Here is a 72,089-nt window from a genome sequence, read left to right as displayed (position 1 = left end):
GAAAAAATGAACAAGAAAAAGTTTTATGTTTACATAATAAAGCTAAACGTACAATTTTAGGTGAGCAAGAGTTACAATATTATTTATTTTAACAAAGAATCTGCAATTTATATTTATAGTTTTATTTTTGTTTTATATACAGTTAAAAACCTTTATTATCAATGTAATTGAATTACAGCTTTTGCCAAAGATATAGCTAAGCAAAGAGGTTGGATGGAACAAACTGATGAAAAAATCCGTCAAGCAATGAGCCAACGACTTGGGGAAATTAAAAGAGACAGAAAGAAAGAAAAGAATTAAAATAAGTTTAGTTTTGTTTCTTATCAAAGTTGTTTTTCTCACATAATTTTACATGTTTTAAAAAATATTTTTATAATTTTTATATATGCTACACTGGAAAAAAAGTTTTGTTGTTTTATGAGAAATTTTGGTTGATTCAACCTGTCCGTTTGTTCGAAAATGAACGATACAAATTTTGTAGTTGGAATTACCAGAGGATTCTGGTTAATTCCATTCTGTTTGAATCTACCAGAATTTCTTGTTAATCTTACTACATCGTTTTGTTAGGTTTACAAAACTCTACAAAAATTTCTTGTTAATCTTATTATATTGTTTTATTAGGTTAACACAATTTTTTGGTTAAAAAACGAGTTTGGATAGAGTTTTTAAAATAATAACAATATATCTTGGTTTAAAGTACACTGCATATATTTTACATATATTTTACTAACCTCTAAAAATCTCTATATAGCTGTCGAAATTCCATTCGCGCAGAAGAGAAGACATTTTTTCGTCCGCCATGCCGTTGAACAGAATAATGTAAATACACGATTGTAAGATACACGAAACAAATATAAAAGCTACCTTATGGGTACCGCGTGATATTAGTATCGCATCGATACCGCGTTGGTTTACGCGAGATTGGCATGCACCGACTTGCGCTGCGAGAACGAAGGCGCCAGCATTATCGCTATTTTTGTAAATATAACAAGAAGTTTTGTATTATTTTGTAGATTCAACAAGAAGTTTTGTAGATCCAACAAGAAAAACTTAATCAAATCCTTATAGTACAGTTAACCAAACGGTGTAGTTATAAGCTGTAAAATCTTGTTATGATAACCAGAAATTCTGTTTCGTTTAATAAGAATACGCTCAACCAGAACCGTTTTATTATTATAATAAAACCATTTTTCTCAGTGTACAATTTAAGTATGTTATGTTCAGTCTTCGGCACACGATAGGATTTTTCATGCTAGATCGCATAATAAAATGAAAAATCCTATCGTGTGCTGAAGGCTTCACTCAATTATATTTTTTTATAACTATATAAGTAACTATATATTATTTAAGAAAATTTTTTTCTTTAAGCCAAAGAAATTATAAAAGTTTCTTTCATAAATTTAAACACTAATTTTTAGTTTGAAACATAAATTAAAGATTATATTAGTATATATACTGCACACATGCATATATTATGCTATGCACATGTCCACTGAAGAAAAGAAGTATGACTAAAATATTGTATACTTTTGTAAAACGTATATTAATATAAAAAAATAAAGATAATTACAAAAATCAATTACTTGTTATATATTATTATATATAATTCCATATATTATTATATATTATATATAATCACGTATAGAAAAAAAAAAGTTATGGTGTCGGTGAGAACGGGTGTGAATTTGGAAGCTCCGAAGTAAGGAGTAGTGAAGTGATAATGGAGGTGAGAGGGAGAGTAGGAAAGTGAAAATTCGGGTAGAAGAGGACGAGTGGTGGTCGGGTGATTGGAGGGAAGCAGGAGGGCGACGGAAAAGGAAAGATATGAAAAGATATCGTGATGGAGTTTTGGAGATGAGAAGAACGAATGTGGAGTGAAGTAGCCGTGGAGAAGAAGAGGACAGTGAGAGGACGCTGAGAAGAAAGGAAAAGTCGGTTGGCAGGAGATGAAGACGGGAACGAGGAAGATGACGAGGAGAGGAGAGATGGCGCGGATGGAGAGGATGGTGGAAAACGGGTTGGCAGGAGTGAGGCGGCAGACGGTAGCAAGCTTTGGGAACGCAGATTCTCACAGCACGTGGTCCGTCGAAAGGAGAAGATAGCCGACGCAGAAACAGTAATAGCAGAGTGAGAGAAAGCAGATGAGGTGAAAATAGAGACAGAGATGAAATTTAATAATGAGGAGAAGAGAATGGAATAATGAAGGAGACGGAAAAGGACAGAGTGAGGGAAGAAAGTGCGGTTGAGAGGAGGATAGAAGAGACTGAAAGAGAATTAAGAAAACAGAGTGAAAATGCCAAAAGGGCTGAAAGAGGTTAGGAAAAGATTTAGAAGTGTGGAGGCGAGACTGGGGAGGTGGCAGACGGGAGAAGAGGACTTGGATCCAGACGAGGAAGAAAAGAGGGAAAGAAAGGTATGGAGAAGCGGCCAGGGAGAAAGAAGAGGAAGCAGAGGGGAAGAAAAAGACGGTCGGATGGAGACAAGCGGAGAAGAGGCTGAAAGGGAACAAGGAGCAAAGAAAGTCGGGGTAGAGAGGGAGCGGAGTGGAGGGACGATGGAGACTGGTGGGGGGGAGGAAGCAGAGACAAGGAGGAGAAGAAAAGGATGGAAGAGAGAGCGGAGAGGGTAGAAGAGGTAGAAGAAGTTATGGGGCAGGTGGACTTCCGCTTCGTTTACAATTGTGATTGTCTTGTTATTGTATATTTCGTTCCTGTTTTGTATTATATATTTTATATATGTTATATCTTTATATGTATGGCTGATATGTAGAGGAGTATGAATGTACAGATAAACGGCTTGCTAGTGAAAGAGAAGAACGGTCAAGCAGATGGAAGAGAGAAGAGCCGAGGAGATCAGAGAAGGAGAAAGAGAGACAAGGAGAGGAGTTTAAGAAGAGCAGGAGAGTGAAAAGAGCAGAGAAGAGCGTAAAGAGTCGGGGGGCTCAACAGCACGAAAAGTGGAGAGATGACGGAAAGACGGCAAGTTGGGAAGAATGAGAGGTGGAAGGAGAATAATGATTTAATTGATTGTCTTAGGAGGAAAAGCAGGAAAGAAGGAGAGACGGAGAAAAAGCATGAGGGGAAAGAGACGAAGAGGCGGAGAGAGCAGAGGAAGACAGGAGAAAGAGGAGAGGAGGAGAGGCCCCTTGATGAAAAACGGAAAGAGGAAATCAAGGAGGAGAGTGGAAGGAGGAGAGCAGAGATGAAGAGAGAGGAATGGAAGAAGGACAATGAAGAAGGGCCAAGAGAGGAGAGAGTGGGATTAGGGGGTGGGGAAAAGGAAATAAGGGCGTGCGAGGGGGGTGGGGGTGTTAGAATGTAAGGGTCGCAAATGGCCAGGTCGGTTTGGGAGTAGAGAGGATACAACTGTGAACGGTTCGGGAACGCTCCGTGGAAAAAGCGCCTTGTAACCCCATATTGGGACACAATAAAGTCTATCTATATAATCACGTATAATTATATATAATTATATATAAATAGACATGATCAAATATAATGTAATCTGAAGCTACATATCATATATAGTTATATATGGTTATACAGGGTGTTTGGTAAAGATTTATGCAATTTTTATAAGCAGGTAGAGCGCATTAAGCTGAACATAAAATCCTCATCGTTTTTCCATTTTCACAATAGTTAACGAGTTATAGATTTGTAAAATTTTCTGTATTAGCCCGGCCTACCGGCAAATGCAAGCACGCCGAGCGCCCGACCGCGGCGGCCGCCCCTCCCTAGCGCTTGAACCTTGAGATTGCTAGGCGCGCGGAGGGAGTTGTTACAACAAGCGGCAATGGCTACGCACAATGTGTACCTGTACATACATGTGTACAAAAAATATCAGTTCTAATGCTTAAAGAAGCAATTACTAAATTTATTTTTTTTTAATAAATAATGATTATTTTTAATAAAAAATTTTTTGTGGTGATAGTCTTAAATGTCGTAAACTGTCATAAATTTTAAAAGAAGCTATTATCATGTGCTCAAAAACAAATTTATCCTTCTTTAAACAACATTAGAAAATTTTATTGATTAAAATGGAAATAACAACCAAATAAAATGTTTCAACTTTATATTCTTAATTTGTTTCAACTTTATATTCTTAATTAAAAATTAAATAACGAGGATATTTATATTTTTAATAAAATTAATCCTTGTGATAGACTTATAATACACGGAAAAAACTTTGTGGTAAAAATTACTATGGTAAGTAGTAAACGCGTGCTAAGGAGGAATTATGAAAATTTTTATTATGTTCTTCATCAAATTACGATAATATTTACACTACTTATATGATATAATTCTCTGAAATTTCTTCTTACAGTTCGTGGTTACTATCATAAATAATAAATCATACATAATTTTACTATAAAATTTTCTCCGTGTAGATTTACAAATGTATGAATTTATTAAATGTTTGAAAACTTATAAACAATATTTATTTAATTCAAGAAAATTTTAGTATGTAATGTGTGTGTATTTGGTGTGTGTGTGTGTGTGTGTGTGTGTGTGTGTGATACATACACGAAAATGTTAAACATTATTTGTTTTGTGTAAAGTGAGGTGTTTATTATCAATATAATATTCTTTTCAACCATTAAAAATAAGATAATTATTAAAAAAGAATAAAATTAAAAATGAATAATTGATTTTCTTAAAACTAGAATCATATTTTTCTACGTGTGCGTGTATTGTATAGTAATCAGCATGAATAATAATAGTGATATAAAATCGCGAACTAAGGAATGATTATTCATTTTCCTGTCACAAAGTGATTATTCTTTTCTCGCGTATGTACGTACATATACTACACACACACACACACACACACACACACACACACACACACACACACACACACACACACACACACACACACACACACACACACACACACACACACACACACACACACACACACACACACGCACACAAACACACGCACACGCACACGCACACCAAATACACACACATTACATACTAAATTTTCTTGAATTAAATAAATATTGTTTATAAGTTTTCAAACATTTAATAAATTCATATATTCGTAAATCTACACGGAGAAAATTTTATAGGGTGTTTACGATAATGGGTATCCGAGTAATTTTCTCTAGGACCGAAATATATGATAAGCACAACCATCTACTATCATCATGATTCGTGACAACTCAATGCTGTCCGGTATAGCCAAATCATCACAAGCAAGTTGCGAGTTCCGTGAGTTTGTAGCAGGTAACCTAAAAAGTACGACATAAATAATTTGATTATTACAATTAAAAATAATCTGTTTTTAATGTATGATAAGATTATTAACTTCATTAAAATAGTAATTATATAACACAATCATGTATTTTTAAAGTATTGTCTAAAGTAATATCAGAGATTATTTTATTTACAAATATTTATTTTGTCTATCAAGTTTCTATCATAACGGTATTATTTCAAAACCTAATATAATATTTTAATTAAACATTGATTCTCAATAAATGTTATTATTTATTATTAACTAACATATATATTAGAAAAGTCATCTTTTATTAAACGGATGGTGTTAACACTTTGAAACAAATGAGATAAATTATGTAAAATTACTAAATAAATCATTATTAATAATATTTTTTAGATTACAAGTAAAATAAAAATTTAAGTATAAATATTTTTCTTTCTTGTAACAATTGTTAATGATAAGTTGCATGGTGTTATCATTATTTTAAAAAATCATATATCTTTATGTATAAATATTATGCATGAATATTTCACTAATGTGAAACTAATAATAATGTTTACAATAAATTTTTTAAATTTGTAATATAAGTGCATAGTAAATTAAGATACTGTAAACAGATATACGTTAGATATGCGTTAGATATACGTTATAATAGAAACTTGATAGACAAATTAATAAATAAAATATTTGTAAATAAAATAATCTCTTTAATATTACTTTAGACAATACTTTAAAAATACATGATTGTGTTATATAATTACTATTTTAATGAAGTTAATAATCTTACCATACATTAAAAACAGATTATTTTTAATTGTAATAATCAAATTATTTATGTCGTACTTTTTAGGTTACCTGCTACAAACTCACGGAACTCGCAACTCGCAACTTGCTCGTGATGATTTGGCTATACCGGACAGCATTGAGTTGTCACGAATCATGATGATAGTAGATGGTTGTGCTTATCATATATTTCGGTCCTAGAGAAAATTACTCAGATAGCCATTATCGTAAACACCCATAGTAAAATTATGTATGATTTATTATTTATGATAGTAACCACGAACTGTAAGAAGAAATTTCAGAGAATTATATCATATAAGTAATGTAAATATTATCGTAATTTGATGAAAAACGTAATAAAAATTTTCATAATTTCTCCTTGTCATGCGTTTATTACTTACCAGAGTAATTTTTACCATAAAGTTTTTTCCGTGTATTATAAGTCTATCACAAGGATTAATTTTATTAAAAATATAAATATCCTCGTTATTTAATTTTTAATTAAGAATATAAAGTTGAAACAAATTAAGAATATAAAATTGAAACAAACATTTTATTTGGTTGTTATTTCCATTTTAATCGATAAAATTTTCTAATGTTGTTTAAAGAAGGATAAATTTGTTTTTGAGCACATGATAATAGCTTCTTTTAAAATTTATGACAGTTTACGACATTTAAGACTATCACCAAAAAAAATTTTTTATTAAAAATAATCATTATCTATTAAAAAAAATAAATTTAGTAATTGCTTCTTTAAGCATTAGAACTGATATTTTTTTGTACACATGTATGTACACGTACACATTGTGCGTAGCCATTGCCGCTTGTTGTAACAACTCCCTCCGCGCGCCTAGCAATCTCAAGGTTCAAGCGCTAGGGAGGGGCGGCCGCCGCGGTCGGGCGCTCGGCGTGCTTGCATTTGCCGGTAGGCCGGGCTAATACAGAAAATTTTACAAGTCTATAACTCGTTAACTATTGTGAAAATGGAAAAACGATGAGGATTTTATGTTCAGCTTAATACGCTCTACCTGCTTATAAAAATTGCATAAATCTTTACCAAACACCCTGTATAAAACTATATGTATATGTTTATGCAGAGACAAATTCAATGTATGATCATGTATGATAAATGTATATATAATTATATCTGATCATATCTAAAAAATTTTTTCCGGGTATATATGTATAAATACATTGTATTTTAAAATCTATAAAACTACAAAGTAGAATATTTAAAAATATAAAGATTTTTTTTTTTTCATCATATTATATTTCTATCCGATATTTCTCTCTAGGAAGCCTAATATTAGGCTTATTAGATTTATTGAAAACACTATTCAGTTAGCTAAAATTAATTCTTTTATTATAATGTGTGTATTTATTTCAATGTTATAAATTGATGTTACTTTATATAATGACATTTTATTGTCTCATACCTCACAAAGTGTGACATAATTATGTTTTTATACATATTTTTCAAAACATTTTTACCGCAAATGACGTCAAACAATTATTTTAACAATAAATATTAATATAAAGTTTAAATACAACAAAAAATAATCACTTATTTTTTCCGGACCGGAAGCCTAATATTAGCTACCGAAGTGATATCTTTTTCGTAGAACAACTCATTAACAAAGACAAAGATATTCTAATATTAAAACTAAATAAGTCGTCCAAAAAATGTCGGTCCTCTAAAAGTTAATAAAAGATATTAATATTTGAACATCTTTACAGAGAAATAATTGGATACGTAGATGGCATTGAAGCACCAAGATTTGTTGGTAGTAACAAACAATTTAAATTTTTTAAATTTTATTTGAATAATAATGATGGAAGACGCATACAGGTGGTGGTATGTAACGAGTTTATTAATAAAGTTGAATGCCACATACAATCAAATAATGTAAATTAATTTACTTTTTATTAATATGTTATTTACTTAAAGATTAAATTATTAAAATTTTGTTTGTCATATATAGACATTTCTCACAAGGGAACCTCGCGAACCCGAAAATTCTGATTTTAATGAAACTTGGCATAAATGTAGAGGGGGTGAATACATGAATTTATAAATTAAAAGTTGGTGCTTATAAACGGTTTAAAGGGTTGAAACCATTCTTCAAAAATTTTGAGTTTTTGCCTTTTCTTGATATATCTTGTAAACTAAACAAAATATTAAAAAATGTTTCATACAAAAGTTTTACAGTATAAATACCTCTATTTAACTATATTATTTATTTAAAAAAAAAATTTTTTGGAAAAAATAAATATGATAGTTGAATAGAGGTATTTATGCCGTAAAACTTTTGTATGAAACATTTTTTAATATTTTGTTTAGTTTACGAGATATATCGAGAAAATGCAAAAATGTCTCAACTTTGAAGCGTGCTTTCACCCCTTCAAGCCGTTTTTGAACCAAAATAAAACATTTCTAAATTAATGTATTTACCCCCTCTACATTTATGCTAAGTTTCATTAAAATCAGAAAATTTTCTGTTTGGTCTTATAAACGGTTTGAAGGAGTAAAACTACCCTTCAAAGTTTGAGATATTTTTACCTTTTCTCGATATATCTCGTAAACTAAACAAAATATAAAAAAATGTTTATACAAAAGTTTTACAGCATAAATACCTCCATTTAACTACGTTGTTTATTTTTCAAAAAAAAAAAAAATTTTTTTTTTAATTAAGATAAATTTTTAATAAAATTGACTTTTATGTATATAGCATTTATAAAGTAATTATACTATCTTATACTACGTTTTATTTATATCATCTATGTGTATATTATACATGTTATATATTATCTACGTTATAATACTATACATTTATATTATCTGCATCCTTGTATGTATTAGTTTTTATCTAACAGTTGCGCAATATTAGTAGTCACGTAGCTTTCACACAGTGTTCATTCTCTCTACGTCACATATTTCACATTCAAGTTTTATATTCGTCATGTCACGGTATGTATCATATATGAAATCACGTATTAATAAAAGTTTGGTATCTTTATTAATGGTGTTACGCGTCATTTTCACATTAGTGTCAAGTCTAACGTGTGTTTGATCAGTACATCAGTATCACATCTAACATGTGCTTAATTTTTCTTGTTAGATTGTTTTTAATTAAGCGAAGCATAATGTTACACATAAATGTTGCGAATGTTCTTAATATGTTAATTATTTTATTTCAAATTACACATATTCTACCAACGCCTATAAATGAAAGAGAAATACAATTACGTGATGTTATAAAGGATATTGTAACAAATGCAGTGAATGACTTATTATTTGATGTACACACTCATTTTGCTTTAAAATTTCAAAATTATTTGGAAGTGGATTTACTTGACATAGAATATGTAACAGATAAAGTGGAAGAATTTTTAAAAAATGATAATGTTGATTATGAACCTGATAATGAATATAATTGTAAACCAGAAGACGAAATTTTAAATAGTAGCTATAAAAGGAAAGCCGTCGAATATTGGAGAAGTGATAAAAAGCCGACACTCTCTTTTAGGAGTGCAACGTCGCTTCAGAAAGGTGAAGTCCCTACCACAATTATCATTTTAAAAAAATTCTTCTTCATCATTTGTTACATATTCTATGTCAGGTAAATCCATTTCCCAATAATTTTAAAATTCTAAAGCAGTATCAGTGTGTACATCAAATGATAAGTCACATTCACTGTTATAATATCATTTGTTATAATATCCTCTATCACATCACGTAATTGTGCTTCTCTTTCATTTATAGGTGGAATATGTATAATTTGAAATAAAATAATTAACATATTAAGAACATTCGCAACATTTACGTGTAACATTATGCTTCGCTTAATTAAATAATCTAACAAAAAAATCAAGCACACGTTAGATGTGATACTGATGTACTGATCAAGCACACGTTAGACTTGATACAGATGTGAAAATGACGCGTAACATCATTAATAATGATATCAAACTTTAATACGTGATTTCCATTTCATATATGATATATACCGTGATATGACGAATATAAAACTTGAATGTGAAATATGTGACGTAGACAAAATGAACTGTGTAAAAGCAACGTGACTACTCTAATATTGCGCAACTGTTAGATGAAAACTAATACATATAGGGATGCAGATAATATAAATGTATAGTATTATAATATAGATAATATATAACATACATAATATACACATAGATGATATAAATAGAACGTAATATAAGATAGTATAATTACTTTATAAATGCTATATACATAAAAATCAATTTTATTAAAAATTTATCTTAATTAAAAAAAATTTTTTTTTTTGAAAAATAAACAACGTAGTTAAATGGAGGTATTTATGCTGTAAAACTTTTGTATAAACATTTTTTTATATTTTGTTTAGTTTACGAGATATATCGAGAAAAGGTAAAAATATCTCAACCTTTGAAGGGTAGTTTCACTCCTTCAAACCGTTTATAAGACCAAACAGAAAATTTTCTGATTTTAATGAAACTTAGCATAAATGTAGAGGGGGTAAATACATTAATTTAGAAATGTTTTATTTTGGTTCAAAAACGGCTTGAAGGGGTGAAAGCACGCTTCAAAGTTGAGACATTTTTGCATTTTCTCGATATATCTCGTAAACTAAACAAAATATTAAAAAATGTTTCATACAAAAGTTTTACGGCATAAATACCTCTATTCAACTATCATATTTATTTTTTCCAAAAAATTTTTTTTTTAAATAAATAATATAGTTAAATAGAGGTATTTATACTGTAAAACTTTTGTATGAAACATTTTTTATATTTTGTTTAGTTTACGAGATATATCGAAAAAAGGTAAAAATATCTCAACCTTTGAAGGGTAGTTTCACTCCTTCAAACCGTTTATAAGCCGAAACAAAAAATTTTCTAATTTTAATGAAACTTGTCATAAATGTAGAGGGAGTAAATATATTAATTTAGAAATATTTCATTTCGGTTCAAAAACGGTTTGAAGGGGTGAAACCACACTTCAAAGTTGAGACATTTTTGCATTTTCTCGATATATCTCGTAAACTAAACAAAATATTAAAAAAGTTTCATACAAAAGTTTTACGGCATAAATACCTCTATTTAACTATGCTATTTATTTTTTTCAAAAAAAATTTTTTTTTCAAAGAAAAAAAATTTGTTTTTGAAAACAAATTTTTTTGAAAAAATAAATAGCATAGTTAAATAGAGGCATTTATACTGTAAAACTTTTGTATGAAACATTTTTTAATACTTTGGTTAGTTTACGAGATATATCGAGAAAAGACAAAAACTCAAAATTTTTGAAGGATGGTTTCAACCCTTTACACCGTTTATAAGCACCAACTTTTAATTTCTAAATTCATGTATTTACCCCTTCTACATTTATGCCAAGTTTCATTAAAATCAGAATTTTCGGGTTCGCGAGGTTCCCTTGTCAGACAGAGTAATTGTCGTGCAGTTTATTTCGTTAAATAAAAATTATTCACAACAAAATTATTTAACAAGATTATTTAACAAAAGATCTAGCATAATCCAATATTAACGTTTCACTTATTTATCAATAATTTAATTCATTTTATTTTCTTAAAAGTTAATTTATTTAGTTTAATTGTAAACTTATTTTTATTATGTCTCTTAATTTTAATTATAAGAACTATACTTGTTTTACATATTTATAACATTTTAATTTTAAATTGTATATTTGGATAGATTATTTATTTAGATGGGGTACAAGCCAGAGTGCCCAAAATGTCACAATTTAATAATGGAAATGTTTCATTCGAACTACAAATTCAAAATAACACCCTGCTTTCCAATTTAGAAAAATTTCAAATAATGTCTTCTAATAACACTAAACCGAATCGAGTTCAATTAAGTGATGTATTAAATACAACTAAACTTGTCAGTAAGTTACTTAAAAATTTATGTTTATATACATACACTATTTACATAGCATACGCATGCGAGTTATTTTTGTTTTACATATAGGTGTGTGTGTGTGTGTGTGTGTAAATGGAACATATAAAAATTAATATCTCATTTATTATATTATTGCAAAAATTGCTAAATAAAATTGGCATTGTATATTTAAATTTTTTAAAACTGGAAGGTTAAGTGAAATCAAATTTTGCAAGTATTCATAATAGTAAATTAAATAAGACGATTGGCTGTGGATCTATCACAGATGGTGTATATAAACTTGAAGTACACATTATTGATTTTAATGAGGATAATTATCACAAAAAACTCATACGAAAAGGGAATAAAATAGAATTGACTGGAATAATACAGAACACAGGTAGATACCCGTGTCCGCATTAAGCTTAGCTTTTGCTAGCAAGGCTTGTTGTAAATAGTATGACGCATATTTTATGCAAATAACAGGGTAAAATTTGCTAGTAAAGCATAACAACAAATTTGCAGCAAAAACAAGGCAAACCTTGCTGTACACAATATGATAGCAAATTTGTAGCAAAAATAGAGCAAACCTTGCTGTACATAGCATGATAGCAAATTTGTGGAAAAAACAAGGCAAACCTTGCCATGCACAATATGATAGCAAATTTGTGGCAAAAACAGGACAAATCTTGTCAAAATTAAGATCAACAAAAATGAAATATTGGACTGATTAGTCCAATATTATAGTGTATCATACTGTAGTGTTACCAGTATCATACCAGTATATCATACTTGGTTCTCTGTTCTCGACGAGCCCCTTTTATTAATCCAGTAGGTAAATCTTTCACGAGAAATGCGCCATCTCTCGAGATAGATAGTAAAGTCACCCAGAAATAAAATTTAAAACCTGATAATGCAACCCTGTCATTTGCATATAATGTGCGTCATACTATTTACGACAAGCCTTGCTAGCAAAAACTACGTTGTTTACGGACACACCTTGTCACAATTTTGTTGCAAAAGTGTGCTCGGCAAGTTTCATTTTGTTTTTGCTACTAATTTGCCGTTATTCTGTGCTTAACAAGATTTCTTGTTCCTGCCATAAATTTATTGTCATGTCGTGTAGCAAGGTTTGCTCTGTTATTTGCTTAAATTTTGCATTTTATCGTGTCGGAACAAATCTTGTAATTTCTCTACGTAATATTTATGTACAAGTCCTTCTTTGTTATTTGCAACATCGTGTGACGAAAACTTTTGCCGTAAATTTGCTCGAAACTTTTAGAAGAGAAAGCAACAGACAATTACTTGTCATAAAATTGTTGTCAAAATTGAAACAATCCTTGCTGTAAAGCTTTCACGATATGTGATTTTAACAGGCCTGGCTAGCTGGGTAACTATTTAAATTAGGAAAATTTATAAATACAATATGAACGGCAATCAAATGATTAGAATTTTCATATAATATATAGATATCAAATATTATATTGTATACTTTCCACTGATTTGAATATCTGGATAACTAAATGGCGTCACTTTCAATGAGGATTCACCATCTTAGTGGACTACTTGAACCAGTGCTATTATATGTGTAAACCTTGTGTACATATGACGTGTTGTTGTGACACATAAGTCCAAGTAAGCCACTAAGATGGCTTCAGCAAAAGTGGCACCGTCAGTTATTTAGATGTTCAAATCACTAATACTTTCATATAATTAACCTTAAAAGAACACGTTTTTCTGGCGAAAAAATTTCTACAAAATTAAAAAAAAATTTACTAAAATTTACGTGTTCCAATTTTATCATTTTTATTAGAAAAATTCTAGAATTGGAACACTTTTGTAAATTTTTGTAGTCTATTTAGAATTTTGTAGAAATTTTTCCACCAAAGTTTGTTGACTACTTTTTACGAATTATGAATTGTAACATACAATGTACTTCTTAAGTACTTTACGAGTTATGAATTGTAGCATATAATGTACTTACTCTATGTGTGTGTTTATCCCAAAATAATATATTTTATATTTAATTTTATACTAGATCTTCCATATTTAATGGTTAACACTACAAATGACATTAAAAAAATAGAGAGATTCATGTCAATATCATCCCTTTTAAAAGGAACAAAAAGTTTAAAAAAAAGAATGATTGAAAATAACGAAGAACCACAAGTACTTGGAAATATAAACATATATATATATACTATATATATTATGCATATCAAGATATAATTTTTTTACAATTTGTATTATAAAAAAGGGCCATACTTCCAAAAGCAACATACCTCCGATTTTTTTGAAACTGTGTATTCTTACGTAGAGTTTTATAAAGTTTTGAACATTTTAGTTTTGAACATAAAGTCATTTTTCTCAAAAACTATTGTCTTTATGGCAAAAATCAATAGAACATAAAAAGTGTATTTCAATAAGATCTACAACTTTTATCTGAAATAATTTTTGAAATTTCCATTATTTACGGAAATAAATAGAAAAACCGTGATTTTTATGGTTTTTTATGATTTTCGTCATGAAAATCAAATTTGTGTTAATTTTCACTATTATATTCGTAATCAGCGTGCCAAAATACATAAGAATATACAGTTTCAAAAAAATCGGAGGTATGTTGCTTTCAGAAGTTTATCCTAAAAAAATTTATAAAATTAACCTTTTAACTGTATCGATTTTTAAATACCTTTTATAATATTAATTTTTAGAGAACCGATCCTTTTCGAACAACTTTTTTAGATTTAATACTAGAACATTTTTGTCTTTGTCAGTGAATTTAACTACAAAAGATGTCACCACTCTAGCGCCTACTATTAAAGGCTACCGCTCCGGAAAAAATAAGTGGTCATTTAAATCATTTGTATTAAAAATGTGTTAAAAAATATAAAAAAAAATTATATCGCACTTTGTAAAACATAAAGCAGAAAAATGTTATAACACAAAATAATTAAACGAATAGTATGTCGGGTAAATCCAATAAGTTTGCCTTTTGTATTAAATTTTGAAACATGGTATAACGCGAAAAAGTACGTCGCAATCAGGGCATATAGAAAACAACCAAACAAAATAACCAATTTTAAAGTTATAAACATACATTATTATTGCTTGGACGTTTAAGATCTATAAATGCGCAGTCGGAGGGTTAATAATTTTAAAAATTATGAAAAGCAAAACTTGTTTCAAATTAAATATATAAATTTTTATTTTTACAGATATTAAAGAAAAAAAATATAAATGTTAAAATAAAGGAAGTATAAATTAAAATAAACAAGATTTAAGTAAATTAAGTTAAAAGTTGCTTAACGTATCAATGTTTTATTATATTTAATGTAATTAAATAAAGTAATAAACTAATAAAAATAATTTAATTTAAACATTAAAAGGTTTTGCAATTTAAGAAAGGCGAACTGAACGTGCCATATATTACCGTCTACTAATCATGCGTTTGTCATATATTTAAAAAAAAACAGAGCAAAAACAAATATTTTTATTAAGTTATTTTACGTTGAAACGGCAGAAATTGGAACAGTTAAGCTAAACATTTTTTATTTTTTAACATGATAAATAAATTTTCGAAACAGAATTGAACAAAGGCGCGCGCATAGCGCCTGTATTGCTCTAGTCCACTTTAAAAAAAGAGGTGTTATTTATTTTGTCACCGCTTTTGTGCGATGCTGATTGGTTGTTGGTTGTCAAGTTCGTGCTGTGTGACTTGCTTCACTCTGTCGTTTGATACTGTCAAACTTTTGACAGTTCCCCGTATTTAAAAAAGAGAAAGAAATATTTGAGAGACAAAATTTGATTAAGAAAGAGAAAAAAAGCCAGTTCCCGTATTTGAGAAACGAAAGAAATTTAATAGAGAAAGAAAAAGAGATTAGTGTGAGGGTTTGAGTGTGACAGGTAGAAGGTGTTGTAATAATAAGGTATAATATTAGGTATCTAAGAATTTGACATTTCGTGTAATAATCTTTCTGTATTCTTTTCTTAATAGGATAGAGAAGAGATAGTAAGATATATAGTTTATAAGCATACATTAACTGACAATAAAGAAAGTTTGAAAAGTAAATGTATTATCATTTATAATTTAATTTAAAATTTTATTTTAAAAAATATATCTTTTAGAAAGAAAGAAATTTGATCGGAAAGAGATAGGTAGATAGATAAATTAATAGTTTGAAAAAGAGAGAGCGAGAAATTACGTTTGGCAAGTAATTAGAAGGAGACACAGCGAGTGAGAAAGAAAGCTTTAGAAAGAAGAAATAAGGAGAAATAGCAGGTAATTTTTAAATATATATTTCTTTTTAATATATCTTTTAAACTTTTAACAGATCGCGTATTTTACATTTTTGATATAGGATGATTTTTATTTAAAAGAGAGAAGGAAAGGAAAGTGTAGAGAGAGAGAGAGAGAGAGAGAGAGTAAAAGAGCGTGAGAGATAGAGAAAAAGATTAAATATGGTAAAGTGTGTGAGAGTAATATTAAACAACATAAAAATATAAAGCAAGAGATTACGTTTGGCAAGTAAAAAAAGGAGACACATCGAGTGAGAAAGAAATTCGAGTTTTAGAGAGAAGAAATAAGAAATAAGAATAAATAAAAAACATTCGAAAATAAAAATTATTTGCATAAACTGAATATAAATACAGAAGAAGAATAAGTGCAACGTTCAATACAAAAAGGCTAAATGCTAAAAAAAGCTAAAAAACGCGCGCAATATAGTAGTCATAAAAATGACGTTAAAATGTCGTCTTTATTGTGGCGTCAATGGTCTGTGACATTAGACTGCCATTTTAACGTCATTAAGTCGTCAATTAGTGACGTCAATCATACTTAGGGAATGACCAAAATTTGACGTCAGTATGACTTGTGTTTGCTACTTGGATTATAAACTAAAGTGTATACCAAACACACAAACTCACTCACCCACTCATACACACATACACGCGCGCGCGTGCACGCACAAGAGAAAAAGAAGAAAACTAGCAAATTATTCGATTTAGCAACGCCAAGTTTTTGTAGTAAATTATTTATAAAATTGGAATTGACCAATCAAAGCAAAGTTAAAAAATACATTAATTTTTATAGTTGGCGCATTTTCTTCACATTACTTTTGTAGAAAAAAAACTTACTACTCTCGTTTTGTAGTATCAAATCTAAGTTGTCTTGTACAAGAATATATTTTTGAGAGCGTTTTTTGCGCGCGTATACTTGGCGCTTTTTGTAACTTTTTTTAAAAGATAATTTTGTCGTATATATTCATTTACGAGAGCAATTGATAACAAATTCCGCTGAAACAAATATTAAAATGTAAGCGTTTATTAAAGCTTGAACGAGAGAACTGATGGTGCATGCGCATCATGACTTCAGCTTGCACGTGAGTCCACGCTGTTATATATGGCACGGTAGGAAAAAATCGCTTTTCCTCAGCAACTAATGACGGAATAAGATGATTTTTTAAATTTGTAAAACAACTTTTAAATTAACTTTTTAATAGTTTTTTGAAATAATTTTTTTTTTTTTTTTTAAGTCAGTTATGATAGTGTGTTTATAATAAAAACATTTTTTTAATTTTCACGAATCGTGCGAACGTCTAGCCTGAGATTTTTGTTACTTCGGGTCCTCAGGTTTCGAGTACCGGGAGTACTGGGAGTACCGAGATCGGGCGGTGGATCGGGTGGACACCATGGGAATACAGGATGGCAACTGCTGGAAACTCATGAAAACCGGCGCGCGCAGAAATCAATGCTGTAAATGTCAAAGCATGCGCTCGCGAGGGTGAGAAAAGTACTCGACGTACGCAGTGCGAGGAAATAAATATCGTGGTGCATCAGGTGCATTTCGGCAATCAAAGTATTCAAACCGACGCCGACGGCAGGAAACGAGCACCTGCCTGTTCGCGTGTGTCATGGATTAAAAAAGCTCGTATATCCGAACCCGAAGTCGTTGGTCTCTCGGAACTCTCTTCTTTCATCGCCGATTTTTCTTTTTTTCCCGACAATATGGACGAGAATCTGAGTCGAGGATATGTTCAGCTGGGAAAGGCCAGAGGCATGAATGAGTTTAAATTCTCCAATGGATTCACCCATCTCTCACCGCCCATTGACAAATACAACTGCATTTACATAGCTCTGATAATCGGCGGCATAGGTTTTCTTCTGCCTTACAACAGGTCTTGCTCAACAACATATTAATTTGTCTTGTACACGTGTTCTGGATTGTGCATGATAATTAAGATAATCAAATCAAGAATCTTGAAAGTCGTATTGCTATATTTTTTCTCTGCGACAAATTCATTTCACTATAATTTCCAATTAGTGATAATATATTGATTAATCGACGATGTGTCAGTCTGCCGTCAATAATCTCCATATTTTAATCAGCATATTTCGTAATCTTCTATATAGTGAAAAAGAAATAAATTTTGTAAGAGTTGGCCAAAATTTAACGTTGTGTTTAATTATGATTAAGAATGACTAAAAAATCTTGTCACTTATACCGACAATTTTGCCATTGTTTGTTACAGTTTCATTATAGCAGTGGATTATTTTCAAGCTAGATACCCAGGGACTACTGTGATATTCGATATGTCTATGGTTTACATCATTATGGCTTTCTTTGCAGTATTTGCAAACAATATTCTAGTTGAGACCTTGTCACTGAACACACGAATTACATTTGGTAAGAACCAAGGTTATGTTTTAAACATATATGTTTAAAACAAGTATAGAACATGTTTTAAACATTACATTAATTTAAACACAAAATTAATGAAAGTAATGAGTGCTATAAGCTGTAAAAATTGACCAATTATAGTTAAAAATGAAAAAATAATTGAATATGAATTGTGTTCTAAAATTCTAACTGCCATTACTAAAAATTTATAGTTGACGTTACGTATATTATTGATTTTTATTACTGACAGTGAACACGGCCATAATTGTAGAATAAACTTTAAGCCTCAAGCTTGTCATAGTGTCATATTATGTATTGCGAATACGGATTTAACATAATGGTATAGTATTAGCTAATACTGAATTTTTACATATAAAAATAAAATTAAATCTTAAAATAATTATAAGATATAAAACTCAAATAATGTGTTTAAAACGTTTTTTTTTAACATGATTTTTTTTAATGCTGTTTAAAACATCTCTGAAGTATTAAAAACACGTTTTAAAGAAAAAAACATAATGTTTAGTTTTTTTCGAAAAACATAATTTTGACCAATGATAAGAACATGCAAAAATTATCGTTAATAAGTTAATCGAGATGAATTTCGCGATATATATATATATATATACATATATATATATATATACTTACACACATATACGATTTACAATATAATAATCTTCGAATGTTGAATTTGTTATATTTTCTTTTCTTTTTATGTAAAAGTTTCTCTAATTAACATTTTTCCGCTATTTAGTCTCAAGTGATACTTTTGATTGCAATTTAAAAGCAGCTTGAAAAATAATAAAAATGAATTAATTGTACCAAACTACAAGCCACTATCAACTCTAACTTAATTTTAACTTGAGTAATGACAAGACGGGAGTTATACATATTTATATAATTTAATTTTTAATCCTTAGGATATCTGGTATCCTTCGTTACTTTGAACTTTGTAGTGATCTGTGAAATTTGGTGGGAACTTTTTGGCGTTGCAACTTCTTATACTATCAATTTGGTTGCTGTCGCTATAGTATCGCTCGGTTGTACAGGTAAAGTTAAAAAATTATCAATAATAATTTATTCATCGATATTAGATAACATGAAAATCTTGCAAGCGTTTATTTATTTATAGTGCTGTAATACATTATTGTTGTAAGTACATTATTGTTTTCATCACTTTAATCAAATTCTTTCCAGATTTTTCTAAAATGTTTGACATTTTTAAATCTTTATTATAACTACACACTTAAATAACTGTGTTAAGTCTTTTTTTGCAGTAATTATATTTGCTGTTTATTAAAATTGTTTATTAACTGGTTACATTTAAATAAGATTTAAACATAATGATTTTATAATATTTTTTTTATTAGGTGGTAAATTTAATTCCTGCCGTTTTGTCGTCTCCAAAATTGATTTGTTTCAAAGAGAAGATAAATGAATACATTAATCAAAGTAAATTCCTCTATTTTCTATCACTTAATTTTTTCCATCTCTCTGGCAAGTAGGCAATCCCACGACGATAGAACGCGTTGTCTTTCGAGGTGTTCCATTCATCCACCCATTTTTGGACTTCTACGTAACTGGAGTGTGTGTCCATAAATACATGTTGCATTGATGGGAAGAGATGATAATCTGACAGTGTTAAGTCTGGGGAGTACGCTGGATGCGGGAAAATTTCCCATTCGAGCTTTAAAAGTATCTGCTTCACGTTTTTCGCAACATGCAGTCGAGCCTTATCATGCAAGTTATAACTTAAAAGTTATAACTTTGTGTCGATTATTGGTTATGGATGGTCTTTTCTGCAGCAACTCATCACTTAATCGGAATAATTACTGTTGATAGCGATCAGCTGTAACGGTTTTATTTGGGTGCAAGAGCTCGTAATACAGCACATCTTTCTGGTCCCATTTTTTTATTGTCCGGGACGTTCTTTGTCTCTCACGTCAAAATTACTGTTTCGAAAATGTTCAAACCAAATTCTACATGTTCTCTCTGATTGAATTTCATCACCATATACTTCGAATAATAAGTGATGTGTTTACAATTTTCTTGAGGTCAAAGTAGTGAAGAAGCACATATCGAAAAAACGGTTTATCGCGATTCATTCATTTTCAATCACTTTGAAAATCTCTTTGGTTTCGATCTAATTCAATCTAATCTGTGAGGACTGAATTACTTTCATTCATATACAGTATCAAACATTCCAACAACATTGCAGTAACGTTGCAATCTTGTAGATTGGAGTGCAATATTGCAGAAACATTGTATTATTTTGGGTTTGCCCAGTAAGCACAAAAACATTGCTGCAACGTTATTATAACGTTTAATATCCCAGATAGCAAGCTCACGTTATTTTGACGTCCCAAAATGGTCATTTACTGACTATTCTTGACGTCACGAAATGACATCCTTATGACGTTAAAATGACGGTCGAATGTCACAAATTCCTGACGTCATGAAATGTACCGTATTTTGATGTCATGGAATGACGTGAACAATATGTAGTCAAAAAAATCTCTTATCCTGTTTCTGAATATAATAACATAAAGAGACTTCTAAAAGATAATATTATAATGTCAGAATGTTAACTAATGCGTCGTTTTTTGAGAAAAGAAAGATATCATGAAACTGATATCTAAAAGATTTCTTAAATCGGATATCTTTAAACTGCAAGTAGAGAAAAATAAAATAAAATAAAAATTTCATTTTTTTTAAATCAACAACACTATTTTTATCAACAGCACATACTAAATTTAGGACAAATTTTTATTAATTAATTAAATTTAAATTATATTATTTTATTTTATTCTTACTTGCCGTTGGTAGGTTTGAACCCGAGACCTTAGGATTACGAACCTTGTTCTCTATCTGCTACGCCAATTTGACTCATCGATATGGGTACTTGTTATTGTCTACATATACCTATATGTTATAAACTGACGCAATTATATTATTTTTTATAAAAGCAATTAAATTTTGCAAAACATTAAAAATAAATAGCATTAATTTATTTACTTATTAATTTCATTGTTAAATTTATCTTTTTCCATAACTCTAATAATTTGATGGAAATTGCAATCTATTTAGCACTAATACTTCGAAGCGTCCAAATGGTTAATTAGATAGTTAACTATATAGATCATACATTCTAAGAAAAATTATAGTACATTTATTATCCTGTTTTTGTACAGTACATGATGAATTTAGATTTTGTGCATTTTTTGTGCGCAGTAATTGTAGACAAACCGTTATTTTTGAAAACATTATCTTTATGATAATTTTTTTAAATATCTCTCATTCAGGATGTTATAGGCTGCGTTCCGATATTTACTGTCAGTACTGAAAATCTACAGTATATGTGACGTAAACTATAGATTTTCAGTACTGGCAATGAATACCGGAACGCAGCCATAGTGTTGTCTGATTTCTGAGTCAACTACGATGCGCATGGACGACTCAAAAATCGAACAGCATTGTGATATCTTTTATGAGACAATAAGCTGATATCGTTTAGCTGATATCATAAGGATAACATTTTCAATGAGATATCTCAAAGACCGCTCTTAGTAGACGTCTCTGATAAATGTTATCATTTTGACATCATTTCCAAGATATCTAAATGTTTTCTTAAAAAAATTCTCTTAAAGTTGAATATAATATGCTTATATAATATACTTATGCCTTACGCCTTAAATCTCATTGTAGACACCACTTTAGACCGTGTCTAAAATACGTCTTAATGACGTCTTTATGTCCCGATCTTGGATGCATGCTGTCTGGGAAAATAATCGTCAGATCATGACTGAAATATGATTTCGAAATGACGTCACATCATGACGTCAATTTTAGGCCATGTAAAAAAATGGTCATTTTGACGACATATGACCAGATATGACCAGATATGATTTTGGGACGTCAAAATGACATGGGCTTGCTACCTGGGATAGTAACTATTAATATAGTAACGTTTCCAAGTATATTTACTTCCAAGTTTTTAACGTTGTATACAACGTCATTATGAATAAACTTTGATTTCAATTTGGAAGTTTGGTGACATTTGCAATGTCGTTATAAATAATAATATTGCATTTATATTTTTTTGACACTGTGAAATTGTTAAAACAACATTGTAAAAATGTTGAAATAATATAATTATAATGTATTAAAAAAATTAAATTTACGTTTCTCAACAAGCACGGTTATCTCACCATAGTCGCATTTAGCATTGCTTAACTTCTGCGATCAAAAAAATGGTCACCATCCAACTGTGAACCACCGTCGACGTTGCTTTACTTCAAAGGCCGTACACTACCTAACACTTCGTAATGATCCACGAACACCTAATGCTCATGAACACATATTTGTATAGATGGGTTTAATAGATGTCAGAAAGATAAAATGTAGTTAAATAATATGATTTCGAAATTAAATAATATTTTTATAAATAAATATAAATTTTTTAAATACAGTTTTTTAATGATTCTTATATATGTGAAATAACACGCGAAATAACTTAACAAAAATATATGTTTTTGCTCTGTTCTTTTATAAAGCTAAAATTATGTAATTATAAAATATATTAATAGAAAATTATAACTTAAGTGTAACTTAATTATTTTTTTGAAAATTTCTACAAAAAAATATTTATATCAAACAATAAATAAATTAATGTAATTTCAGTACATTAAATAGAATTATTTATAAATAACTTTAGTATTATATGAGATATATAAAAACTTCTATAAATTTTTATTTTTAGTTATGAAACTGCTTTACTTGTTTATTTAACTTAATATTTGCAATTGTTACACTCGACCAAAAACAGCCAAAATAGCGTTTTTTGGAAGTTTTAACTGCTTATATCTTTGAAACTAGAGCCAATGAACAATTTTCACGAACATATTCGGATTCAGCGCACCCAAATTAGTAAAGATTGACTGATTTCGTTTCCGAAGCAGAAAATGAGTCCAAATTTGTTGACCAGTGTAATCAATGTTTTGAGTTGAAATTTTACAATTATATTTATCAAAGTGTTGCTCATTAAATTTTCAATTCAAAGTTATATACAATATTTATTGTATTATATATTATTTATAAAAATATAACGATACTGCATAATGGGCCGAAGAGAAATAGAGAGGATAATACGGCCATCACAAAAATAAATATAAAAAAAATTGGTTTTGTTTAAAAAGGTGACAGTATTTTGTTAGAAACATATATATTTACAAAAAATAAGTTGCTATATCGAAACAAGTGATTTTTATTCACATTTAATGGAAGTTAAATAAAAATAACCTTAAATATGAAAAACCTTATTCATATAAAGAATTTAAAAAAATTAACAGACTTAAATTAAGCCTTTATCCATTTATCAAAAAATTTTGTCAATATGGAGATCTCGAAAGAAACCATATTACTAGCACACTTAGATGGCCGTATTGACAACATTCTACATCATTGTTTAATTTTGTATAACTCGAATTATATACAGCCGAATAAAGAGTTAAATAATAAAAAAGTGCTCAAGTGTGCATACATTTGGGTGATAATGCGGTTAAGTTTAAAAAGAATGAAGAAGTATGTGTAATTAAATGTTAAAATGTACCTTAACAAATTTTCGAAATTCTTAAAAGTAAAAATGCCTTATAACAAATGTTGACTATTGTGTTTTGTCATATTAGCATCATTATATAACAGTAGGCTACTAAACAAATGATATCATAAATAATTACTAGAATTCGTCAGCTAATAACGGAGATAATATGGATGGCCGTATTATCCGCACTGGCCATATTACCACCTTCTTATCTATTGTTATAAGAGAGTTTTATCATGTATGCATATACTTGCATAACATTTAATATAAAATTAAATATAATATAAAATTTTATAAAGAAACAAATATTTTAAGTAAAATATAATTATATATTGTTTGTACATGTATATGTTCGCGCGCGCGCGCGTGTGTGTGTGTGGGAGCGTCCCAGATGCGCACAGTAATAAACGGACACAGCAGGCTGAGTGAAACGGACACAGACCAAATGCGCATAGACCAAATGCGCACGGACCAGATGCACACGGACCAAATGCGCACGGACCAAATGCGCACAGACCAAACGGACACAGTAACCAACAAACTTACCACATGGGTTGCGACTTTTCGGGCATTTTTACCGACGGGGTGGGTGCGGAAGAGAGGGCGAAGCCCCCTCTTGCACCCGTCCGTGTGTGTGTGTGTGTGTGTGTGTGTGTGTGTGTGTGTGTGTGTGTGCGCGCGCGCGCGCGCGCGCGCAAACCATTCTCTGCACCACATAGGTTTGCGACTGTGCGCATTTGGTCGGTGCGCATTTGGTTCGTGCGCATTTTGTCCATGCGCATTTGGTTCGTGTGCATCTGTTCCGTGCGCATTTGGTCTGTGCGCATTTGGTCTGTGTCCATTTCATCCAACCTGTTGTGTTCATTTATTACTGTGCGCATCTGGGACTCACTCGTGTGTGTACACATACACACATAAATACCGAGACATTAAACACATTGTATGTTAAAATTCTATAAACATTATTCTTTAATGGTTATCAAAAAATAATTTGCTTTATTTTAGACTTAAAGCTTTCACGGCCATTGGTTGCTTCTAATAGAAAGGGATACATGCTGCGTCCTGGTACAGCGTTGCGCCGATGTTTCGCAAACGTTGCAGTTTGCATCATCAGGGCTAGGAGCTCCGATACTGAGCTGTGTTGAATTGTGACCGTCCTTATATACTCCTTGTCCTGGTGATAGAGATGGGAATGAGAAGAGAGGACGGAACTATTCGTCCAAGTAGCACAGTTCATTGGTCTACCATCGATCAACTGTTGGCCAATTTTAATACAATATTGGCTATTTGCCAGTTAATATGTGCTGCTCGGAAATGTTTTAATTGATCAATTAAAAATCACCTTTCGCAAAAGAATTCAGTCATTAGTTCACTGGTATATAGAGCCCTCACAATTTTCGAATCAACTTCTTTGAATGGAGAATTAGAACATCTTACTCAAGTTCTAACAAAAAATGGATATAGCAGTAGAAAGATCAAACAGTACAAAAATTGAAGAACAAAACTTCCAGTCTCAACAACATCGGGATGCCGGATGAAGAGGAAGAAAAAGAAAAAGAAGAGAACAAGACGGCTTTCCTTCCATATCTTCAAGATACGCATTAGCAAAATCTTGCGTAGACACAATATAAAAGTGATATTCAAACCACAAAGGAAGATTTTTTATTTCCTAATCCGAAGGATTAGAGACTACGCTTAGAATCACCAGGTGTATACAAAATTCCCTACTCTTGCGGAAAAGTGTACATTGGAGAAACCGGGAGGAAGATCAGTACACGAATCAAAGAACATTAATTGTGTACCAAATACGGCCACTTTCCTCAATCAGCCTTAGCCAAACACTGGATAGAGACTGGACACTCCGTGCAATATGAAAAAGCTACAATGCTAGCCCCTTCTCAAGGTTACTTCGCCAGGAAACATCGTAAAAGTCTAGAAATTTTGAAACATCCGTGATAACCATGATAAAGGTTATCAGATATGCCCGATTTGGCACATTGTCCTCGCGGTTTTTTAATTGATCAGTTAACATTTCCGAGCAGCACATATTAACTGGCAAATAGCCAATATTGTATTAAGATTGGCCAACAATTGACCACCCAGTGAACAATACGTTGTCAAAAAGATCTCTAAAAGATATCTTGTTTCTGAAAATGATAACATAAAGAGACTTCTAAAAGATAACATAATGATGTCAGAATGTTAACCAATGCGCCGTTTTTTGAGAACAGAAAGATATTATAAAACTGATATCTAAAAGATTTCTTAAATCGGATATCTAAAAAATTTCTTAAATCGGATATCTAAAAAAATTCTTAAATCGGATATCTAATAGATTTCTTAAATCAGATATTTTTAAACTACAACTAAAGATAAAAAAATAAAATAAAAATTCATTTTTTAAAAATTATTTTTATCAACAGTAACATACTAAATTCACGACAAATTTTTATTGATTAATTAAATTTAAATTAAATTATTTTATTCTTACTTGCCGCTGGTAGGTTTGAACCCGGAACCTTAGGATGACGAACCTTGTACTCTATCTGCTACGCCAATTTGACTTATCGATATGGGTACTTGTTATTGTCTTATACATATAATACTAATATGGTATAAACTGACGCAATTATATTATTTTTTATAAAAACAATTAAATTTTGCAAAACATTAGAAATAAATAGCATTAATTTATTTACTTATTAATTTCATATTGTTAAATTTATCTTTTTCCATAGCCTTAATAATTTGATGGAAATTGCGATCTATTTTTAGCATTAATAGTTTGAAGCGTTCAAATGGTTAATTAGATGGTTTTTATTATTCTGTTTTTGTTTAGTACATGACAAATTTAGATTTTGTGCATTTTTTGTGCACAGTAATTGTAGGCAAACCGTTATTTTTGAAAACATTATCTTTATGATAATTTTTAAATAATATCAAATGGATTTTTCATTTAAGATATTATAATGTTATCTAATTTGTGAGTCAACTACAACGCGCATGGACGGTTCAAAAATCGGACAGCATTGTGATATCTTTTATGAGACATCAAGCTGATATCATTTAGCTAATGTTATAAGGATAACATTTTCAAGAAACTTAAATGAGATTCTTCAATCAGATATCTCAAAGACTCTTAGTGTTGTCTGATTTCTGAGTTAACTACGACGCGCATGGACGGTTCAAAAATCGGACAGCATTGTGATATCTTTTATGAGATACCAAGCTGATATCATTTAACTGATGACATAAGGTTAACATTTTCAAGAAACTTAAGTAAGACTCTTCAATGAGATATCTTAAAGACCTCTTTTAGTAGACGTCTCTGGTAAATGTTACCATTTTGACATCATTTTCAAGATATCTAAATGTTTTCTTAAAAAAGTTCTCTTAAAGTTTTCATTCTGACAAGCGTGTTGTCTGGGCAATAATAGGCCAATAAACTGTGCTACTATTGGACAAATAGTTCCCCTCTCCCCATCCCTACCACCAAGACAAGGGGTATAAGAACGGTTACAATCCAAGAGAGCTTAGTATCGGAAATCCTAGCCCTGTTGATGCAAACTGCAACGTATGTGAAACGTCGGCGCAACGCTGTACCAGGAACGCGGCATGTATCCGGAAGCCCTTTCAATTAAAAGTAATAATTTGCTTTTTTTGTCTAAAGTAATTATATTAATATTGTTCATTAAAGGACCCCGCATCAGACCATATGGAAAATGGCTCTCGGTCGATTCTTTTGAAACTTGGGGAAAACATTCTCCAAAGCATGCTGATAAAAAGTTGTCACGAGTGCAACTCGATCGTATGAACCGTTTTCGCTCTAGAAGGTCACAAAGATCAGCACCTATAGGCATGGTTACAAGCATATACGATCACGAGAAGAGAGATATGTATATTTGCGTGTGTATATATTTGAATACACAGGTACTCACATGCATGCGCGCACACACTGTGTGTGTGTGTGTGTGATTGCGCGTACGACTGTGCGCATGTGCGAGTGCGTGTGCGTGCGTGTGTGTGTGGAGGGGGAGGGGCGCACGCACACGCGCGTGCTTGTGTCTGTATACGTGTGTGTTTGTGCAGCAGTTCAGTCGTTTTATGATACAAGTCCGTAAGTCATTTCTTTTCTGTACCGTTTCCGTTACGGGATAATGTACCTTTTATATATTCGTCAAAATATAATCTATTAAGCTATTCTTGTTATTCTTTGTGGTTTTTTTTCATATTCTTAGCTTTTGTAGCTTTGGTATTATAGAAACTCATCACAATCTAATCAATCCTACTTTCACTATATCCATTAATACTTCACGACTGTTCTGTTTCTTCACTCAGTAACACGTCTTTACAAATAATCACCGAAGTATAATTGCATTAGCATTACTGCATAATTGCATTTGTCATCTTGTAGAGGCTTTACCTGTATTGTAAGCTGCAGTATTTTATGAAAATTATCACATCATCACCCTAACATTACGGAGTTTTCTTTATTATGATTTAGTCATTTAGAAAAAAATCTTAATTTACTCTGTATTTTGTAAACTATTTTCAAAAAGACGCTCCAAAGACAATTAATTAATAACGACAGTTTTCAGACATAGAATTTCATGCTATGTTTGTGATGGACATAGAATTTCATGCTATGTTTGCTATGGTTGTATGTTTCAGCCTCGACAAACAATGAAAATAGTTGGCGAGGAAAATGTAAATAAGCGACAAATTGCCATTATGCGAAGGGACGCGAATAATCACCCGCCTCTCAACTTCAATGATAACTGCAGACTTTGTTTAAATTGTAATGTATCAACAATAAATGAAATAGCTGCAATAGGAGCTGATCCAGATGCATTAAGGCTAAATGTATTATCACAAACAGCAAGCAAATCTTGCGTGATATGCAATGCTGTGAATGATGTGCACAGATTTTGAGTCACCTGTAGGGTAAATGCTTACCTGATTAGGAATATTAATATTCCAGAGAATGTTAGATCTTGTGCACATTATTTAGATGAGCGCGGATGCTTTCTGAAATTGGTTTTGAATACACTTCAATCAATAAATCATCCCTATTTTATTCGGGGACAACAGCTGCAGCGCTTTCTCGAACAAATCAGAAATGTATTTAATGATCAAGACAGGTTTAATGATGAAACTAACTTTACTGATGAAGAATTCAAAAGCATTTCTCTAGTTAATAAAGTTCAATTTCAAAACCTTTACACGTATTGCGATCGTGTTCCAGTGGAAGTGGGTTTTAGATATGTCAGTAAGAAACATCTATTGATATTTCTCTGTAAACTTACACAAGGCTGATGATTTTTTAAAAGTTATGTTCGTGTATAATAGCAGACAAGTTGTAAGTTCAATCATAGGCCTTGTTAGGAAATCATTACTTCTGAGATTTGTACCCCAAAATATAGGTTTTCAAGCAATAACTCGACAAACTTATATCGAAAGACACGTTACTGAGTTTGCCAATGAGCTTTATAACCCAGAACCACTCACGCCACAGGCAATAGCTGTAGTTGATGCAACATACAGCTACGTCCAGAAAAGTAGCAATTTCCGTATGCTACGGCAAACATATTTTCAGCATAAACATCGTCATCTTGTTAAACCTACCATGATTGTTGCACCAGACGGATACATTTTAAGTGTACTTGGTCCATATTTTTCCGATAGCCGTAATAACGATGCAGCGATTCTTGAAAGAGAATACCAAAGAGACACTAATGCCATGCGGGATTGGTTACAGAATGGAGATATTTTTCTAATTGATAGAGGATATTGCGGTGCCTTGCCATGGTTAGAAGAGATAGGAATCAATTGTTGGATGCCAAAGTTACTAGAAAATGGCCAACATCAATTGTCAACAGAGAACGCAAATCTGTCTCGCATAGTTACGAAGAATAGATGGATTGTTGAAGCAAGAAATGGACACTTCCGATCAATATTCAAATTCTTTGCTGGAACAATTATAATGCCTCATCTGCATAATTTACACGACTTCTATTGTATTGGTGCGGCTATAATTAATAAATACTATCCATTAATCATCATGGAAAATACTACCATAGAGTTGGTCAGAGAAATGATTCGTAAATCTCAAGAACCAAACCTTCTACAAAATCGAGTGGAAGCCGAAAACCTTCGGAACAGACGTGCTCAATGGAGACGACTTGATAACAATGCAGTTCCAAACTTCCCTGTATTGGATTTACAATACTTACGAAATGTTACTTACGGTGTCTACCAAGTCAATCTTGCTCCCTTATATATTCAAGACAAACAAGAAAGAAGAACAAGAACTCCAAATCGAAATATTGCTGAACAAAGATTCATAAGACTAAGATTATACTCCAGATTCCGAAAAGCAACTATCCACCAAATATTTATTTTATTCAGGAATAATGAAGGTGAGGCATTAGAATATGATAATGATCCAATAACTGGATACTATTGTACCTGCCAATCAGGAGCTCGAACTTTGGGTACTTGCGCTCATATTGCTGGTTTACTTTGGTACTTAGGGTACGCCCGTCATCAATCAAACGTTAAATACCCCGATAAAAGGTTATTGAATGTCATTATGAACGCTGATGATGAAGTGAAACAAGGGTCCGAGAACGATGAGTAGTGAATGGACGTTCTTAAAGACAAATAAATCCAGAATAAATCGGTCCTTTTCAGGACCACAAGATGTGCTAAGTCCGATCGGCAACCTCCACGTGGTGCACATCGGGTTAACTTTTCGTCGGTTAAGCAGATGTTGACGTTGAAACTCAAGCTATAATTGGAATATCATTAAAAAAAAAAACTTAATGTATAAACGTGTATATATATACATAAATCTATATTTGTGCGTATGCGTATGTGCATGCATGTGAGTACTTGTGTATTCAAATATATACACACGCAAATATATATATCTCTCTTCTCGTGATCGTATATGCTCGTAACCATGCCTATAGGTGCTGATCTTTGTGACCTTCTAGAGCGAAAACGATTCATACGATCGAGTTGCACCCGTGACAACTTTTTATCAGTATGCTTTGGAGAATGTTTTCCCCAAGTTTCAAAAGAATCGACCGAGAGCCATTTTCCATATGGTCTGATACGGGGTCCTTTGTATTTATCTTATTTTATTTCCAATAAAATGTATATGATGTATTTTTTAATTTGTTTTTATTTATTCAAAACACGAAAAAATTAATAATAACATTAGTAATTTATGCTACATAATATTAAACAATAATAAGAAAACCATTTTTATCCATTATTACAAATACATTATGCTGCATGTGACGTGACGTTTTTCGTCTGTCACAACGGCCGGATGGCCCGGCCGGGAAAGGTCATTTAGGGCCGCTCATTACCCCGAGGGGAGGAGCGGCCTCTCCTTTTTCGACTAATAATTTTTCTTAGTTGCTAAGACACGTAGGTATCCGCCAAGCGGAAGTCGCGATCCGCGGGAGAAGTGGTGTGCCAAGATGACCATTTGTGATTAATGGAGCCGCCGTCAAGGGAAGATTAATAAGAAGCATAGATGACCGAGCGGCGGGGCCCCGGACAGCCGGAGGACAGCGATTAAGGGCAAGTATTCGCGTACAGTACCGAGGTACGTAGAAAAGTCGAGGGACAAACACTGCCGCTGTGTCTCATTATAGAGGAAGGAGCAGTAGTCCGGTGCAGCCGGGGACGACGCCGGGGAAAGAGCATGCGCCCTTACACCCGACGACCAGGGTGGAGGAGACCCCCAGCCGAAGCGGTCCGAAAGGACATCGAGGCATACAATCCGCATCTTTCAAATGGCGCGGCGTCACGACCAGAGGCGCCCTCGGACGCTGAGATCCTGCAGGACTGGCGTAGGACCCCCATCGACTAGCGATCGGTGTGCGCGAATCGAAGTGCGATCGATGCGCGGGCCGCTGCCGGCGTCCGCGGTGCCCCCGACCGCTCACGGTTCGTCACTGTTCGGCGAGATATCAACTAGAGCGGTTCCACGGCCATCGACGACGTCAACCAGCTTGTAAGGCCACCACTTCGACCACGCGGTAAGGGCGGAGACGGCCGACCCGGCATTCCGTAAGACGAAGTACCCTACCGAGCGTTCGGTGGGTGAAATAATTATATTCGGGATACCGAGAGTCGAGTCACCGCGTAGCAGGGTCGTGTCGATCTCCGCCTCGTATAGATTATTTATTGCGCCTATTGTCTCCTCCCTCGGGGAGTATGTCGAGCCGACAGTCGATTTTTGTAAATGTGTAAGAATTAAAGTCTCGCGACGGGATAGTGCGTGGATTGATATCACCGGGATTCACTTGCCACATACCGAGAGTGTGAGCCAGGTGCGCAGTACCGAGACGAACTTTCGTAGATGAGAATATCTACACGGAATGCTCACGTTACGCGGCCTATCCCGTCCATCGCCTATTGTTAACGTCGCGTGTCGTATTATTGAATGTAGAGTATAGCCTATACAGAGTAATCTTCGAGCTATTGTAAATGTCGAGTTAAGTACGCTACAGCCGTACCAGAGAGTCATGTCAAACGATTAAATTGTATTCGATGACAATGTTGTTGCAATCCTAATTTCAATACACGCTGATTATATTTATTAACTCAATCTAGTTATTCACACGAGACCTCTCCTCTCCTATTCCGCGTACCGAGAAAGAACCTCGCCCCTCTGCCATTTCGTGTGGAGGCGGGCTAGCCGGCATTCGGCCGTCGTGCGAAGTACCGAGAGTTTTGCGATTTTTGGTGCGGCGCGGATTCCGCGCCTGGCGCCCAACTTATAGTAAGGAAGTGACGAGCACGACGAAGTTGTAGACGCGAGAAAAGTAACGTCGCATGCAATATTGTGTTACGTCCGGTGGACTTAACGTTTTTCTTCTCGTTGTCCTTGTAAAGATAATAATTAAGTACGAGAAATCGTATTCTAACGGTCGCCGAGAGCAAGAGATGTTTGCAGAGGATCGCTCTATCGTCACGCACAAGTTCGTGAGACATAGCGACAATTTAAAATTTTATTGTTTGAGGAATAATAAATACATCAAACAAATGCATAGTTCCCCATCTGTAAGCTATTTGAGAGCGACCGTTAGATATAATTTAATTCCGTCGGGAAGTCTGGGGCAATGTCGAGTCTAGAATAAAAAAAAGGGGAGAATAAATAATAACTTTATTACCGAACGTTACTCTGACAATGCCCTGGATCGGTACCCGACGCTAAGCAAAGAAAAAGGGAAATATTGAAACTCAATAAAAATTAAAATCTTCAAACAAGGAACCGCCGGAAACTATAAAAATTTATTATTCACAGCAAAAACGCTGTCCGCGCTCAATCAATAAAAGTATATTCTCACTAAAATCCTACAGGAAGACATAAGGACCCTTTTTTTTTGCTTGCTTGTTTGTTTAAGCGACCTAAAGATAAGAGGAGTAAAAATTATAAACATCCCTCTCCTATACTCAAAACCAAAACCAAATCGGGCGGAGACAAGAAGAGATGAGCCAATAGCTGATCATCTCTACAAAATAATAATTTCGCGAGTTCTCAGTAGACAAGCTCCAAATTTGGTGGTTTTGAAAGGGCCCACCAATCCAAGAATGCCACCGCCTACACCTCAACCCTTCCCTTCAGAAAATTGAGTATAAAATCGCGATCCCAAAGACCGCGAGCAGCTTTTTCCGCTTTTTACTTTTGATTGAGTGCGAGTCAGAGAATTTTCGTCGCGAGTTCACCAATAATTCACGTAAAACTTTGAACCAAGATTTTTCGCGATTGCTTGTGAGTCGGGACAAAACTAAGTGCCAAACAAAAACGTTCCGCAAGTGAAGTGAGTGCACTTGTGTACTCCAGTAAGGCTTATCACTCACCAGTTCCACCAGCCCTGACGGACTGACTTGTTCCGGCCAAGAGCCGCCCGAGTATCCAGAAACCGGCATTTCGGATTACGCTCCCCCAGAAGAAACATTTCAACAAGTAGTAAGTCTCTAGACATAAATTTTTACTAGATCCCGATTTTCGCTATATAAAGTCAAACTTAAAATTGTAGTGGACAATAGTTTCTTCCACCGCAACCGGTCTAACTTAAAAAGAAAACGGAGACGGGCGATCAGGCGGGCTCGCGCTTATCCGGACCCTACCACCCTCACTTCGCGTTCAGAGGGCTGTTCATCTTCGACGGGAAACGGAGAGTTCGACCCGGCCCTTCGAGAGTCCGACCGACTGACCCGGTGCGCGGATTCAGAGACGGTCATTCGAGAGTCCGACCGAGCGTTCCGGTGCGCGGATTCAGAGCCTGTTGCTCGAGAGTCCGGCCGGGCGTTCCGGTGCGCGGATTCAGAGGCCGTCGCTCGAGAGTCCGACCGACAGTTCCGGTACGCGGATTCAGAGGCGGTCACCGTCCAAACATCCGAGAATAGCGCCTACAATACTCATAATTTCGCCACGGTCTCGGATTATAGCAACAAGCCATCTTCCTCACCTCCTCCCCCCTCACCTCACTATTCCCCTATTAGCTCCCCCGAACCTGAAGAAACTCCACCCCCACCTTCTCCAACACCCTCCATAGAACTTATAGAAGAATTTGAACGAATCTCACCCAGGCCCCGTTTTTATCATTATGACGGAACGCAAACATCATTAATTGAACTCTTAGAACAGTTTCCTTTGAAAATAGACCCCTTATTACAAAATTACCGCGATTTCACAATCGACCTGGACGCCATAGATCCGAAAGTTCTATTAGATATCCTTCCCGCACTTGCTCCCTCAGATCCCATCCCAGTCTTCACTCCCCTTTACTATGACCCTTTCGCCGTTCCTACCGATTTCTTTTACAATTTCTTTCCCCCTTCCACCATTATTATAACAGAAATAATAGAGTAAATTATATATATTAAACCAAACTTGTAAACTAGGTATAATAACTATGTATATACAGGGTGTAATGTAATCGGAAGCCATCCCGTAATGGAAAGATAGACGGGATCGAGATGAACATAAAAGTCCAATATTGTCTTGGGTTAGGTCTATCAATAATCGAGATATAAATTTTTCAAATTGTACGAATGAGAGCGCGCCGTGTGAAGAGCCGAGACGCTCGAGCTGTAGCGCGGCCCACTGTGTCGAGCATTGGCTGCCGGCGCCGGGGGGAAGAAGGAGAAGCGGTGCCGCTGCCTGTGCTTCGCCGCCCTCGCGTCTCACTGCACCGCGCCAATACTCGTGGCAATGGCAGCTATGCACATTCGCGATTACTTGACAAATTAGGACAGTTAGCAAAGATATGACAAATTAAAACCGTAATAAACTGCTGTGATTAAGAAAGTCGAAAGAGCGAAAGCGATAGATACTTATGGAATCTACAAATAATCTAATTTCTATCGTAATTGTGAATAAGTAAATTAATAAAAGTTTTTCGTACATTCACGAAAGATTCTTTCTTTTCCTTAAATATCTTGTATCATGCCTGATCTAACGATTTCGTGATTAAATTATACGATACGATCGTAATTATACTTGGAGATGTTAATGTCACCAGTATGGTTAACAACAAAGCGTTTTCTTTCGTTATTATACAATAGAGAACTTAAGTTTACGAAATATTCCAACAGAACTATTAAACACGATGTCTCCGTAGATATTTTGTCATATTCCAACGAGAAAATATACTTTCCTAACAGGAAACGAGAGAACGATAGACAATGATATCACTTCTTGAAATTCTTTTTTTTTTTATTCAGACAAGTAATGGATTACGAAAGAGAAACCAATTAGATTTTTGTATTTTTCTTGATATCTATTCTGAATCAATCAGTAAAAATCTGTCGTAATTAATAATGTAATTAAAGATAAAAGAAATTCCGAGTTCCCTATCGTTATGAAAGAAAAACTCTTCGTTATATTAATAACATTTGATATTGAACATCTCTAAGCATAATTATCGTAGAAGGCATAATCTATTGTGAAATCGTTACATCAAGAGATATTTTTCTATCGTGTTATGAACAATGAGTGTAACATATTATATGGATATATCGCGCATTTTATAATTTTCTAATTAAATATTTACGAAATGAGAATGTATGAAGAATCAATCGTAGATATTAATTGTGATAAACCTTTGTTAATTTAACATTCCATGGAAAAAAAAACAATAAGAAACGATGAGAGAATTTGATGCGGCAAATATTATAATACACTTATAAAAGAAAATTATCACTTTAAGAATCAATTGTAAATTTATGTTAATTTTTTATTAATGTTTTCATCAAGGATTTAACAGTACGACACAATTCGATAAGAAACAAAGTTAGAATTGTATGATACTGTAAATAAGATATTTAAGAAAAAGAAAGAATCTTTCGTGAATGTACGAAAAACTTTTATTAATTTACTTATTCACAATTACGATAGAAATTAGATTATTTGTAGATTCCATAAGTATCTATCGCTTTCGCTCTTTCGACTTTCTTAATCACAGCAGTTTATTACGGTTTTAATTTGTCATATCTTTGCTAACTCCTAATTTGTCAAGTAATCGCGAATGTGCATAGCTGCCATCGCTACGAGTGTTGGCGCGGTGCGGTGAGACGCGAGGGCGGCGAAGCACAGGCAGCGGCACCGCTTCTCCTTCTTCCCCCCGGCGCCGGCAGCCAATGCTCGACACAGTGGGCCGCGCTACAGCTCGAGCGTCTCGGCTCTTCACACGGCGCGCTCTCATTCGTACAATTTGAAAAATTTATATCTCGATTATTGATAGACCTAACCCAAGACAATATTGGACTTTTATGTTCATCTCGATCCCGTCTATCTTTCCATTACGGGATGGCTTCCGATTACATTACACCCTGTATATTCAAGTCTCATAAATTTTATACTAAAATCTGATTTTTATTGTAATTCTTTGCGCTGGAAATAATAAAACCAAATATTGTCTTTCTTTCATCTACTAAAATTCACACTGTAATATCTTGATTAATAATATGTTAGAATAAATATGATTGTTAAGTTTAAAATAGCTTCATTCATTTAAACTCATAAACGACCTCAATTCAATTCCCGATCAAAGTAAGCACCTGGTCCAGTCCTGAGTTAAAGTGATTAAATTCGCTGACTTGAAATTTGGACCTACGGGGGCACGACCTGAAAACGGGTTATAGCGAGCATTTTTGGCACGTTGACCCGCATTTTCACGTCATAATAGTGCGTCCGACCGAGGCACCTTTCCTCGTTTATTTCGTGCCTACGGAACGTTATTTAAAATCAGTTACGTTCTTCCATGCCTTACCTACGTCCGTTTCTCAAATTTTTCCAATGCATGAACAAAGTCAAATTTAACAAGGCTGGACGTAACAATTGCTAAAGGCGGACATTTTAACATTATTGTAACATTGCACGATATTGCATCTACATTATGCAACTAATATGCAATATTGCAATCTTGCAATAAAGTATTTCTGCCATCTTTACACACTCTTTCAGTGCTGTCCCCAATAAAACAGTTACGTGACATCCACGTAGAATCCACGTGATTTACATAGATTACGTGGATGCAAGTTTTTTCACAAGTTATTCACAAGGATGCAATGTTCTTTTTTTATCATCGCAACAAATTCTTTTATCTTCAAAATATCTATTAGATTTTTTGTGGATATATCTGTTAAGAAATATTTATAAAGAATTTACATGGATATTTCAAGAAATGCCGTGCATTCATCCGCCAGTTAGTGTATGGTGCTGTCGACAGACAGCGTAACTCTCCCGGAAGTAAAGTGTACCAGACACACTATATAAAGACCACCCGCAGCACAATTAAGACAAACAATAATTAGCTTCCTGTCCGATGTGGAAGAGGACTCCCACATAATACTTTTATAATTTACTCATTTTAATTGAGTGAACAATTCGCTACCAAAAAGTGACCTTCACTCTAGTCAAATGAAGAGATCACTTATCGAGCGAAAAATTCATTCTTATAAAAAGTGAGATGTCACTTTATTTCGAGTGGTCGTATTTCACTATCGCTTAGAGTAAAATTCAATTCTTTTGAAGTAACGTTTCACTTTAAGAAATTTAGAAAGTACATATAAATTACGAAGATGTTTTTAAAATTCGTAAAATTTTCACGAGGTTTCTACGTCGAATCTATAATTGCATCCACATAGATTCTAGTACCGTTTTTGAGCGGATGTCCAGTCGAATATTCACGTGGATTTCACGATGCCGATCCACGTGGCATTAACATGGATATCACGTACTATTTTATTGGGGGTATGGAATTTTCAGCAATGTATAAATTACAAAAGACATGCGACTTTCCCATCAAAATTAATCAGTGTTGAAGCCAGCGTTGTCTAGTAGCGAGCGACAAGAAGTTTACCACCTAATAAATCTATTTTGTAATTACAATTAATTGTAACCTGTTAACATATAAAAATTTAGTCTTATCATCTTTTGACATTATAGTTCAGCAATCAAGTTTTTACGGATATACATCAATGCTTCCTAGTCGATACACCCAAGCTGTGATGACTGGAGAAAGTGAGTATCCGGAATCGTTCCGTACATGAATCGTTGGAATATATCTCTTGTTACAAAATTATCATAACAAAATTGTAATAGTAACTTAATTTAGATATTGAAGTTTTTAAGAAATCATGAAAAAATTTGGCTAATACTCAAAACATTTTGAGTAAAAACATTGTGCTTCTAGTAATTATTATAAAAAATTATATAATATATAAAAAAAAATTAAAAAATTTATTATATATTTGCAGGTATCGCTGGTTTTTGGGTGTCAATAAATCGGATACTAACAAAATCTCTACTTAATGATGAACGTGGCAATACATCTCTGTTTTTTATCACTTCAAATTTGACGATCTTGTTATGTTTTGTGTTACATCAAGTAATACGAAAGACTGATTTTGTGCAATTTTACATAACTCTATGTCAGGAAAGAAATCGAATTACGTTAGAACCAACAGAGGATGTCGGCCTTGTACGTAATTACGTTCCATTTAGATAAAATTTTTTTGGAAAATTTTAAGAGAAAAGAATACAATTCAAATTACTTTAGTTATTCAACTTTTTTTGAAATTATTTGGAATTAATTTTTGATGCAAAATAAACATTTTCCAATTAATGATATTTTTATTCTTAATAATCTTTTAAATAATATTTTTATTTTTATTAAATAGATGGATCCATTAGATCAAGTGGGCGATCCCTTAAAAGGTCAATATGGAGTATTGAAGATTCAAACGAGTCCATTGGGAACAGAATCTGCGAGTGGAAGTAATGATTTGAATGGTAATTAAGATTAATTAATTTCTGAGTGTAGGAACAATTAAAATAAACTTCCTTGAAAAGATATTGCTTTGAAAAAGAGGTGAGATTGTGACAAAATATACAAAATTTTGGTTGTTTCAACAGCCGGGCAGTATTCTGCTTTCTCGTTCAGCAATCCAGTGTATGAGCCTAGTGCTCCTTCGGGCAATCCACCCGGTAGCGCTGGACCAACTTACAAAGTTGAAGATGTCGTAGTTATGAGAGGAGTCTACGGAACACAAAGCACAAGTACGCCATGGTCCGGCATAAAAAGTAAGAATTCACCATTGTTAAAAAGTGATTGAAATAAGAAAATAAAAAATGATTCTTTTTACATAAATTTCTAGATGCTTTTAATATGATTGTATGCTATTCATATATAGTATACACTTATATCCGTGTTATGGGACGATTGAAAAAATCACAATTAGAAATATGAAATATCGCAGCTTTCATGCTTCATTTAAAACGATATCTTTTAGGAGGTTTACTCGCAAGACTCGAAGTCGCCAAATTGATCCTCCCTTATATGGCTAGCATTGGTGCTGCTTATTTCGTAACTCTTTGCCTCTATCCAGGAATTATATCGGAAATAATATCTTGTAAATTTGAATCATGGATGCCAGTTATTTTGATGACCGCCTTTAATGCTTCTGATTTACTCGGAAAGGTATCGACAATTATACATATCTTTTGTTTTAATCTTACTGCTCTGTTTTTTCTTTTATATTTAATGTTTGTTTAATTATTATTCAAATTTGAATAGATGTAATAGTTTGTAAAGAAATGTAAAATGTCAGGTAAGTAACTTTTAGAATAAAAATAGAAATAAAATGAATAGATTAGCAAGATCAAAATATTTTTTCTGTGCAATTATAATAATGAATTAAGATAAGATTTGTTCTTTTATCTTACAGGTATTTGCTGTGATACCTTATGAATGGAAACGAACACATCTGCTTTATTTCTCTAGCGCACGGATCATACTTATTCCTCTATTTTTGCTTTGTGCAATTCCGCGTGGTGCTCCTATTCTCTCAAGTGAGGGATATCCGCTCTTATTCTCTTGGTTACTTGGCCTTACAAATGGTATAGTTGGTTCCATACCTATGATTCAAGCATCTAGTAAAGTACCGGAAGAACATCGAGAACTTGCAGGTACATATTGCATTAAACTTAATTTTTTTAAGTCTACTGACAAAAATTAATTGAAAAAAATGCCGATTTGCATTATTCAGACGTGATAAATACTCAAAAACATCAAAAAAAGTTTGTAAAAATTTTTTCTTTTTCAATTAATATATATTATATTTCCAACAAATTGCAACATTGTGATATATCTTGAGAAATATTAAAAATTTTGTTTCAAATTTATGTAAAGATTTAAAATAGTCTATCATTGACAAACATATTTTAGTAGAAAAATAAGACAATATCATTGTTGTAGCAAATGGCAAATTCAAAGGGCTAACATGAGATCTAGCACATATTTTATTTCCTTAGGTAATATTATGACCTTATCGTACATTACTGGTTTGACTATTGGATCTCTGTTGGCATATATGATGGATGCTTGTCTTGGACCACCTGTGCAAGCCAAGGATGTATGTTTGAAGATGGCAAAGGTTCAAGCTGATCAAACTTCGACACCTTCGATACTTGCTAACGTAACTGCGAGCATTCTAACGACCGCAATATCTTCCACTTCACCTGTCGTTGAAGGAACAACGACGGTATCAAAGCCGAAAACTACCGATAATGTACTAACCACGATTCTGATGTCAACGTTATTATTGTCGAACAGCACCGTGAGTTTAGTGAGCGAAGGAGGATTATTGAATGCGTCAACGACGGCCTTACCGAAGATCTTAGCTAATGCTTCGGCGAGCAACGCAATCTTGCAACATTAGAACACAAAGATTTGTGTGCTGTGTTAAATCTGGTGCTTTCACACAAATATATGACAGAAAGAGAGTTAATGTGTGTAAATGTATGCATGTATTTGTTTGTAACTGATTGTGAGCAAGTGTACGTGCGTGTCGAAGGTGATATGAAAGTTGAAAATTACTACAAGGCTGAATATTTAAATTGGCTGGATCTTTAAGAGGGGAAATTTGTGTAGATCAAAATTTTTTAGCAATTTTTTTTACTTAAACTTATAGGAAATCTTCCGTAGAATATGAAAAAAATAGAAGAAACCGATTTGAGAATTCTTTTATGTTATTTCCGTTAAAAAGTGAAACGGTCGCTCTGAGCGAAGAGTCTAAGTATACGGTATGTGGCGAGCGCTTAACCGTCGCTTTTTTATAACGATAGAAGGAGGAGAAAGACAGAAAAATGTGTAAGTTTTTTTATGTTTATTTGTTTGTTTATGTTTGTTTGTTTGAGTTTAACGGTCGTGTTAATTTTAAACGCGTTTTTCTTGAAACGCTAAATTTTTTGCGCCGGAACGGATTGCTCGAAAATTACTTGACCGATTTTGAAACTTTGAAACTTTCAAAGAATATTCTTAAACTTATTGGCCATTGCATGAACCTCTCTAATTTTTAATTTTCAATGTTGAACAAAATTTATAAGCAATTTTATTCATTATTAAAAAAGTCAATTTTTTTTTTAAACATTGTTATTTTTGCAATTTTGTAAATTTTAATAATTGTAGGTTTATACAATGCGTTTTTACATAAATTAACCCAGTGAACAATACGTTGTCAAAAAGATCTCTAAAAGATATCTTGTTTCTGAAAATGATAACATAAAGAGACTTCTAAAAGATAACATAATGATGTCAGAATGTTAACCAATGCGCCGTTTTTTGAGAACAGAAAGATATCATAAAACTGATATCTAAAAGATTTCTTAAATCGGATATCTAAAAAATTTCTTAAATCAGATATCTAAAAAATTTCTTAAATCAGATATTTTTAAACTGCAACTAAAGATAAAAAAATAAAATAAAAATTCATTTTTTAAAAATTATTTTTATCAACAGTAACATACTAAATTTAGAACAAATTTTTATTAATTAATTAAATTTAAATTAAATTATTTTATTCTTACTTGCCGCTGGTAGGTTTGAACCCGGAACCTTAGGATGACGAACCTTGTACTCTATCTGCTACGCCAATTTGACTTATCGATATGGGTATTTGTTATTGTCTTATACATATAATACTAATATGTTATAAACTGACGCAATTATATTATTTTTTATAAAAGCAATTAAATTTTGCAAAACATTAGAAATAAATAGCATTAATTTATTTACTTATTAATTTCATATTGTTAAATTCATCTTTTTCCATAGCCTTAATAATTTGATGGAAATTGCGATCTATTTTTAACATTAATAGTTTGAAGCGTTTAAATGGTTAATTAGATGGTTTTTATTATTCTGTTTTTGTTTAGTACATGATAAATTTAGATTTTGTGCATTTTTTGTGCACAAAATTGTAGGCAAACCGTTATTTTTGAAAACATTATCTTTATGATAATTTTTAAATAATATCAAATGGATTTCTCATTTAAGATATTATAATGTTATCTAATTTATGAGTCAACTACAACGCGCATGGACAGCTCAAAAATCGGACAGCATTGTGATATCTTTTATGAGACATCAAGCTGATATCATTTAGCTAATGTTATAAGGATAACATTTTCAAGAAACTTAAATGAGATTCTTCAATCAGATATCTCAAAGACCTCTTAGTGTTGTCTGATTTCTGAGTTAACTACGACGCGCATGGACGGTTCAAAAATCGGACAGCATTGTGATATCTTTTATGAGATACCAAGCTGATATCATTTAACTGATGACATAAGGTTAACATTTTCAAGAAACTTAAGTAAGACTCTTCAATGAGATATCTTAAAGACCTCTTTTAGTAGACGTCTCTGGTAAATGTTACCATTTTGACATCATTTCCAAGATATCTAAATGTTTTCTTAAAAAAGTTCTCTTAAAGTTTTCATTCTGACAAGCGTGTTGTCTGGGTAAAGAAATTATTTTGGATTTTCTGTTTCAGACCATTTTTGCGGCCTCCATTTGTCCCGGCGCACTTTCGAGGTGCTATTTTTGAGCCGCCATTGCTTATTTGTCGATATTTACTAACAAAAAATTATATCTTATAGTTAGTAATGTCAACAAACAACATACAGAATTTCAAATAATTTTATCCATTAGTTTTTCCCCCAAAAATTTCTAAAGAACAGGTCATTTACACGAGTTTCCCCTCTTAAGTTGATATTAGAGTAGTCGTAGAATTTGTTTTTTATTTTCTGTCATCATCATTGTACGATTTAATATTTATATTGCTGCTTCTGTCATGTATTGTTTTAAAATTGATTTTTTGCTTAATTATTTTATGCGTACACGCATACTACAAATACTGTCATTAAAAAAATAAAAAACATTAAAAAATGACATATAGTTTTGTTACATATAACTATAATAATACAATTCAAATAATTCCGTTATCAAAGCATAAATGTTAAATATGTTCTCTAAACGTTCTGTTTGATGAAAAAATTCGGTAGTAAAAATGTAAAGTTTAGAGAAAAAATAAGTATAATAAAATAAAATAAAAAATAACATTACATATAACTGAAATGAATATATCCTTACGTACACACATATACGTTACATTAATTGAACAAAGAATACGTTTTAAAACCATATATAATGTAAACAAAAAATATAAATGTAGAAAATCAGGTTTAACATGATAAAAGGAAAAGAGTAAATTAAAATTGTCAAATAAGTTAATAATTTAAAAGCATTGTAATTTTTGGGGTATGTTAGACATTCGGCACGCAAAGTGTTCGCGCTATTCTTGTAAATTGTGTATAATACTATACTAGCAAACGTCGATTCGTGAATAAAAATTAAATTTTATTTTGTAGTTTCTCGTGGAGTTATTAATACTTATTTATATAAGCTATGTAGTTAGTTCTTTTTTAATTGGTCTGAAATATCGCCAGATTAGACACATGCAAACAAATAATTATGCAAAACTTTACGCATAATGAATAATTTCACAGGTAGCAAACACAAGTCATATTGACGTCAAATTTTGATCATATTGGTACAAATAACGTCATATGACCAAAATGCGACCATAACACTTAAATGACGGTATACTGACGTTATTCAATGATGTCTTTATGACGTAATATTTTGGTCCCATTTCTCGTCGCCATTCCATGACGTTATTATGGCGTCATAATTTGATCCTGCTTCTTGATTAACAAATATAATATTTTTTATTTTACGTATTTATTTTTTAATTTATATAAACGTAATCAAAACATATATATATAAACAAAAATTTTTTTAAATTATTAATTATTTTTAGTCAATGTCATTTAGACATTGACTAAACAACACTATTAATAATAATTAAAATATAATATTTTATATACATAGTTAATACTACTAATATTTTAGAACTTAATTTATCTTTATCAGAAAGACAGAGCAAAAACACATTTTTATAAATTATTTTACATGTTATTTCGCATATGTAAAAATCCGTAAAAAAACTGCAATATTTATTTATAAAAATATTATTTGATTACACGTTTCATCTTTCTGACGTCTATTGAACTGATCTACAACAAATATATATTCATGAACGTCAAGTGTTCATGGATCATAACTAAAGCCTTCGGCACACGATACGATTTTTCATGCTAGATCGCATACGAGGCGTCTTAATACGTATCCTGATTAACTCAGGTGATTATGTCACCAATCGTAAGCCAATAAGGATACGTAGGTAAGACGGGAGCATCCGATTGACCACGTTGCAATTGACCACAACCATTTACAGCAATGAATGCTTAGAGTTTTTCTATTGGACCGCCAACAGAGAAGTTGTGATCAATTGAGACGTGGTCAATCGGAGTGCTCCCAGTAACACAACTTGTATGCGATCTAGCATAAAAAATCGTATCGTATACCGAAAGCTTTAAGTGTTGGGTTGTATACGATCTTCGAAGTCGAGCAACGTCGACAGTGGTTCACAATTGGATGGGTGACCGTTTTTCTGATCTGCATAAATTAAGCAGTGCAATAAATAGGGTGTAATTGTGGTTTACGTGGTCACGGAATGTGCAGTGCACCATTACGGTGAGATTTTTGTAACGTGGATGCAAGCGCTGGATAGAACATGTAAATAATTTGTAAAACGTCAAAGTAACAATAGCTTACTACCTGGAATAGTAAAAAAAGTCATATTAAAATATCGTCTTTATTGTGTGACGTCAATGGTCCTGTAACATTAGACCGTCATTTTAGCGTCATTAAGTCGTCAATTAGTGACATCAATAATAGTCAGGAAATTACCAAATTTTAACATCAAAATGACTTGTGTTTGCTATCTGGGTTTTGTAAGATACGTGAAATTTCAAAACATTTCTTTTCTGTTAAAGATATTGTATGCGTTTTTGTTTCGTACTGACAAATTGTTTTTTTTTTTTAAACGATTTTGAAAGTCTTAAAGGACCGAAATTGTTATTCTCTTGATAAGAGATTATTATATGTATGTATATACTCTATACATTGTTTTTGTTACTATTTTAATGCGTAATATATTATATGTTAGACTATTGATAGTTGATAATTAAGAAATTTTTGCTGATAAAATTATTACATGAATACAAGATAATTTATGTAATCTGAGAATTAAAAGTAATTTTTAAAAAAGCCCTTTACGAAGAAATGCTTTAAATCAAAGTTATGTAGTGAAAAGTAAAATAAACGTACTATGTTTGATCTTTAGGAATTATTTCAAAAATTTATTGAAGTCAACTGTTTCTTTGTAATTATCAATTATTACTTTTTTTTAAATAAAATCGGCGAGTTTTTTAAATTTATCATTTGATCAATCGTAAATAAAAAAAAACTGTCCTATTCTTAAAGCTAAATTTATATATATATAATATGGCGTTTTTAAAACTATACTATCTATAAATTTTTCTATTTTCTAATTATTTTATTAATTGTTAAACCGTAAAATTCCCCCCCCCCCCAAAAAAATCTTGCTGATAAAATGTGTGCTAATAAAAATTATTTATAATAATTCTAATTTATAATTAAAATAATTATAATAATTCGATAAACAACCAATATAAATCACATTTTACCATTAAGTTACTTGTTTGAAAAACCTTACGATTAACAATTATGAAAATAAAAAGGTTTCTAAATAAATAACGACATCAAAATCAACCAGAACCAAGACTCTTAAGCTTCAAAAATCTATAAAAGAAAATAGTGATTGCCATTCAATTTCCTAAGATCAAAAAATAGCGAACGCTATCTTCACCTATGTATGTACACAATCAATTTTTATTTAAATTTGTTTTGTAAAGGTCTTATTTTTTTAGTTATGTGTGATTTATACACGTTACGTAAATTTATACCTTATACATATATTTTACATTATATTTACATGTTAAATTGTTATATATGCGTCTCCATGTGTGAATAGTTGATACGTAAAATATGCATATGTATTTATAAGATACACTAAACATTATAATTATTTTACATTCACTAAATACATTTCCTAGATGTACTTTTTGGAAGAAAATAGAATCATGTTCTTTATTTATACACTAACTACACATTATAACTCTCCGTAATAAAAAAAGTGACAATACCGAGCAATAATTGACAACTACTACTTATTATGCAAAAGATTATTTTAATATGTCATGGATATAATTTTAAATTTAAAAAATTATTATTTAATTTAAAATTCGCTTCAATAAGTTATATCGAATTTAATTTTATTTTGTGAAATAAAAATACAAATCTTATTCTATATATTAATCATCTTATTCTATATCTATGTAAATTTTATTTGATTTTATTAGTACATAAATTTTGATGAAAAAAAAAGTGAAATTCTAATAATGTTGTCAAACATAAATATTGTCATATATAAATTCATTATATTTTAAAATATAATACACAAAAAAATAGTGAACGTTCTTTACAGAATAAACGTGATACATATATTAATAATAATAATAATCAGATACGATATATTATTACGTAGTACTTATCTAATGAAAATGTGAATGTGAATGATTTAAGATATTTATGATACGATCACTTTGACGAAGGAAAAAATTAACAAACACACGCACACACACACGCGCACGCGTGCACACGCACGCACGCACGCGCGCACTATGTCCCTCTTTTATCCTTCCAACTTATTCACGTTATCTGCTGAAGACAGATCCGATGTTACATAAGCGATTGTAATCAAAGTTTATAAATTTAAGATATAGTTAGTAAAATGATTGAAAAAAGATAATATACTCGATCATGTGACTGATTACATATCTTTCTCAATTTCTTTTTTTTTTAACGCACACCCAAAGAAACACTTAACAAAAAATAACAATGGAACACTTAAATAACATTTGTTTTATAATTATTCTAATTATTCAAGATAAATCGTAAATTTAATGTATACGCGCGTAATAATTCAAGTATTCATCACCGAGATAGCAAAGTCATTTTGACGTCAAATTTGGTCTATTAATACGAATGATAGTCCAGTCAGTAGAGACATAAAAAGGACTTTACCTTGCAAAAAATCAAGGAAACTTTATACTTGACATCTTAGATTTCTTAGATTTAGCCTACTAATTAATACTCTGAGTTTTGACCTTGAAACGCCGATCGCGCCGCCATATGGGAAAAATAGACCAAAAAATCACTTTTTCACAAATATCTCTTTTTTTGTTACGTAAAAAATAGTTATTATGAAAAATGTAGAGCATAAAATCCTCTACATTTTATGTTGAACAATTTTTTTCTCAGATCAATAGCTTCCGAGATACAATGCGATAAAGTAGAGTTTTTTTTTTAATTTGACAGAATATTTTACTTTCCTCTGAAAATTTAAGTTGGTTATTAAATATTTCTTTATTTTTTTTCACACCATCGTGGAAAAAAATAGCAAGTGAGAGCGTAGCGAGACCGACCGTGTTTTTACGCGAGCATGTGACTTGCGAGCACCCAAGATTATCGGATCTCAGAAACCAACAAAACGACAGACGATGAAAACGAAACCTGTTGTACCCCTCGTTTGGAGTACGTTGGGGACGGCTGCCCGAGATCTCGCAAGGAAGGTTCTTAGTCACTATACACCACTATTTGTGTTGAGCACTTTTATTTTGTTGACCGTTTACAATGACATGTTAGATCGCGACCCCACAAGGCAGAGTGTCGCGTCTATGAGTTTACTGGTCACGACCCCGCAAGGCAGAGTGTCGTGTGTTAGGCTCGGATTGTCGACTTCTGATTGACCCGTCCCTCACTTTCTTTTGGCGGTTTATATCCGTTAAGAGGATGCTGGAGATGGGCCTGTTTTACCGATTAAACGCGATTATTGTTTTTTTCAAAAATTATTTTGTTGATTACATAGAATTAAAAATCCTTCTCCAGAATTAAAATATAGACACTAACGGAGCGTTATACACAAGTTTATATGAAAAACAAACAAAAATTAAAAAATTACAGTTTTGTGATCGACTCCTGCGGTCGACTCGTAAAAACATTTGCTGCATATAAAAGTTTTAGACTTTGTACGTACAAAACAAGCGTGCCTTGCACATTTCATTACAAGAAAGAACAATTCTTTGCTTTCAGAAATGAGCTTAGACGCTTCAGTATAATGATTTCTTTTAAGGAAAACTTAGTATATATGTGTGTGTGCGGAACCGGTGCACAGAGGGCCAGGAGACCAGAAAAAGTGGCCAAAAGTCAACTTTAAAATTTTATGAAATAAATTACGCCCTTATGTTGTGCATATTTTGAAGTTACCGGGATACAATTTTTAACATTTTTTATCGATTCGTATTCTTTTGGCAGCATTTTAATTTGTAGCTAAGCATTATTTTTCTTCTCTAGATTATTTGTTACAAACGTCGACATTAAATATATATTATTATTTGAAGGGCTCGTTAGCTTCGTTTTTTTATACATAGGAATAAGTGAAATACATGAAAATTAATTATATGTATAAATAATCAAAATTACATAAAAATTCCTAATATTATCAGCTTAATTAGTAAATTCTTCAGCACAATTTTGTATATCGATTACTCATAATCGGCCATAACTCATCATAAAAAAAAATAAAGTGTGGAATGTATTATTCATATCATGTACTTTAACGTACTTATGCAACTTTTTACCACTTTTCATTTATGTTTGAAAAAATCTTACATACATGAGACATCTTTCGCGCGATCAAATGCCACAGTGCACAGTGGGCCAGGAGACCAGAAAAGTGGCCAAATGTCAAGATTTTGTTAGATTTTAATAAAACTGTTACGTTCGGGCGTGTTTTCGCGCGCCTGAAATCACGTGCGCTGAGTCAGGCGTGCGAGCCGTGGTTTATACCCGTACAGTTGCGCGTAAGAACGAGAGAGAGAGAGAGAGAGAGAGAGAGAGAGAGAGAGAGAGAGAGAGTTCGCAAGGAAAGGGAGATAGCGAGACGTCGCGGTGTCGCTGGCCGAGCGGTAATACCGCGGCACCGGGAGAAGGAAGAAAGAAGGAGAGAAAAAAGAAGATGAAAAAAAAGAGAATACGTGAAATTTCTTTTTATTCATATGTCTTGGACACGATGGATATTTTTCCGATCTTTTTGATGGTGTATCTAGGCTTTGAGAGTGGAAGAGGCGTGGGATCCACCGGACGATAATATCTCGGTGGTTCTGCGTTGGCTGGGATGGTTTTTTCGAAGCTGATGCGTCGGGAGTGCTCTGGAGGTTTGATCGTGGTTCCTGGGAGACCTTGCGGAGGTAGATTCCTCTTAGGGATTACCAGTCTTAGTTCGTTTTACAATATTTATAGCTTCGTCGCTGCGGATTTTGGGGCCGGGAAGGCGCGCGCGGTCAGAGGCGTATGTCGGTGGGGTCCGCGTCGGTCCCTGAGGTGTAGAGTCCTCGGGTTCTGAGGAAGACGAGGGCTCCTGGATATACCCCTTTTGGAATATGGAAGGTTCGAACTCGCCGCCCTGATAAATTTGGCGCCGTAGCCTTTTTAATTGGTGGGCGTTTTCGGGCCATCTAGTGTAGTGAACCATTTTTGTAAGTCTATATATACACACACACACACACACACACACACACACACACACATATATATATATATATGTGTGTAAAGAAAAGAAATGAAAAAAGAAAGTGAGTATGCGGGGGCGGAAATCAAGAGGAGATAAGAGGGTGATCCCTTTTCTTTTGTGGGCACCCGGGATGCGTGGGAGGATCGATAAGCAATGCTATTAAATTGTGTGCTGAGGAAAGAGAGAGAGCGAGAGAGAGAGATGATTTGGACTTCAACTGAAAAGAGTCGCCCTCAGGGAAGCGCCAATTCAGGGGGAGGAATTAATGTAAGGATGTCGAAGCTGCCCTCAAGGAGGCGACTCACTGACTTGAGGAAAGAACGAGGGGTTGTTGCATTGCCGGAGGTTTGAAATGAATTAATGGGGGACCTGATGGGAATACTCACAAAATAATGATGTAGAAGTTTTTGATATAAGTATTATTTCCTTTTTTTTCTTTTCACTGCGCGTGCGTGGTACCGTAAGAAAATAAGTTTACACACTGAACATCACGAAAAAAAAGAGGGGGAAAGAAAAGAAAAGATGTGATTTACTTATTGAACTTTAATTCACTCACTTGCACTATATAGCAAACACGAAACTTATGCACAAAGTATTTTTGTCGCGCCATTTAAGCAAAAATAATTTGCGGAAAAGAAGCTGAATACACGCGGCGGCGGTCGACTCACTCGCGCAGAGATTAAGAAATTAGCTCGCGGAAATAATGGATAAATAAATAGAATTTACCTTTAAATTCTTTGAGTTTGCTCGAAGAAGGCACTTCCTGATAATGTCGCTGATGAGTTATAGTCACAATCGTTACGTCGTGTCCACGAAAATGAATTGATTTTAGTATAAGTAAGTCTAAACCGATGAGTCGGAAAAGAGAAAAGTTCTCTTAGTGAAGATATGAATGGATCGATTTACTGTAAGCAAGTCTAAGATCGACGAGTCGGATCAGAGAAAACTCGTTGGTGCCGGGATTTCGCCGGTTTATATATTATCGGTTTGGTGGCCCCGCAGGGTGTGAGGGGATTTTAGCCCTCGGGACCTGGTTGGAGATATCCTTGTGATTTTCATGTTTCACGCGCGTGTACTCGCGAGGTACTCGTATTTAGCGCGTGATACATGATTCTCTGTGCAAATATTATCTCCTCTTGCTGATAAATAATATTCTTATGAATACATATGTGCACGTTTATATATATTAGAATTTAAGAAGAGAAGAAAATTAATATTTGAGATATCATCTGTATTTTTAAGAAGTATATATATATATATATATAAATGCACACATGCATTAGTATGTATATAGTTTTGACGTTTCGTCTGTGGCCGGTGCGGGCAGCCTCGCCCATGTATCCAGTCATGGGCCCATTGTGGCGTGCGGCGCGTATTTTAGCGCTGAACGTAACAAAACTTTATATATAGGGGTTTTGGAGGTCGCTAATAACAAATATGATGTCAAAATCTAAAAATTCAAAATGGCGGATCTAATATGGCGGACGAGAAATGCAAAAACATGGCAATTTAAATGCAAATTTTTTATTGGAGATTTTCAAGGACACTAATTACGAATATGCTATTCAATTTTTTTTATTTAAAATGGCGAATTTAAAATGGCAGACCAAAAATGCAAAAACTTGTCGTTTTTTGATAAAAATTTTTTTTAAGGGTTTTTGAGGTTTCTAATTACAAATTTGCTGTTCAAATTCTAAATTCAAAATGACGAATTCAAAGTAGCAAAAAAGTCAGTTGTAATACAAATAAATACAAGTGGTCGGATGTCTATTGTGACGTGGCGCGTCCAATCGCGCTCGTCACAAGGGCGCAAGTCCTGCCAAGGGGATCGGTCTGGGGCTCCTCCTCGCCGAGTCGAGAGAGACGCGACTCTGTTTTACTTTTTTTTCTTTTTCTAGTTTCCGTGTTACCGTATTAGGGTATTTAGAATTAAGGCGCCGAGTGAGGGCTCATTTTTGAATGTACCAAGAACGAAGGAGGAGCAGCCGTCGGGGGAATAGTATCGCGAGTAATCGACAGTGGGCGAGGTGCCCCGCCAAGAGTTTCCCCGCCGAGCCGTGCGTCGGGCCCCGTTGCTTGTTACCGTCTTGAGTCGCAAGGATACCGTGGCAGCAAGGATACCGCATGGCGACCAAACGATTCTTGGGAGGAATCACGCCGAGGCTACGCCACCGGGCTGCAGACCGGGGGAGCGACCGTCACAATGTCAACCGCCCGCCACCCAGATCGGTTCGGTCACGGCCTGGCCAGCCGGACCAGCCAAAAACGGCAGAGCCAGAACGATCTCATCGGCGGCAGTCGTCACGTGCGAACCACGAGGCATTTCGAAGGGTGATGCGGCGCAGCAGTGGATCAAGGCGTGCGGATCGACCGAAAATCGAAGCACGCGCATGCGCGGCGGCTCGAGCCGGCCGGCGCGGGACCGGGGCTCCTCACTGTTCGGCAAGCCGTGTTTGAGTACACTTCGGAGAGGACGAGCCCATAGTTACCGCTACCGACTTCAGGGACCAGGACACCGTTCATTTTGTAAGGCCATCACTCGGCAGCCATCGATACGTAAGGTTCGGATAAGGCGGTCAACCCTCGTGCGGGACCGGATACCGGATACCGTTTCTAATTGTGATATCGGTCATCCGAAATCTGATACCGTTAGTGCTATTGTTTTGGTGTAAAGTAACTCAAAGCAGAAAGTAGAGTTTTGTGGCCGCACGAGGGCTTGGACCGACCGGCCCCGAATATTTGATAAAGTGAGTACGTCCCTCTCGGACTACGCCGGTGCCGACAGTCATAGTTGTAGTAGAGTCAATTGTTACCGCGAACTGTTTCCGCACGTATTAATTTTGTTGTTGTTCGAGCGGAGAGCCTCGTCGGCCTCCCGCCTCGTATTATAAATTTTATAGTTTCCGCATTTTCGTTATCTCAAAGTCGTGTTTCCGTCTCTATCAAAATTATCTCAGTGGATTAATTGTGTGTAGACTCTTTGAGTAAAGCTCATTGTTTTCATTGTTACCGCTTTCACTTATCACTTCAGAAATATAATATGACTTTTAATTGTTTAACAAGTTGAGTACCGAATCTTTCTACGACTTGCCTCGATCCGACATCTCCACACGTTCCGTTCTCAATAAGAATCCCGCCACTCTACCGTCTAGAGTAAAAGAGCTACCGGCACTTGTAACGCTTCCTAGTTGGTTACCGCATTTTATCGCTAATTATTGTGTGGCGCGAGAAGTCGCACCTGGCGTCCAAAAATTTAGGGTATTGAGAGGATACCGTTTCTGCAAGTTACCGCTATCGTGTCGAGAGCAATCTCGCCCAATATATTTGGGGGATACCGTATATAAGTTACCCCTATCGTATCGAGAGCAATCTCGATCGATATATTGGGGGATACCGTATGCAAGTTACCGTTATCGCTTCGAGAGCAATCTCGATCGATATATTGGGGGATACCGTATGCCAGTTACCGATACCGTATCGAGAGCATTCTCGAGCAATATTGAAGATACCGTTCTCGTAAACTACCGATTCTAACTGAGAAAGCGTTACTCTAAAGACTACCGTTTAATTGGGCGTAGCCCCCTCGGACCTGGCGGTTCCCGGGGGAAAGCAATGTCGCACTATAAAAATAGGATAATAAAAATTTAAATCAAATATTTTATCAAATTTGCCCGCGATTAGCCTACATAACTATAGCTTCTGAGGTCTACCGCGAGAAGGTTGCAGGACATTATCGGACTCTATTTGTTTTTTTTTTATTTAAAAAATTAAATAGCATATTTGTAATCAGCGTCCTTGAAAACCTCTGATAAAAAATTTGCATTAAAATTGCCATATTTTTACATTTCTTGATGAAGATGTTGTGTCCGCCATATTGAATTCGCTATTTTGAATTTTTAGATTTTGACATCACATTCGTTATTAGCGACCTCCAAAACTGCTATATATCCAGTTTTATTAAAACGAACCAATTTTTATTAATTTTAATCGCTATATTGTATCCGCCATTTTGAATTTTTAAATTTTGACATTATATTTGTTATTAGCGACCTCAAAAATCCCTATATATGAAGTTTTACTCAATTCCGACAAAATCATGACTTTTGGCCACTTTTTCTGGTCTCCTGGCCCACTGTGCGGTGTGAAGAGTGAGAGAGCAATAGTTTAGTTGCTGGATATCGCGATACGCGGCGCTGTAGTCAAATGTGCAATGAAGTGCATCGCTGGATTATATGATAATCTGAATTATCGACCAAATTCATTCAATCAGGTCAAGTCACATACTGGTGTAAACGATGAAGATTTTAAATCTCTTAAATTTGGCGGCAATTCCAGAGGAAGAGGCAGGGATTCTACCAATAAAATGTCGAGAGCGCTTCAGCACTAAATTAATTTAATTTCGCTTTATTTCACAAAGGTTTTCGCCTCGACCGCCGACCACGCGGCCGTTGGACAATTTCAAAATGGTCTCCGCGATCACGCAAACAGGTCGTGACCGAACAAACCCGGCGCTGCTCCGATTAACCGGCACTACCGCACCGCTCCAGTCCGCTCGCCGTCGTACTATCAGTCCGGGCGCAAACCTGACGCACCGCGACTTCTACGCGCACAAACTCCTGGACAACGCACTCCGAAAATACCGGAGCACCTGCTCCAACCGGACGCAACTTTCGCGGGCAAAAGACGCCAGTCGCTCCCTGCGTATTCGTTTTAAACCACGCTTCCATTACTGCCAATCCAGGGAAAACAAAGTTCCGTTTCTAACTCGCCTAGTAACTTAAGTTTCCCCTGAATTCCCTTACACTGGGACCAGGAGTTATGCCATAAATTTCAAGATGTTACAGCAAAAAATCTTCTTATTGATTACATATAATTAAATATCCTTCTCCATAATTAAAGTAGAGACAATAACGGAATGCGAGGTAAACATGTTTATATGAAAAACAAAAAAAAATTTAAAAATTACAGTTTTGTTATCAATTTCTATGGTCGACTCGTGACCAAGTTTGGCGTTTACATAAATTATAAATAATCTACATTACGCGTACAATGTAAATTATGTAAACTATGTAAACAATTAATCAATGGATCATAGAAAATTCAGATTTTTCAGAAAATTATGTTCCATTTTTTAAAAATATTATATACTTTTTTTCATCAATACTAAAGTCAGATATATTAACAATCTTATAACTTAATTATTTTTTTCTGTGTTGTGTTAACAATTTATAATAATTTACATTGCTTGTATTGTCTACATGAAAAAGATTCGTGTAAACATAACGCCCTCAAAAATCTATTTTTGTACAAAACAATTTTAATTTGACACTACAAATGCACAAAATTTTAATAAAGTTTTCTTTCCCCCCCAAAAACAACAAATAATTTATTTTCTCTACAAAAGTAATGATATGAAGAAAATGCGCCAACCATGAAAATGGATGTTCGTACAAACTAAAACATCCACTTTTACAAATAATTATTTGTACAAATATTACAAATAAATATTTTAATACAAATTTTACTACAAAAACTTGGCGCCGCTAAACCGAATAATTTGCCAGCTTTCTTTCTTTTTCTTTTGTGCGTGCATCTGATTTGAGTGCATGCGTGTGTGTATATGTGTGTTAGTATATAATTTTGTTCATAAGGAAGCGATTTTTAATATCTGAGTCTCTTAGGGCCGGTTATTCCAACTTCTCGATAAACTTATCTACCAGGTAGGTGTCTATCTTCATTTTTTTTCTTAAATAAATAGACATACATATATTGATAGGTAAGTTTACAAAGAAGTTGGAACAATCGAGCCTTATGCGTGCGTATGTTCGAATATCTCTCTCTCTCTCTCTCTCTCTTTCTCTCTCTCTCTTTTATGTGTACGTGTATAATGTTACGCGTATATAATGCCATTGTGATTTCTATTGTAAAAAATTGTAATTTAAAATAATTATTATTTTATTATGCAAGTTAAATTGTAAGAAAGCAATTTTGTATTAAAGCAAATTGTTCGGTTTAGCGGCGCCAAGTTTTTGTAGTAAAATTTGTAGTAAAATATTTATTTGTAATATTTGTACAAATAATTATTTGTAAAAGTGGATGTTTTAGTTTGTATGAACATTCATTTTCATGGTTGGCGCATTTTCTTCATATCATTACTTTTGTGGAGAAAATAAATTATTTGTTGTTTTTTTGGGGAAAAAAAATTTTATTAAAATTTTGTACATTTGTAGTGCCAAATTAAAATTATTTTGTACAAAAATAGATTTTTGACAGCGTTTCATGCGCGCGTATACTTGACGCTTTTTTATACCTTTTTTTAAAAAGGTAACTTTGTTGGGATTTCACTCATTTTGTAGTGTCAGATATCTCATTTCTTTTTACAATATATATATGAAGATCCTTAAGACAATTTTAAAGTCCATATTTAATTAAAGATCAAGATTCAAATTAAATTGAAATAACAAAACAAAGTTATATCGGTTTCATTTTTTTCTGATTACATTTTAATTCATTTTTATAATATGCCTATTACATCACAGATAGAAATACGGCTGTGTCCAATTTGAAGATTAGTATAACACTATGTGCGATACAATCAGATAAGTATATTATACAAAATTTTCATTTTTTATTGAAAATAAGTATTCAGAGATAAGTTAATATTTTGTGTTATGGTTTATTTTTATTATATTAAAAAAATATATAGTTATTATATTAAAAGTAAAAAAAAGTAACATAAAGTAAATTATTTAACATGTAAATAAATTATAATTATTGTGCTAGAAAGAGTATTATTGTTAAATTGAAAGAGAGAGAGGAGGAGGCAAATAACATTGTGTAGTAATGTCTATACATATACATATGTACATATATACATATGTGCATGTATGTACATATATATGCATGTGTCTGTATTCTCTCTCTCTCTCTCTCTCTCTCTCTCTCTCTCTCTCTCCTCTCCTCTCCTCTCTCTCTCTCTCTCTCTCTCTCCCTCTCTCTCTCTCTCTCTCGCTTATGTAAGTAGTTCTTTCTCTAAATATTATATAATTAAAATCAAAGCTCGGATATAATCATATGCCGGCTTGTAATGGTGAACAATTTACACATATAAATAAATTATAATTATTGCGCTAGAAAGAGTATTATTGTTAAATTAAGAGAGAGAGAGAGAGAGAGAGAGAGAGAGAGAGAGAGAGAGAGAGAGAGAGAGAGTGAGAGAGAGAGAAAGAGAGGGGAGGAAGGGAGAATAATATTGTGTAGTAATGTCTATCCCGAAACAATTTATTATAATTAATGCAATTCTCTTCATGCATTCAAAAAAGATCATACTAACAAAATTTTTTATTTGTAGTTAAATTATAATTGTACTTTTAAAATTATGTTTATTGTCCTTTACAATTATTGATAAACCTATTTTGTCCATGTTTCACTTAAAGCGCTTGCAACATATAATCATGTGCCGGCTTGTAATGGTGAACAAACCGTGGCTGTCACAGAAATTTCTCAAGTTTGCCAAGCCGACACATGATTATATGTTCCAAGAGCATTAAGTAAAAACAAAATAAATTCATTAACAATAACTGTAAAATTTTGAATATGATCTGTGAATGTATGAAAATTATTCCTACCATATAGAAATTTTAAATCCAAACTAAATAGTGAGCATTGTAGTATTAACAGGAACAAATTATTACTATCCAGTACTAGTAGCTTTGTGAGTAACATTGTGGAACTAGTAGCTTTGTAAGTAATGTTGTAGAATTAGTGATTTTGTACACTTCCTGCAGCTCTTCAGTCAACTTCAGCTTCTTTAAAATTGGTTTAAGTCTAAGATATACCTTGATAGTGTATGATTTCTAATTCTTCCTCTTTCTTTTAAAACTAAAAAAGAATAACACAAAGTATTGATCTTACGTAAGTGAACAAAAGCGTGGCTGTCACGGAAACTTCTCAAGTTTGTCAAGTCGGCATATGATTATATGTTTCAAGAGCATTAATTAAACAATAACTAAAATTTTGAATGTGATCTTTGTGAATGTATGATAAAAATTTTTCTTACCATATAGAAATTTTGACTGGAACAAATCATTACTACCCAATACTAGTAGCTTTGTAAATAACGTAAAACTAGTAGCTTTGTAAGTAAGGTTGTAGTATTAATGATTTTATACGCTTCTTGCTGCTCTTCCGTCAACTTCAGCTTCTTTGGAATTGGCTTATAAGATTTGTAATTCTTCCTCTTTCTTTTAAACTAAAAAAGGAAACATAACACAAAGTATCAATTTTATCTCAGAATAGTTTATTTATTCTAACAAAAATGAAAATTCTGTATAACTTATCTGATTATGCAAATTTCCCTTTACAATGTAATCCACGATGTACTCCACGATGTAATATGCATAATTATGCATAACACTAATAAAAACTAACTCGCCGCTAACCTCGCACACGTCAACACGTCTCTAACCTCGAACTGTCACTTCGATCGACACGCGGCGGCGCGGACTCGATCATTCGCCAATCACGATACACAGGGTGCGTTCCGTTTCATGGCGTATGGTGCATCGTTCATCCTTGTTGTCAAATGTGTGAGCACAAAAGATAAAGGAGGATACAACAGTACAAATCCCCACCATTCGTCCTAGGCGCCGGGCGACGACGATAATAATGATGATGATGACTACGACGTTTCTTAAACCAAATTTACACTCTTGAGCGAAAAATTCTAATCGTGATACCTCCGCTCGTAAGTCATATAGCGGAAAAATAAAAACACTTTTATTATATAAATCGGATGTAAGCTATCCATTAAGCCTATTTAGAAATCAATCAATTCAGTCGTTATTGAGATCCGATAATTACGGTCTTCTCGCAAACGACGTCTCGCGTAAAAGAAGCACGGTGCCTTGCTGCGCGTACACTTGGCACGAGGCACTACCGTGCCTCTTGATCAACCTAAGAGTAGTTAAGGGGATCCGGGAGTGACAGAGTTACCGACATTTTTTTGGGAACTTGGATTTTCAAATTGGAGTAACAGAATGCAAAATCCTTTTACAGGATTAAAGTACCCACAAAAATGAAGGGTGCGACGTACGATTTGTTCTGATAAATAAAAAAAAATTGTTATTTATTAGTCACCTAACGATAATATTTGCTTCATACAAAAAATCTATAGTTTATATGTATAAAATAATCACGTCGCCCCCTAGAAAAAACTCTCAGGAATAATATCGTGCAATTAGAAATAAGATTAGAATCCTAGAAAAAAAGATTCGCATTCCGCAAATTGGAAAATGAAAAAACGAAAATTTGGGTTATGTACACGTAAAAAGTCGATAAGTAGAGCAATATGAGAAAAATTTTTTTCGTTTTCAATATAAAATCCAATTTATAGATTAATATTAATATGTGTACTTTAATTCTGGAAAAGGATTTCTAAATCTATACAAGAAATACATATAAAATCTCATTAATGATGTGCACGAATGACTCTACCTTATCGACCTCGATCAAATTTCAAAGGCACTCCTGGATCCCCTTAATACTAAAGAGCGTTCTAACTAGGGGCTCCGAGGGGGGAGCGGGTGTGCGGGGGTATGATGTCACGCGGGGAATTGCTGACGCAGGATTTTCGGGTCCGCGACTCGGGAGTGGGAGCCGCCGACGCCGGCACCGCTGCTGCTGCAACAGCCATCGTCACAGTGCTCGCACTCTCCCTCTATTGCTAATTTCTCTCTCTCCCTCTCTCTCTCGCCCGTACGCGATATATCCAACCGTACAGTCTTATCTCGCTCTTTCTCTTTCATTCGTTGCGTTCTTTCATACGCGATCACATACATGCGTTCCCATCCTATGTACCTAGAAGCTATGTACCTTCTACTCGGTTCTGCACACGCCATTATACCATAAAGGAATAAGGGAAAGAAAATAAGTTAGAATAATTATTTATACATTTTTTTAAATTTATTCCTTTTGTAACGCATCGTATACAGTATTGTCTGATGCATAAGCCATCAGTTCGCAATCTACGAGCGAAGTTTTTACATATATTTCATTTAACAATTTGACCGCATCGCACTTGTTATGAATATTATTTCGCCGCAAACAGTTTACAAATTGATTATGTCGTTCTTTTACTATATGCATATCATCCCATAACTTAAAATATGCATTATTGATAACATCTACAATTTATTCAAAATTGTACAGTCGATGGTTTTATGTACATAATTTTGTTATTTAAAGTAAATTTTATGATACTCTTGTTACGTATTTTTACGACTTCGATGAAAAGATCATTAATCCACAACGATGTAACGGTTGCTGACTACAGGAGTCGCTCGATATCCGTCCGTTTCTCAATCATTATTATCTAGGTATCACGTGACAGCGGTATCTCATTGCCCTTGTTGTCACCAAGAATCATTTCTATAAAAGGCTCAAGCCACACGCTGATTCTCATATCTAAATATTTTTAGGATATAGCCGTCAAAGCAAATCTCCTTCCCAGAATGCGCGAAGTATGGCGTGGCTACGACATTGATCTGTAAAGAAAAAAAAAATGTTGCAAGTTAGAAATGAAATCCAAATAAATATGTAACAAAATTTGATTTAATTTAAAAAAAGGTACTTACGGTTTATCATACGCTTCATTTTGCTGAATCGGAACGTAATAGTTCATTTTTCGGGGAGACTCTGACTTCCTTCGATTAACTAATGCGAGATTGGAACTTTACCGTCCGTATTCCGCTAATTAACTGATGTGATACCGTTGTTAGAACTCTTCTTATATTGCATACTCCCTTTACACGTCTCAGTAGGGGGAACAATCACGTATTTCAAAATTCACTCATTTAAAGAGGTCAAGCGGTCAAAAGAGTGTACGGCTGCTTACTGATGAGATCATACGAAAATCACACATTCAAAGAATGCGAATCTTTGAGAGGTCAAGCGCCGATGTACGGCTGCTGTAACAAAATATGTTTTAGGCACGTACATAAATCATTTGATACTTACTGATGAGATCATTCAGAATCGCGCATTCAAATAATGCAAATCAAGCATCAATGTTAAGACAAAGAAACAAAGAGTTATAAAAAATATATATAAGCGGTCAGGAAGCGCATAATACCACCAAATTTGATGCAAAGTTTAAGATCCGAGTGCAACTTAAAACCGTCGTCAACCGGGGTAATAATTCCATAAATGCATTTTAAAATTCAAGACAAATATCGATACTGCATTAGGTGCTACCAAATTACATGCAAGTGTCCTGTTAAAGATTGTACGGTGTTGTTTTAAAACAGTGTTTTAAAAAAAAACATAAAAATGGAAAATAATTTCGAGCAAGTGGAACGCAAGCTTGAATAATTTGGGGCAAGCCGACAGAATCGCTATCTTGGGCGAGTGTTTCATGTAGTTGCAGCGATGTGACGAGTTTATACAACAGCTTGAGGAACATAGCCGCATCAAGCGTCCTCGGCTTGCCGTCGGACAAAGACAATCGTTAGTGGTGAGAATCGCGCAACTCGAAGGTGAAAAGACACGATTACAAAGACGTTTCTTGCATGTAGGTGATAATTACGCGAGCACTAATAATAACACGGACAGACTCGTATGGCGATATATAGATACAACGTTAGAGAATCGCATTCAGACAGGTGCGGTGATAAATACAAACTATATTGAACCGCGAACATTTTTAGAAGACGCAGGCGGTATAGTGCTCGAGCGAGTGCGGAACGGTCTAGAAAAACACAATAGTGTAAAAATGAATACCGCATTCAACGGCGTGTTTGTAACGGGTGATAAACGTGCTAACAAAAGTATAAACGCTAAAAATTGTGAACTATTCCAAACGTCGGACTTGGACGAGTGGTACGAGCGACGCATTATCGAGCCCAAATTAGCGTCACTCAAAAAGTTGCAAGAACGAAATAACGGGTGGGCGCTATCGCGAATTCTCAATTTGATTCTAAATATAAATAAGTACAATCCTCTACACGCGGGGTGTCATGTGACATTACCGCGAGAAATAATGATAAAGCGCGCGGTAGTGAACGATAATTCGAAGGACAATGCATGCTTCGCGTGGTCAGTGATCGCTGCTCTACATCCTGCTGAAAGAAACACAGGATTGGAATCGTCATATCCACATTATACAACAGTCCTAAAGTTTGATGACATTTTATTCCACGTTACAGTAATAGATATTGGAAAATTTGAGAATCTTAACAATGTATCGATCAACGTCTACGGGATGAAAAAGGAAATGGCAATGCTAAAGATTCTTCCGCTGCGGCTCTCCAACGACAAGAAAGAGAAGCATGTCGATTTATTATACGTGCAAAATCCGCGCGAAGACAGCGTGGCCACTTTGCCTGGATAAAAAATATGTCCACCTCGTCAGCTCCTAACTGACAAGTAACACTACCCAACGATCAGAAACCGATTCGCCTGAAACTTGGCAGAGACTTGACCAAAACATATAACCTATAACTGTTTATAGCGGCCCAAAATTGTTTTAACAATTATTAATAATAAAAAAACGAATAATTACATAGCCATGTGAAAGCGTGGCTTTCCAGCATTTGGAGTGAGCGTAGTCGTATTCGGGACAGTTTTGCAATCACAAGAAATGATTCTCAAGTCAATGAACCCTAATACTATAAGCCCTCAAGTCCATTAATCCTAGTCCCATATACGCCAAGCCTATAAACTCATATCCCATATATCCTAAGACCATATGCTCTGGATACATGAACTTTGGAGTTCAAACCTCTAAATTATCGATCTAGAAAACATGGAGAGATGAATCCTATAAACCCATAAACCCCGAATCCATAAGGCTGAGACCATCAGGCCTGACCGTAAACGTTTAGCGTATGAACCCTAAACCAAAAAAAAATTCTAAAAGATTTTCAGACGCAGATGCAGAGTGTGGGTCGAAGTTCTCGGCTTATCATTATACTCGTGTTTAGCCGAACCCCATTATTGCGTGAAATATACTGTTTTAATTAAAAAAAAAGATGAAAAAAATTTGAAAAAAATTTATAAAAATTAATAAAAATTTACAAAGAAATTAGAAAAAGAAAAAATAGAAAAAAAGAGAAAATAGGCACTCGCTACCTCCACGTGGTTATTCTTGGGTTTAGCTAAACGCGAGTAGAATGATAAGCCGAGAACTTCGACCCACACTCTGCATCTGTGTCTAAAAATCTTCTAGAATTTTTTTTCTGGTAAGGACGCATCTCAACCACATCCGCTTGCCACAGATCATCATATCCGCGAATTATGATGCGTCTTCGAGGAAAATTCCTTCTCGCCGGAGCATGCAACTCCTCAACCAGCAATTGTTTCTCAGACATGTTCAGAGTATGGAAATGATATGTAAATGGTGCATATATTCAATGTACTGACTTTTTTACTCTGCACAATGAGTCACCGCGTCGAGCTGTCTTTGAATTTCGTTTAGCATATGAGCTGTAATTTCCATCTTACTTTGAAGTGTCTCAACCTTCCTCTCAATTTCATCCTGTCGATCCTTTAAAATTTTTACGGTCTGCTGCACATATCGTTTATTGGCTGCATCACTGTCGTCTACAGGCAACGCTACATGCCGAATCTTGCGCGATTTTGCGTCAAAATACGCGTTATCGCGCACGTAATTTCTGACTAATCCGCTCCATTGATAGTATGGTTCCGCACCACCTCTTCCTTTAATTTATAATTAAACCAACCTCGCGAAGTTCCTCGATAATTGATAGAATCTCGTTGTCGTGAGCATTGTGCCCTGCCTGGTGCGAGGCCTCCCGCAATCGAAGACGATCCACAAGCTCGTTGAGATCATCCCAATGAACACAATCGATCTTGTTATCATTTAATGTAATAGCACTCGGTATACCTTGTCCAACTTTTGCATCTGTTACTAAGGGCGTGATTATATTTTTATATTTAGACCCTTTGTTGCCATTACTTGATTATGTGCAACATACCCGTGTCTATATGCATTTGTCGCCAATAGAATGTTTTTATAATTCTGCAGGTCATTATTTGTGTACATGTTAAGTATTTTCATGAAAATTAATTCGTACAGACCAGGCGTTCCCGCGTATATTTTACCATCTATAACTTTGGTGTCATTCTTATGTTTGTCGATGCGTTTATCGCCGAACATCGTTCCAAAGTCGGTGAAATAAACTCCGTAAATAGTATCTATGATGACTGGTTTTTTACCGCTCAGAACAGCTCCCATATATTTTTGACTTAATAGACCATTGTGCGTGTGCAATTTCCCACTCGCGTTTCCAACTGTTGTCGAATAGACGTTACAAGCGGTTCATTGACTGCGATTTCAAAAACGTCTTCGACAAAAGGCACATGACTGTACGATAAATCAGTATCATGTAATATTTGCGATGTTTCGTTCAAATTAATTGGTACAGTTTTGATCGTCTCATTATTTTTTTAACAAGAGTAGAGGTCATTATAGAATTGTTAAACGAAGCGTTTGATCGCTTTTGTTTGGGTTTTGGTTCTGCGTATTCGTCTTCCCCCGAAAAGAACGTTTTATTCTTAATTGGATCTCATACATCACCAACGGTGTTTTCAACAATCTGTTTTAATGGTTCGACAATGGGCTTAAAGTGTTTCTCCAACGCCATCCCTTCTTGCACTTTACCCGCTTTTAAAGCGCGATATTTTTTGCGAATTGAATCACTCGTTTTCGCAATCTTTTTCACAATCTCCGCACGATCCATACTATTATCTGTGTTATCCATGTTGAGAAACGCTATTTGGTCAACGTATCGAAAACAACTAACTGCTTTATGGTATTGCGAAATCATTAAATCCTTTTCGATATCCATCAGCGAGCACACTATCCTTATATATCACTAAAAAGCCATACTTTTGTTGCCAACAAGTATGACATAAATTGCTAAAATCCTCGTAAGACATGTCGTCATTTACATGATCGTTGTACGCGTGCTTTAGATTAGTACCATCCTGCTTAAATAAAATTAGCAAATTCGCATTGTCGCGTATAAGATGTTTCGGTATCTTTGCATACGTCTGACAGAGATAGAAGCAGTCGACGTCCACGTGTCGCCCCATTGCAAAGTAATCTCTTATCGTATCTTGCTTATCACACGCCACGTCATCAAAGAAAAAAATGGAATTCGGAAACGCTTCACTCGGCTGAACGACATCACAGTTATTGGAGAATGCAAAATAACTAACTTCTTCAATCGGTGTCAATAAATTTTCTAAATATCGATATTTCGGTTGTTGTAATGATTTTGAGTACACATACACATTCCCAACGTACTTCATGCGGACTTTCCAACAAGCTTATTAATACATTTGTCTTGCCACAATTTGACGGACCGCAAATTATACCGCGTATAGAACTCGGCAACATGTTTCCATGCCTCCGTATCTTACTTTCGGACATTATTCTATCATTGAAATTTGTTACTTTAATCGCTAGTGAATGTTATACGAACCGCATATTTTCTCCCTCTATGCTCTGATAAAAACTGACAAAAATTATATTAAGACCGATCTATTTATAGATACGCGACAAGCAAAATTATTCAGTATGTAAAATGTTTCTCATATTGTCACATACCTCCGATATACTCGATTTGAGCGCCGAGCAGTTAGAATTCGTGTCGAAACCTATTCTGCTACGCATGTGTGGCAACTATATCGAACACGTGTGGGACAGGCTTTCGGAACATATAAAGGCTGATACGGAGGTTCGAAGCTATCGTCGTTGCTACGAACATTACAATCAATTATTGCACCAGACGCACATCGACGGCCCGCATCGTTGATAAAGAATTGTCGTGAATGTCAGCGATATGTCGCGGTTTGTTAAATCATGCGATAAATGCGTTTCCTTTCGAACTGCACATACCAGGATATCAATTTTGCGATCCGGGTACTAAGCTGAAAAAGTGATTGGCCAGAGGCGATCGGGGTATTAATCCGTTGGACGCGGCGTATCGCGAACACGACATTGCGTACTCCCGGAGACACGAACTCACCGACAGACACGCAGCTGACAATATACTCGCTGCGGAAGCGCGAAAATGCATTACAGCGAACGATTCGACTTTCGGAGAAAGAACTGCTGCAGCAACTGTTTGGGCAGTTATGAAAACTAAGACGAAAATCGGTATGGGCTTGAAAAAGAAAAAAAAAGGTAAAGAGAAGAAAGCGAGTAAACAAATACTTCCGGTAGCGAAACTCGGCGGTGTTTTAGCCATTCTACCGCTGTTGAGTTCTCGGTTCGTTGGTCGGCGGAGCGGCGGGAGTTGCAAAGGTTGTGAATGATAACAAGGCAGCGTCAGCTGGACGAATTGAAATGTCATAACCGTGTCATGGAAGGTCATGGAGTTTATCTCGCTCCATACAAGCGTGGCTAAGGAGTTTCGACAAAAAAAACATCAAAAAGACGTTAAAAATGTCAAAAGGTGCAACTATCAACATACAATTACTACAGTTAACGAAACGTATGCGCATTCCATACATTAGAGGAATTTTTATGCGTACAACATTACCAACGGCAGAAGCATATCAAAACGAGAGCGGTATTGTAAATTTAGATAATGCTGAAGGATCAGGTATACACTGGGTGGTATACGCAAAGAGAGGAAATTGCGCTATATACTTTGATAGTTTCGACAATCTTAGACCACCGAAAGAACCTGGTGCAAAATTTAGATGTAACGCGGATCGAGTACAATCACACGCCTTATCAACGTTACGATCAAAGCAACTGCGGCCAACTATGTCTGCGTTTTCATCAAATAGTTAATAACAATTTAAAGGCGAACATTGCGCAATTTAACTCAGTATTTGTTTCAACATGTCACTGACGCTTACGCTAACCGGCAAGAATAGCATCCTCGTGGTAAGCTATTTTCCAGCCGCAGATTTGAGCGATGGCGATTACGAGCTCGGCCTCACAGATTTTGAAACATACTATACCATACCTAATGTAAATTCGTCAAATAACAAATTTTATTACGACAAAGACGACAAGGAAATTACAATTCCCGAAGAATGAATTGCGTGATATAGATAGATTTGAAACGCGCAATTTCACAATCTCATCCCGATGTTGCGGGAAAGAGGACGTTTCGCAAAGAAGATGAAGAAGAGAGCGAATATCCGCTGGTGATTCGTGCCAGCAATAATACAATGAAGAGTGAAATTATGTGTGCTTATCGGATAAATTTCATTAAATTTAACAACATTGGATCGCTGTTGGGATTTTCACTGCGTCGTATTCTTGAATCGCAATTGTGGCATGAATCGGATGCACCTATAAATACCATAAACGTAAACATTATTTGCATAGAATGTAACGCGACTGCGGGTGCGTACAGCAACGACAAGTGCGTACACACGATACACGAATTTTCACCGAGGGTACCAGGATATAAGATATCGTTTGGAAACGCCTGCACAGATCATTTACGTTCCCATCGTCGCACGGAGCATTACTGATTTGACGATTCGCATTGTGGATCAGGACGGTCAATTACTCGATTTTCGCGGAGAGGAAATTACCGTTAGATTACACGTACAAAAACGATAACATGAGATGCTCGTGTTGAATGAGCAGGTGAAGGACACAATTTTTACACCAATCAAGAATATTCGGCCGTGTGACATAAATTGTATGTCAGTTAAAAATATTCGATCATCTGATAAAAAGAAACTCACCGCGTCAAACGTTGAATTTTTAAAATCATTGAGATTCGTCGTACGAAATATCTAAGATGTCTAACACCTTGAACATTGGAGGCGAGCCAATCTTTGACGACAGCATCGTTAAGATTGAAACTCATACGTACAATCCGTACGCCAACACCATGGATACAGCGGCGAAATAAGGGTTCCCATACAACAGCAGGATTTATACACATTGCCATGTGAAAGTTTTTTCTACGTCGAAGGAAGATTGGTGATGAAGAAACATGATAAGGATAAAGATAAGGATAAGGAGGAGATAAATCTCAGAAATAATTGCGTGGCGTTCATGTTTGATGAAATTCGATATGATCTCAACGGTGTGGAAATTGATCAGAAAACACTGGAATAATCAGCACCCTCAAGAACTACGTATCGTTGTCATATGACAAAGCAATAATTATGCAGAATGCAGGATGGGAAGTTTTTTAGTACCTACCAGAAGGATACTTCAATTTTTGTGTACCGCTTAGTGTGTTATTGGGCTTTTGCGAGGATTACAAACGCGTGATTGTTAACGCTCGTCACGAATGGATTTTGATACGAGCGCGCAACAATAACAATTCTATCGTTGGAAATTCTACGGCTCAACCGGAAATTGAATTATTTAAAGATCAGTGGCGAATGCCGCATGTTATGTTAAATGAAGTCAACAAATTATCTTTGCTGCGAGCTTCGGAGAGTGGACAATGTCTAAGTATGAGTTTTTGTTCCTGGGATCTGTACGAGTACCCTTTGCTGCAGAGTACGACGAAACATTCATGGGCGGTCAAAACTGCAATTCAACTCGAGAAACCACGCTTCGTTATCTTTGCACTGCAGACTGGTCGAAAAAATATCATGTCTCAAGATGCTACAATCTTTGACGAATGTAATTTGACCAACGTAAAACTTTATCTAAACTCTGAATTTTATCCATACGACAATTTGAATTTAGATTTTTGTAAATCTAGATATGCCATTCTATATGACATGTATCGACGTTTTAATAAATCTTATTATGGACATGAGTGTGAAACGCTGCTCAATGTAAGCACATTCCTGTAAAAAGGATCTTTTGCGATCATTGACTGTTCGCGACAAAACGAATCCGTCAAGAGTGCTACCGTGGATGTGCGCATAGAATTTGATTGCAAAGAAAATGTTCCCACAAATACTACCGCTTATTGTCTCATTTTACATGATCGTGTAATTGAATATTGTCCGTTATTCAACGTAGTGCGCAAAATCATGTAACATCAAACTGATAAAAACTGAGATATTTGGCATTAAAGTACAGTCTTGAAAAGTTACTCATCATGATCGTACCGACACTTGTGGATCTGCAAGGATTCATTGTCGATAAAGAATTTATCGTAAAGAAAGTGGCAGTACTAATGTAAGAAAAGGAGCCGTTCTCACGCATTACATTTTTGCGAGTCCCATGTCATGGCGTGTTCTTACAAAATCCGACAAGTCTTGCGCTTCTTGGTTGATTGCCTATCATCATGGATAGCGATGGAAAGACGGGATGATACCGTACAGCATGGCGAAACGTCTGACTACATCTGCTGTGTGTAATACGGAAGAGGATGATAGCAATACTATCGTATACGTTAATGGACTTCAGAAACGAGAAGGGTTGACGGACATGCTCGATACAGATGGAATATATATTAAGACATTGGATGCGGATTCCGAAGACATTGAATCTTTAAATAATCTAGATGTTAGTAATACTCTACGATGTGAAAAACATATTAAGAATTGTACTTTACAAAATGTATTTAAAATATTCAACTGGTGGTCGCAACACCAAAATAATTGCGAAATTTTTTCAAAATAAAAAATATATAAACGCAATAAAATGTTTATTTCTACCCTTTTTCTGTAGATGTTTGATATAGTTTAATAGTAGTTCGATAGCTATACAATGCAGTGTAATAGCTGTATGATGCAGTTTGATAACGGTTTGATAGCTGTACGATGCGGTTCGATAGCTGTATGATGCAGTTTGATAACGGTTTGATAGCTGTATGATGCAGTTTGATAGTGGTTCAATAGCGGTTCAATAGTGGTTCGATAGCTGTATGATACGGTTTGATAACGATTCAATAGTGGTTCGATAGCAGTTCGACCGTGATTCCGCAGTTGTATGGAGCTGTTTGATAACGGTTCTTTATCTGTACGATGCGATTTGATAACGGTTTAATAGATATACGATGCGTTACGAAATGAATAAATGAAGTAAATTTATAAATAATTATTCTACTTATTTTCTCTCTTTCTGATTCCTTTGCGGTATAATGGCGTGTGCAGAACTGAGTAGGAGGTACACAGATAAGATGGATGGGAACGCATGTATGTGACCGCGTATAAAAGAGCGCATCGGATGAAAGAGAAAGAGCGAGAGAATAATAAGACTGTACGGTTGGAGATATCGCGTACGGGCGAGAGAGAGAGGGAGAGAGAGAAATTAGCAATAGAGGGAGAGTGCGAGCACTGCGACGATGGCTGTTGCAGCAGCAGCGGCGCCGGCGTCGGCGGCTCCCACTCCCGAGTCGCGGACCCGAAAATCCCGCGTCAGCAATTTCCCGCGTGACGTCATACCCCCTACAAGTTCCCCCTGCACATCCGCTTCCCCCTCGGAGCCCCGTAATTAGAACCGGCCTAGTATTAACTACTCATTTCCAATATAGGAAAAACTGTTTACTTAAAAGAATCATTTAATAAGGAAGTTGTATATATTAAAAATTAGATTATTAATAAAATAGTCAAATGACTAATATTTTATTGAAAGAAATTCAGCACAATATTTTATTTATAATTACAATAAAATGAATTAGTGTATAAAATGTTAAATTAAAAAATTTTTTAAACATAACTTAAGATATACTTATAAAATTGGCTTTTTGTAACAAAAAGTATAAAAATAAAAAACTAGCCGACATGACATAATGCGTTTACTTATTGAACATAAAATGTATTATTTTTTTATTGCACATTGTACATATATACGTGTATGTATACATTATAGACAACATAAAAACACATTTTAATAATACTCATATTATTTTATACTAAAATTGAATATAATCATAAGAAAATAAGTATTAGACCTAATTGATCTTATTAGATCTAAAGAATGCTTGCTTTTTAGGCTTGAAAAATCTTAAGTATATATTAAGCTATTCGTTTAATCAACATAGATAAAAACATTTGGGATATTTTTCATTAATAAAAAAATTTAATTTCAATTTAGCCAAAAATAGACATTATAATAGAATAACGAAATATTTGACAGTTTTAAATGTTTAGCTGCTATACTTAAGAAAAATTTTTAAAAATGTTAGAAACTTTTATAAAAGCGAGCATACATTAATTCTTGTGTCGTCTCGTGTATTCGAACGTTCGCCTACGACATCTCGCCCCGCCCCTTTACCAAAATTGGAGCGGCTGGCTAATTACTCCGCGCGAGCGGGAAGCGGGATTTTGGTGCTACTTTCACGTTTTGTATTCAACATGTAACGACCGTTTTCGCGCGGAGACGTTAGCTCGTCAGGAAAAGGTCAGGGCGAAAAGGGCTCAGAGACAGCAGACATTCAATAATTAGCTGGACAATATACTTTATTCTTTATCTTACAATAGAGACAGGTTCGCGGA

The 72,089-nt window shown here is 34.2% G+C and overlaps 1 protein-coding gene across 1 annotated transcript; it reads left to right on the top strand.

Moving 5' to 3' along the window:
- Positions 1–17,642: 17,642 nt before the first annotated feature.
- On the top strand, positions 17,643–41,438 carry LOC105834034 (equilibrative nucleoside transporter 4). Its single transcript, XM_012676221.3, has 10 exons — positions 17,643–18,080; positions 18,435–18,589; positions 19,507–19,635; positions 38,665–38,739; positions 38,976–39,199; positions 39,399–39,510; positions 39,634–39,801; positions 40,011–40,198; positions 40,446–40,686; positions 41,032–41,438. The coding sequence occupies exons 1-10, from the start codon at positions 17,911–17,913 to the stop codon at positions 41,436–41,438; spliced, it is 1,869 nt and encodes a 622-aa protein (XP_012531675.1). The 5' UTR covers positions 17,643–17,910.
- The last annotated feature ends 30,651 nt before the right edge of the window (positions 41,439–72,089 follow it).

This window comes from Monomorium pharaonis, chromosome 3 (assembly GCF_013373865.1).
Source record: "Monomorium pharaonis isolate MP-MQ-018 chromosome 3, ASM1337386v2, whole genome shotgun sequence".
Lineage (NCBI taxonomy): Eukaryota > Metazoa > Arthropoda > Insecta > Hymenoptera > Formicidae > Monomorium > Monomorium pharaonis.
This window is presented reverse-complemented; position numbering and strand designations above follow the sequence as displayed.

Excerpts from the sequence above, each read along its gene's own strand:
- LOC105834034 (XM_012676221.3), top strand. The coding sequence starts at position 17,911 with ATGGACGAGAATCTGAGTCGAGGATATGTTCAGCTGGGAAAGGCCAGA. Across the intron at positions 39,802-40,010 it reads GCCATGGTCCGGCATAAAAA|GAGGTTTACTCGCAAGACTC; the intron begins GTAAGAATTCAC and ends GATATCTTTTAG. Across the intron at positions 40,199-40,445 it reads CTTCTGATTTACTCGGAAAG|GTATTTGCTGTGATACCTTA; the intron begins GTATCGACAATT and ends TTTATCTTACAG.